The 63240-nt window shown below is 41.7% G+C and overlaps 3 protein-coding genes across 3 annotated transcripts; all 3 read right to left on the bottom strand.

The window, feature by feature from the left end:
- Window positions 1-2836: 2836 nt before the first annotated feature.
- Window positions 2837-4948, bottom strand: LOC134800654 (uncharacterized). The gene has a single exon (XM_063773136.1). It carries the CDS (start codon window positions 4946-4948, stop codon window positions 2837-2839), a length of 2112 nt encoding a protein of 703 aa, XP_063629206.1.
- A 9383-nt stretch (window positions 4949-14331) lies between these two features.
- On the bottom strand, window positions 14332-27663 carry LOC134800655 (modular serine protease-like). Its single transcript, XM_063773137.1, has 7 exons — window positions 27560-27663; window positions 22354-22515; window positions 21354-21478; window positions 21022-21177; window positions 20466-20625; window positions 15408-15576; window positions 14332-14503 (listed from the first exon to the last, which is right to left on the bottom strand). Exons 1-7 carry the CDS (start codon window positions 27624-27626, stop codon window positions 14332-14334), a joined length of 1011 nt encoding a protein of 336 aa, XP_063629207.1. The 5' UTR covers window positions 27627-27663.
- A 17386-nt stretch (window positions 27664-45049) lies between these two features.
- On the bottom strand, window positions 45050-50426 carry LOC134800656 (uncharacterized). The gene is made up of 2 exons (XM_063773138.1): window positions 49522-50426; window positions 45050-49265 (listed from the first exon to the last, which is right to left on the bottom strand). Exons 1-2 carry the CDS (start codon window positions 50424-50426, stop codon window positions 45050-45052), a joined length of 5121 nt encoding a protein of 1706 aa, XP_063629208.1.
- Between the last annotated feature and the right edge of the window lie 12814 nt (window positions 50427-63240).

Raw genomic sequence — 63240 nt, forward strand, 5'->3', positions numbered from 1 at the left:
CCTAATTCCCTCTCTATGTTGTGCAGGTAATGACCGAAGCAGCCGTGTCCGGTCATCACCTGCGTTGCCCTATATGATAGGGCCCCATGTTTCCTCTTCAACCATTCCTCTATATGAGGGAGGACTGCCCCTATGGTGCGTGTTCCATAAGGGGCGTCCTCCAGGCCGTCCTCCCATAGCTCTCGGAGCCTGACCTTAGCCTCTCGGTCTGCCCGCTCTGCTGCTTCTGGGTCCAAGTGCTCTCCTCGAGCCCTGGCCTCCGCCCTCAACACGTATCTCTCCGCTAGGACCTGGGCATCGAGCTCCCACGGAGGAGTGCAAGCAAGGAGACACGCCGCCGCATGGGATACTGTCGAGTAGGCCCTAATTATTCTTAGAGCCACCACCCTTTGCGGCCGCCGGAGCAGAGATTTGTTCCCACTCGACAGCCGGTCCGCCCAGATCGGGGCCCCGTATAGGGCCATACTTCTAACAACCCCCGCAAAGAGGCGGCGGCATGGGGCTCTCGGTCCTCCCACGTTGGGCAGCAGCCTACCTAGGGCGGAAGCCGCGCCCACAATTCGGGGAGCAAGTCGGATGAAATGTTCCCCGAAGTCCCACTTTCTGTCCAGGACCAGGCCAAGATATTTGATGTTGGCCTTGACCTGGACAGGTTCTCTATCCACTTGGATCGTCAAGTTGGCGGGCAGACACCATCTTTTTCCTCCGAAAACTATTGCCTCTGTTTTCGGGAGGGCCACCCTTAACCCAAGTAGTCGTATGCGGCCAATCGTCATTTCTGTGGCGACCGCCGCCCTCCTCAGGGTCTCCCCCAATTCTCTTCCCCGCACAGCCACCATTGTGTCGTCCGCGTAACATATGGTGGACATGCGGGGAAGCTGTGCCCCCCTTATGACCCAGTCATAGCCGATGTTCCACAGGAGAGGTCCTAAGACTGACCCCTGCGGAACACCGCAGGCCATTTCGCGCTCGCAACGGCCCCCTCTCATTTCGTAGAGCACTACCCTTTCAGATAGGTAGTGCTCCACGATTGTCCTCAGGTATGGAGGCATTTCGTGGTACCGAAGTGCCTCCTTAATCACAGTATACGGGAGGGTGCCGAAAGCATTGGCGATGTCAAGTGACACCGCCACGACACCCTCTCCTCTTCCCGCCGCATCTTCACTAAATTCCCTCAGAGAGGAAAGTGCGTCCATCGTGGACAGCCCCGCCCGAAACCCAAACTGCCTGTCACTGATGTTCGGGCCGGTGTTCCTGAGGTGTTGGAGAATGCGGCCAGCGAGGATGCGTTCCAACATCTTTCCGACCTCGTCCAGGAGTACTATAGGCCGATATCCGGAGGGACTGTCCGGCGGGCGGCCCTCCTTCCTGAGGAGGCATAGCCTACCCTCTTTCCAGCATCTTGGAAAACGGCCCTCTTTTAGGCAATCACTGAAAAGTTCCTTAATCCGATTTCCGAGATGCTTTAGTACGATAGGGAGGACCTTCCCATGTACCCCGTCAGGCCCAGGAGCCTTTTTACATCCTCTTAGGCGGATGTCTACCCTCGTCATCTCTTCATCGGAGACCTCGGGGATCTCCATCGGACCTACCGGTTCTGCCAAGGGGACCGACATTACCGGCGGCGTAAAGTCGGGCGCCGGCGGGAAGAGGCCCTCCACTATTCGCGTGAGGAGTTCCGGCTCTAGGGAGTCCATGGGAGGGGCATGTTTCATCTTGTTGCGTACAAGCTTGTACGGTCGCCCCCATGGATCCCGGTCTAGAGTGGCCAGGAATTCCTCTCTCGCCTCATCCTTTCTTTTGGCGATTGCCAGGTTGAGAGCCTCTTTTGCCGTTTTGAGGGCCTGGTACGTTGCCTCCTCCTCCTCCTCAGTATGCCTCCTCCGTCGACATCGATTGAATGCGCGGCGGCACGCGTTACTGGTGATACGGAGGGCCGCGATTTCCTCCGACCACCAGTACACCCTCCTCCTTGCTGTAGGTCGTCCGGCGCGTGGCATTGCTGCGTCACATATCGATTGTAAACTTTCGCGGAGGCGTGAGGCACGCTCATCCACTCCTAGCGCTACTGGAGGAGGATTATTCCATGCCTCAACCATTGCGGCTTCGTCCGCCATCTCGCGGTCCAGCTTTGTTATGGTCCACTTAGGGAAACCATTTCTTCTTCGGCCGGGCATCGGTGGGACTACCGGCGCATTGTGGACCCTCATTTGTATATAGTGGTGGTCGGAGAGGGTCTCCACCTCCTCCAGGACCCGCCAATTCGTTATACGCGCGGCGATGGCAGGGGTCGCAAACGATATGTCGACGATAGACCCCCCCTGCCGTCGCACGCAAGTATTAGCGTTGCCCTGGTTCAGGACAGCCAAGCCCGTCGCCACCGCCCAATCCCTTAGGGCAGCTCCCTTTGGGTTTGTGAGGGGCGAGCCCCAAGCCTCACTTTTGGCGTTAAAATCGCCCAATACGAGCACCTGGCTAGGGCTCGCTCTCCTCACAATATTTCCGATCTCTTCCAGGAATCGCTCAAAATCGCGAAGCGGTTTATTGGGGGAGAAGTAGCTCGCTACAACTACAGTTTCACCCCATTTTGCCGCTGCGTATCCCCGGCCTCGGGTTATTGGCGTAAGGGGCGGAAACTCACCCACCGCCGGTACTACCATGGCCACCCTGCCGTCTGTGGCCCCTACCCAGTTTGTCTGGGGAGGAACAAAATATGGCTCCGCCACCACCGCTATGGAGATGCCCCACTCCGCTGTGAATTGCATAAGCAGATCTTGAGCACGAGCGGAGTGGTTGACATTACACTGTAAGATGTCCAGATGCGGGTGTACTGGCATTAAATATCCATATTTTGTCCCTCACAGGCCGGTTGGTCGGCGTTACGCATTGGAGGGGCTCTTTGGGTCTTCAGAAGAGCCTCTTTGCCTTTTGCTGGTGGGGGCGCACACGAAAAGCCACCCATTATGTGCCCCGCTGGACGTTTGGCCGCATGACACACCGAGCAAAAGGCAGCCTCCACCTTGCAGTCCGCCATCCTGTGGTCCGGCCTGCTACACCGGAAGCAGAGGCTGCTCCTGTCCACTGGCGATGGGCACAGTGCCCTGGTGTGCCCCGTGCCCATGCACCTGAAGCACCTCATCGGTGTCGGGTCCAGCGCCACTACCAGGGCCGAGGACCATCCTACTAGTATTCGACCCGCTGCGGTGACCCTCTTGGCTGCCGTTATAGGGCACTGTGCCAGGGCCGACCCTGTCCCATTATATTGGGCCCTAATTGTTCCCACCTTTATTTCACTTAGTGGGCATTCGCCCAATTGAGCGATTGCTCCCGCGATCGCCTCCTGAGTGGCTGCCTCATCTAGACCCGAAATGCGTAGGTCCGCCATTTTGGTGGGCCTATATACTCGGGCTTCCTTTCCGATCACCTCCGTGATTTTCCGACAGAGTTCGTCGGCCGCCCTGCCATTGTCCGACCCGGACACCTCAATAATCCTGGCTCCAGCAGCTGTTTTGCGGACCTTGACGTGCTCTAGACCCACATCAGCAAGGTTCACCGATGTGGTGGCCTTAGACATGATTGAGGCGTATGTCGCCTCAGACTCCGGCTTCAAGGCCACCACGATCGCAGCTGTGGAGGGCACAACCAGCTTTCGTGGGCCCGCAGGTGCCGGTTTCCGGGCCGGAGCGGCAGGGGGGGAAGAAGGCTTGGCGGATTTGCCAGATTTGCCCTTTTTGACAACCTGCGTCCAAGACTCAGCAGGCTGCTGTGTTGTTGTTGCCGGCTGTGAGGGTGGGGAGGCACTGGGCTCCTTCGCCGTCTTCTGCCTGGGAGCAGAGTTAGCCCTCTTCTTGGTCGCTGGTGCCGCTGGTGCCGAAGGCTGGGCCGTAGGGGCTTTAGGCTGCCTAATAGGCGGCGCACGTGTCACTGTCCTTGAGGGCGCCCCAGAGAGAAGTTCCGGCTGGGGTGTGGGCTGGCTTGCAGTCACCTTATTCCTGTCCGCCGCGAGAGGGGGGCGGGGGAACGGCTCAGGGGAATAGCCCGTGCGGGCCGAGATCATGTTTCCCATAGTAATTGTAAGGTCCCGCTTCAGGTCCTCCTTCAGTTCCTTAAGGGCCTCCTTGAGGGCCTCAGTGAAGCCCGTCGGGGACTGGTCGAATTGAGCCGTCGGGGCCTGTGCTAGGGGCTGGGTCTCCCTCTCAGAGAAAGCTCTACGAAGGGCCTTCATCTCGGTCTGACATTGGGCAAGTTGCTCCCGCATTCTCTTATTATCAGCCTTTAAGGCACGCAACTCCTCGTCCTCTAGTCTATCTGCCAGGCAGTCAGTGGCCGCCAAGATGTCCCGGCAGGCCTGGTTCATTTTACCCCAGACTTGTCCATTTAGGTTGCCGGATTTCCCGGCAGCCTGTAGGACAATCTGGGTCGCCTCCCGCACTATTTCAATGTAGTCCGTCCCTGTGTATAGGGGCGGGCTGCGATCTCTCATTTGTTGACTTGGAGACGGGGACGGGGTCAGCATCCGCGGCTCCTTATCCCCCTTCTTCTTGTTGTCCCCCTGGGACCTTGTCTGGAGGGGGGGAAAAGGGAGGACCACCCCCTTTCCCTCCTGGCTGTCCAGCACCTCCAAGAGGAAGTCTTCCTTATGGGCCCTCAGTCTAGCCTTGGCTGCTGCCAGGCCAGTAAAGTGGCCTTTGGAGGCTTTCTTCACCATGGCCTTGGCCCTACCCCTCAGCGCGGTGCTAATTTTAGGCCCGCTCCCAACGTGAGCCTCATATTCCAGGTCCTGGTTCCCCTCATGGGGCCTCTTGTTGGAGGCGGCCTCAGCCATGTCCTGGCCCTCCATAGGTTCCTCCCAGTTGGGCGAGGTCGGAGAACCCAGCCCTAAAGCCCCTTTATGGGGCCCCGTGATTGGAGCCCCCTCCGGATTCAACCCCTTCGCGGGGTTATCCATATATTTGCCACGCGAAAACCACCCCTTATGGGTGGAATTCGCCCAAAAAAGGTGAAAAACCCAAAAACCTAACCTAACCTAACTATTTTGGTCAAGTGCGAGTCGCACCAGATCCAAAACAGCAAAAACAAACTTAAAATTATTTTATGCGACGGACTGTAGCGTCACTCCTGGTTGAGCTACAGATCTCGAACCAAAGTCTAAAAATAGCTCTAAGTATGCGCTATCTACTAATAATTTTTTCAACTAAAAATATTTAATATTTTACAATTTATTAAATTTCCAACACGAAAACCAACTTATATTTGCGTTTAGCGACGCCGCAAATTTTGAAATAGCAATCTATTAAAAATTAATAACTTCTAAACTATACACTCTAAAAATATAATTCAAACGGATTTGAATTCCCTACAATTAGCTTAATCTAAATAACCTAACACAAAAAATTTATTTACACAAGAACAGAAGATATGATTTTTTGAAACTGAAATCTCCTAACGTCGTCAACCGCAAATGGGGTAAACTTTTTACTGAATGTGTGAACTTTGAACTCCAGTATCTCCCGAACCAAAGGTCGGATCGATATGGGGAAAATAGCTCCTTGTAGAGCAAAAAGCCGACCCAATTACCAAATTAACAGACGTAAAGAAAAAAGAAAGACTAAATGGATGTGAATTTTTCAAAGTGAAAAAGTGCCTGAAGGGAAAAAGTGAATTTATATGTAAAGTGAAAGAAATTGAAAATAGTATAGAAATCTAGGGAAAAGCTGGGAAAGAACAACGGTATAAAATAGAACTCAATTAACTTTATCTCACCACAAAAATTCGCAAAATTACCTCACTTCTACCTCTGAAATTTTACCTCAACCTAACCTAACCTAACCTAACCTAACCTAACCTAACCTAACCTAACCTAACCTAACCTAACCTAACCTAACCTAACCTAACCTAACCTAACCTAACCTAACCTAACCTAACCTAACCTAACCTAACCTAACCTAACCTAACCTAACCTAACCTAACCTAACCTAACCTAACCTAACCTAACCTAACCTAACCTAACCTAACCTAACCTAACCTAACCTAACCTAACCTAACCTAACCTAACCTAACCTAACCTAACCTAACCTAACCTAACCTAACCTAACCTAACCTAACCTAACCTAACTCAAAACCTAACCTAACTCAAAACCTAACCTAACTCAAAACCTAACCTAACTCAAAACCTAACCTAACTCAAAACCTAACCTAACTCAAAACCTAACCTAACTCAAAACCTAACCTAACTCAAAACCTAACCTAACTCAAAACCTAACCTAACTCAAAACCTTTTTTTTTTTTTTTTTTTTTTTTGTCGCAGGGGAAATGCGTTTACACATCCACCCCGGGCTGGAGGGGCCCATCGTGGGGTGGTATGTGGGACTCGCTCCTCCCGTAACTCCCTCTGCTAATCAGAGGAAAGGGAGGAGAATACCCACTAAAACCCCTGCGGCGTTACCCTCTCTGCCGTTATAGGGGAGCACCGTGAGGTCACTAATATTCTACCACGATGCTCCCCCGAACCTAACTCAAAACCTAACCTAACTCAAAACCTAACCTAACTCAAAACCTAACCTAACTCAAAACCTAACCTAACTCAAAACCTAACCTAACTCAAAACCTAACCTAACTCAAAACCTAACCTAACTCAAAACCTAACCTAACTCAAAACCTAACCTAACTCAAAACCTAACCTAACTCAAAACCTAACCTAACTCAAAACCTAACCTAACTCCGAACCTTACCTAACCAATGTGGTGTCCAAATGACCAGGTGGTATGTGGGAAAATCTTAATAGCGTGTTCTATCTGCCATGTTTTATTGGTAAGCGCCATCTATCGGATTTGTGTTATATGAAATTTCCTGTGATTTCATGTTCCTTTACTTCCTTATTATAAGGTGTCCCAAGAAGTAGTGATATACTGAAGCTGGGAGGTAAAAGACCTAGAGGGCTATCTGAATCACCCCCATGTATGTTCCGCGATTTTTCGTATTTTCGGAGTTATGTTTTTTTTTTTTTTTTTAATTTTTCACCTATCGCAGAGTACGATGAGATTTTTATTTATGGTGACGTGAATTATAGCGGTAGATGCTTGATTTTTTTGTGTGCTAAGCTGATAGATAAGCCAATTCAGTATGGTAACATTTACTATCGTTAGATCTTTGAATGGAATTAAAAAAAAAAAAAAAAAAAATTAATGCCAAGAAAGATAAAATTACCCAGTATGTTCACAACTTCAAGGGCCCTTAAAAAAAAAAAAAATCACATAAAAAAAAAAACCGTTTGGCTTTTAAAACCTTGCTCTATCTATCTAGCTACCCTGAAAATTTCATTTTATTATTCATAAGGCTTCAATCAAAAAATTTAAATCTAAATGTGGTAAGTGCTAAATTATAATTTACATGATGATTAATGCAAGCAAAGCAAAACTGTATATCTTGTATATAATAAAAAATTTACTCCTTTATAAAGGTTACCACCACCAGTGGAGGTTATAAACTTTCTTAAATATTAGGCCCCGTTCGCACGGCAGCTTTTTCAACGCGCGTTAAAAAAGCGTTTGAATGACACCAATGGATAACCAATTAACCATGTATGTAGTCACACGAAGGCGGTTTTTAAGCGCGGCGCTTTTTTATCGAGCACTGTTCGATTTTCGGCGTTGAGCGTTGGCGTCAAATTGAATAGAGCATACGGAACTCCGTGTATCTGTTCTCACAAGCGTTAAAAAAGCGCCGGCGCTGCTGTCAGTTGGCTGTCAAGTGTCAATTTTTGGTGTCAATCGTCAAGATTATTATTAGTTTCACCTTAAAAATGTCAACTTATGCTTACAAATTCCTGAAATATTCAAGCTATATTCAAATAATACGTCGTAAGGGGTCATCCATTAATTACGTCACACGTTTAGGGGGAGGGAGGGGGTCAAGAAAATGTGACATATTGTGACATGGGGGTGGGGGGAGACACAAACTTTGTGACGTCACTTTAACTTCATCAGTAACCGAAATTTTTTTTTTAATTATTTTATTCGCTGTACATTTAAATAACAAGTTTTTAAAACGATAATCGTTTTTATTCTTTTAATTTTCTTTCCTAAGCAGTTTTGGGTTATAAAATTACTAATATTTATATCGTCAAAAATATTTTGATAAAATATTAATAATACTTAGGTACTTACTTAATTCGATTTGGCGATTTCGTAGAAAAAATGTGACGTCACACTAGGGGGGAGGGGTTTGCCAAATGTGACCAAATGTGACAAGGGGGGGGGAGGGGTCAAAAAACCTAGAAATTCGTGTGACGTAATTAATGGATGACCCCTAATAGCAAATAAAGTATGGCTTTGCTGAGATGCGTACGTGGCATTACGACTCACAAGTGATTTTTAAGCGTTCATATGAACACAAATATTAGAAACGGTAAAAAAGCGCCAACGTCGGGTTTTAACGCAACGCTTTTTAAGCTGTCGTGCGAATGGGGCCTTATTGTAACGAAGTTCCTTATCGGACGGTTGATGATATTGGCGCCACAAGCCATACACATAGATGCAAATGTTTGATATTGGCGTGACAAGCCAAAGTAGTGCGAATATTGGGGTTACAAACAACATTGGGGTAATAAAACGCATTTGTCGTGTGGATACATGGAACTGGATCTTTCAGATTGTATCTTAGATGATAATAAATGACAATGCAATACAAAAAAAAACCAAGGTGGATGTTTGCTTCACACAATACGTGACTCCTCCACTGTATAGTGTCGTCTAATTGGATGATATTAAATAGATTTAATAAATGGAAACACAACAACGTTCAAGCAAAGCAACGTTCACAGTTTTAGCAAGTTTGCGCCTTCTGAGGACATTTAGTGTTTCTACTCTACACTTGGTGACAGTAGTAGGGCCAGTTTTTATACGCAATGTTTTGTGATCTTTTTTAGGTTTCCATATCAAATGTTATCTTAGCATTGTACAAAGTGTGCGAAGTGTGTGTTCGGTGTAAGGTGAAGGTGGATAGGATAACTATTGAAAAATATTATTTTTGTGCATTTTGGGTAAAAACCCTGTTTTAAGAATAACTTAAATTAGTGTAATACTACAGTAAATCAAAACTTACCTACCAATTTTTTACATTTATGCTTCGTGTGCTTTCGACTAAATAATAGGCTAGAAAGATATAACGATGTAAAATTTATTTCAGAATTTAATTGTATGCTTCTATAACTTGTATTGCTTGCTCAGTTTTGCCAAGTTTCATGTCAGTGTGTGGCGCGTGTTCCCGATGCGCCGCTAAGGGACTATTCCACTTGTCCAATTTCTTTGTCAATGAGAGAGTGAGAAGCATCATTGTCATCATTGGACCAATATTATGGACAGATGGAATACCACCCTAATGTGTATTATCCCCTAGTTCCGTCACCCGCCGCCAGATGGCAGCACGCGTCTCCACCCGCTGACTCCTCGCCAGTGTGTGCTGGCTCACATATGCACACTCACGCACCGCCACGGAGTAGTGTCCGCTAGTTCCACCTTCCGCCGCCGAGTGGCAGCACGCATGTGTGTACACTTGATAAATCCAGCACGAGCTCGGGTTAAGTTCGCGTGGTTATAAAAATATTTCTATTAGATTAGGTTTATTCTAATAGAAATCTTAAACTAACACTTGAAAAAACTTGTCGGTAAGTCAACTTGATTACTTGAATAAATAATATACAGGGTGTTTGTTCCATAGATTAAAATGGCGGATAAGTTGGGGTTTTCTATTTTTTCACGCGCTTTAAAAAAATTTTTGTCCACGTGATTTTTTTTTTTTGCTTAGTTTGTTGTTTTTTTTTAAATCTTCATGAGTAGGTCGTTTAAACTTAAAATAAAATAAAAAAAGTAAGTGATAGAGAGATGCAATGTTTATTGGGTCGTGATGTCTTACGTTAAACGGTTTTATCAAAGTCAAAATTACTGACATTTAACCTCTAGTTTTTTTTTATTAACCCTCAGTTTTACAACATGTAAAAATTTACACCAACTTTGATTTTCAATTTAAAAAAAAACAAAAAGAGACCATGTTTTACTTTACAAAATTCTTTAAATTACCGTAAAATGGGGTGAGTAGGGTGAAAACTGAAATTCAAACCTCGATAACAATTTATTTTTACATATGAAAACTGAATGGTGTATATAATAAGTGTTCCGGACCAAACCTTCTCTCCCCATTCATAATCCACCTCTCCCCGCGAAACCTACTCACCCCGTTTTACGGTACTTTACAAAATTCTGTGTTCTGTCTAATGATGTACAATAATCTCAAAAAAACCTTTCATGAACTTCATTTTATCCCGATGTTTTGTAACGGACGCAACAGGCAAAAATTATCGATGCCTAAACATTGACGCTGTAATCTCCTTTGAAATCCCCTTTGCCTATCCACACGCGGGTTTTTTTTCAGCGATGAGGTTTTCTGGTTGTGAAGGTTTAAAACTTATCTTTCGTAAATTTAGTTGAAGGTGCTATCTCCCTCTTACATAGCACAAAAGCTGTTCGGTTCCGACGTCGCGTCGCGTCCATAGTTAATTTGTGTTTAGTTTTGTCTATCAAATTGTAATTAAATGTGAACGCGCCTTATTAGTGGGAGACCGTTTAAAAAAAAACCTTACGCTTGAAACGCGGGAAATGTGACCGATGTCGGAACTTAAAAAGCCATAAAAAAACCGAATTGTCTTTTGTTAGTGCTTTTATTAATCTCTGTTTTGTTGACTTTTGATCATTTGAAAATGGCTACTTTTTCGAAAGAATGCGGACATGTTAATGGCGTACGGTAAAGACGTTAAATTACAGATAAAAACTTCGAATAATGCAGCTACATCTCTGATGCTTCTAGTCGGCTTTTCCTCGAACGCCGAACCGCTCCACTAGGTACTGCCAGGGTGACAGCAAGATTGAATGTTTACTTATTCATAGAAACTTATTGTTAAATTGAGATTCAAATCGAAGGTGAGGTGGGTCAGAATCCAAAATTTTAACCTACTATTGTAATCATCGTAGTGGACAATAAGGTCCCTTTTTATAGAAACCCTAGTAGCATTTTCGTTGGGGCCCACGGTGCCAACGGTAGGGAAAACGTTGGGATGAGGTTCGTTCCGTAGCCAACATTAATTTTGTATTGGCCCACCATCGCATTTACCAACATTCGCTGTGGTACAGATGCCCAACAATGGGCCTTTGTGTATTTTGGTACCGTTGGCTAAACAACGATAATATTCGTTGGCCCAATGATGACATATATCGCATTTACCAACATTGGCAGTGGCAGTGATGCCCAACAATGGGCCTTTGTATATTTTGCTACCGTTCGCTAAACAACGATAACATTCGTTGGCCCAATGGTGACGAATACCGCATTTACCAACATTGGCTGTGGCACGGATGCCCAACAATGGGCCTTTGTGTATTTTGGTAACGTTGGCTAGTCAAGGATATCATCCGATGGCCCAATGACGACAAATATCGCATTTACCAACATTGGCTGTAGCATTGATGCCCAACAATGGGCCTTTGTGTATTTTGGTAACGTTGGCTAATCAACGATGTCATCCGATGGCCCAATGATGACAAAAATCGCATTTACCAACATTGGCTGTGGCACTGATGCCCAACAATGGGCCTTTGTTTATTTTGGTAACGTTGGCTAATCAACGATATCATCCGATGGCCCAATGACGACAAATATCACATTTACCAACATTGGCTGTAGCATTGATGCCCAACAACGGGCCTTTGTTTATTTTGGTAACGTTGGCTAATCAACGATATCATCCGATGGCCCAATGACGACAAATATCGCATTTACCAACATTGACTGTAGCATTGATGCCCAACAGTGGGCCTTTGTGTATTTTGGTAACGTTGGCTAATCAACGATATCATCCGATGGCCCAATGACGACAAATATCGCATTTACCAACATTGACTGTAGCATTGATGCCCAACAGTGGGCCTTTGTTTATTTTGGTAACGTTGGCTAATCAACGATATCATACGATGGCCCAATGACGACAAATATCGCATTTACCAACATTGGCTGTAGCATTGAGGCCCAACAATGGGCCTTTGTGTATTTTGCTACCGTTCGCTAAACAACGATAACATTCGTTGGCCCAATGGTGACGAATACCGCATTTACCAACATTGGCTGTGGCACGGATGCCCAACAATGGGCCTTTGTGTATTTTGGTAACGTTGGCTAGTCAAAGATATCATCCGATGGCCCAATGATGACAAATATCGTATTTACCAACATTGGCTGTGGCACTGACGCCTAACAATGGGCCTTTGTGTATTTTGGTACCGGTGGCTAAACAACGATAACATTCGTTGGCCCAGTGAGCACAAATATCGCATTTACCAACATTGGCTGTGGTACTGATGCCCAACAATACCAGTTGAGTTTGCTTGTGGCGTCACTAGATGGCGTTACTGTCTCCAAACATCGAAGTTATAGTTATTTTCTCGATTATTCCGGATATAATCATAATATTTTTTAAAAGTAACTTATAAATCTAATAGCTATAACTATAAAATTTATACATAAATTTAAAAAATTGTATATTACCAACATTTTCTCAATTTAAATCTCAAAAAACATAAATCTCGCTTACGAAGTTTCGAAGTGCGGTTAGTATATATACAAATTAGAGTGTATAGTAAGTGTACTTGCTTCGGCAGTACATATACTAAAATTGGAACGATACAGAGAAGATTAACAACAACTGCTGCCTAGCCTAGGGCCTTCATGCGTATACAACCAATGCCTACCGTAGTGTAATTGTAATATTTATCAGCAAAGGCCCAACGTCGTATTACACAACCACTTACTTAACGTAGGGTAACTGTAGGACTCGTAAACAAATGCCCATTACATAATTAGACTGTAGGCACACTATAAATTACACAACTATTTACCTACGGTAGTATTGTAAGAATCCTACACAAGGCCCAACGTAAAGTTACAATGTTGGCCCTTTGTGGGACAAGCTGTGTTGGGCCTTCAACCTGGTGCACGACTACCTACCAACCTACCTGACTTGCCGTTGGGTAATTGTTGAATTTGCAAACAGAAGCACAACGAAAAAATTGCCCTTTTTTATTTTTTTGCAGTTGGCCCTACAGCAAGCCATACGGCCAAATGTAACAATTAACCAACCATCAAACAAATGTCTATAGGCCCAACCACGGCCCAACCAAAACCACCACCGTTGAATAATTGTATGATTTATTTAAATAGGCCCAACGAAAAAATTACTCTAATGGCCCTCTGTTGGGAATCTTCGGGAGGGCCTTTGTCGAGGGCCCTCCAGCAAATCGTACGGCCAAATGTAACAATTAACCAACCATCAAACAAATGTGTATAGGCCCAACCACGGCCCAACCAAAACCACCACCGTTGAATAATTGTATGATTTATTTAAATAGGCCCAACGAAAAAATTACTCTTATGGCCCTCTGTTGGGAATCTTCGGGAGGGCCTTTGTCGAGGGCCCTCCAGCAAATCGTACGGCCAAATATAACGGTTGCCCAACTAATACGTAAACAAAGGCCCAACAAAATCCCTACAAGAAAATGCTATTAGGGAAATTACACATTTTTCGATTATTTTTAGAAGGCATTGAAAATGATGTGATGGACAGGTGAATGATATTCATTTCAGGTGAATGATGACAAGAAACCAGGTTAACGGCAACGTACACAGGTTAATGGTGCCTCTCGATAACCTGTCAATATTTTCATTGGAAATTGTACTTATTTCTCGATAACCTGCTTCTACTATCGATAACCTGGGGACAAAATATCTTTCACCTGTCCTTGATGTCATTCACCTGAATTTCAAACGCCTATATCTTCTAAGCTAATTGAAGAAATTGCTTCCCTTCCACATTTTCTAATAGTTTAAGTTGCCTTTTAACGATCCCAATAAAAATAATGCGAAAATGCAAAATTTTTGAAAAACAAATGTTAACCTGGCGGTGCCAACTTTTTGAGAAATGACCTTAATAATTATTAGTTTGGTGTCATTTCCTTTAATAGGATAGCAAAATGTAATAAAATTGGTAATCATTCCGAGTTATCATTTTGGTGATCATTTATTATACCACAGGTACTACCACATGCGTTTCGGTGGTTATTTGCGAAGATAGTCGCGTCCTAATCCGCAAAGACTATTAGCCACACACTCATGTATATAGGTACATGTGCAACGAGAAGAGACCGTGTGTTGTGCTGTGCCGTGCCTCGAGTGAACTAACAAAGCTGGAGTGTAATAAAACAACCAAACAAGAGAAAAAAGTAATATAATCTAACAGTGACAATGACAGTTGCATTGGTCGGCATCAGTAGGGTCGGCACCGGCAGTGGCGCTGGCGCTGGCGGTGGCGGTGGTGTAGTAGCGCGCGCACTCCGCCTCGACGCCGGGGACGTGTCGCTCCAGGAACGCGCGGTGAGCCGCCACGAGCGTGAACGCGGCGTACCTGCATCACAAACGACGATGACATTTAGTTACTAGAGTTAGACAGCAATTCTGATAGCCCACGCAGTGCAAGTGTTATTTATACATCATAATTTCATAGAAGTTTGACGTTTAAAATAACAATTGCACTACGTGGACTATTAAAGTCACTGCAGACTTTTTTTGGTCTAACTCTAACCCCCTTATTCATAAACGCACGACAAACCTCCGTTAGCTAATAATCGTTTGTCTTTATATATCTGTCATTTTGACTTATGTATTTGTAAGAAAGGGATAAAACATAATTTAACTAAGTCAGGCCCGTAAAGTTTCATGAATAAGGGAGTTAGAAAATAGGGACCACCTTGAGAGTGACTTGGTAAGAATTTGACTTACTTGTTATTGTTACTTTTACTAACGTTTTCAATAAATTGCCGCGAAAATTATAAGAAACAATGAAATTGGAGAGAAAACAAGGGAACATGTTAAAATTATTCCAAATGATTTATGATTACGAGTTATATTTAGCCCTGAATGAATCTTCATCATACCTAACAGCACGGTACTTCATCATACGGTACGAGCAAAAAGCTCGGTGGCTAAAAAAAAATGAGTTTGTAAAAAAGTAAACTATTCTAGCTCAAAAGTTTTAGCATTCATTCAGTTACGTAAGTTACGTTACGTGTATAGTAGATATGGCGGCGAGAGCACAGTAGATACGCAGCCTAACAAAACTCTATCTAAGCTGTATACCGACTTGGTATTGGTAGGTAAGTGGTAAGCGACAGAATGTCGAAGAAGGAAGAACCACTATAAACATCAAATTCCTATAAAATATGAAGTAGGTATGTATAAGGGTAAATAGTGGCACATGGTATAGGAACCAGGACGGCCTGGAAGCGATAAATAAACGTGTAGGCAGGTACCGGAACGTAGCACAGCTGGTGATGGTCCCGTACGGTCCGGGGTCCGGGAAGGGCGTGGAGCCGACGCCGCGCAGGTACGGGACGGCGGAGTGTCCGGCGCCGCTGTAGGACGCCAGCCCGCTGCCGGCGTCGCCGCGGCAGACCAGCGACTCGGCTCTGCCGCCGGCACCTGCATGGCATGCCGAGGAAACATACGAGAGATATCTATAAATACTTAGTTACATATAATCTGTGAAATACATTTATCATTACAAAATGAAATCGTGGGGATGTTGTGATAATATTGACTTGGACGACACCAGGTCCGTTGACTGTGTCATGTGTAAATTATATTTTCACTTAAGTTGCGTGTGGGCCCCGGGCTTTGAGCCGGAATATGCAAGTTTAGCTGACTGGAAGTGCCCGGCATGCGTATCTAACATACCGAAAGGCACCAGACATGACTCGACTCCTGTTCGTAACGTAACCACTGTCAGAGGAAACAAGAGGCCGGCCCTGAACTCGCCCCCGACTCCCGCCGCGGCCGTCACAGCCGAAGACGTCCGTACCATAGTCCAGACCCTACTGAAGCAAGAACTAGAGAACACTGTTAAAGAGATCACTTCCTCGTTGAGCAAAACAATAGCAAATCACCTAGAACCTATAAAAGCAGAAATTAAGGAGATGAAACAATCGATGGATTTCATGAGTTCGCAATTTGATGACATGGAAGTTGAAATCGGTAATGCGAAGAAAAAGATGGCTGAAATGGAAACAGAAAATAGGAACCTGAAGAGTACTGTCGCAGACTTGACTCAGCATATTAATAATCTAGAACAGCAATCCCGTACTAACAATTTGGAAATACAGTGTGTTCCAGAAAATAGAAAGGAAAATTTATATACTATTATTAACAACCTGGCACAGACAGTAGGATGTGACATAAACAGCAGCATCACGAATTGCACCCGCATTGCAAAACAAAATACCGAATCGGCTAGACCCCGCTCCATAGTAGTACAGCTTGCATCCCCTAGAGCCCGCGATGCGTTGCTTGCTGCTGTTTTAAAATTCAACAAAGCCAACCCTCAAGACAAACTTAACTGCGCACATCTCGGATTTTCGGGCATAACTTCATCGGTTTTCGTCGTGGAACACTTGTCACCTGCCAATAAGAAGTTGCACGCCGCCGCCAGGCACGCTGCTAAAGATAAAGGCTTCAAATATGTTTGGGTTCGAAATGGGAGGATCTTTATAAGGAAAACAGATGAAAGTGAAGTCATATACATTAAAAACATAGAGATTTTAAACAAACTAAACTAATCATTATATAATTTAAGTATTAACTTTTTTTTTTGTTTAAACACGTATTTATTAATATATTATTAAAAGAGCTAGAATTAAATATGTATTATCAAAATGTACGCGGTTTACGCACAAAAACTGATTTGTTCTCTCTTAACTTAAGATGTTGTAATTATGATGTTATAATATTAACGGAGACATGGCTTAACAACTCTGTACTGAGCAGTGAGCTATTTGACGATAGGTATGTTGTCTATAGAAGGGATAGAGAGGAATCTAGCGTTTGCAGGGGTAAGGAGGGAGGGGGTGTGTTGGTCGCTGTTCTGAAAACACTACATTCTAAACGAATGCCTCATTGGGAAAGTAAGTTTGAGGACCTATGGATTACCATCGATATTTCAAGTAACTGTACTCGTCAAATGGCTCTCTGTGCAGTCTATCTTCCACCTCCCTTGCAAAGAAGTTCACTGAAATACTTTATAGATCACTGTAGTTCGATCATAGAAGAAAAAGAACATCATTTATGTATAGTTGGGGACTTTAATTTGGGAAACATTAGTTGGGACCTTATACAAAAAGAGGACAGTAATTACATAGCACCAGGATTTAGCAATATTTTAATCGATTTTATGCACCTAATCAAGTTAAAACAATTCAATTTTATTACTAATAATATGGGTCGTATTTTAGATTTAGTCATGTCTACAGTAGCGTCATGTAATGTTTCTCAAAATGTAAGTCCTCTGAGCAATATAGACCCTTTCCATCCTTCACTTGAAGTTCTTATTACGTTTGCAAGCGCGCCTCGATTGTCGTACAATAATGTTAACACCCGGCCAAACTTTTACAAAGCCAAATATGACCTTATACGAGCAGATCTTAGTAATTGTCTATGGGATGATATATTTTTTGGCCTCACCGACGTAAACGATATGCTAGGCGCGTTCTCAGAGGTAGTCAAACAGCTGATTCGAAGACACGTACCACTTGTTAAGCCTAAAAGCAACCGTTTTCCCCCATGGTTTGATAAGAACTTAAAACGAGCGTTAAACGAGAAAAATAAAATAAGAGTTCGCTATAAAAAATACAAAAATCCTATGGATGCCTTAGAGCTAAAATTGCTTAGCAAGCGGTGCGAGTGTCTGGCTACCTCTCGGTACAATGCTTATATATCAAAGGTGGAAGATGAGCTTACTGAAAATCCTAAATTATTTTGGTCACATCTAAAAGCTAAACGAGGTGGGTCAAGTGCTTATCCGGCATCAATGTCTCACGGGTCAATGGCCACCACAGATAATACCGAAATCTGCGACATGTTTGCATCCTACTTTTCCTCGGTGTACATCGCCGATTCTTATGACGTCGATTTAGAATATAAATCACCGTTACCACAATCCCTTATCAACAACAGCCAGTGCTTATCATCTGTTGTCGTAGACAAAGAAGCTCTACTTGTTAAGCTGAAAAGTATGGATTGTAGCAAAGGAGCCGGACCAGATGGTATCCCACCTATCTTTATTGTTTCTTGCGCATCTCAGTTGGTTGAGCCCTTATGGCATATTTTTAATAAATCACTTTCCTCTGGAATCTTTCCTACAGCTTGGAAGATCGCTAAGGTTGTCCCCATTCCTAAATCAGGCGACGATAGCATAGTTTCAAACTATAGACCAATATCGATTTTATCGTGTTATGCTAAGATCTTAGAATCCCTTATCTACCCTTATATACAAAGACATTTTAAACCTTATTTGACGGACAATCAGCATGGATTTGTGAGTTCTAGATCGACATGTACAAACTTAGTATCATTTACCGAGTTACTAACGAATGCTGTGGACGCAGGTAAACAAACAGACGTGATATATACTGACTTCAGTAAAGCTTTTGATAGGGTCTCCCACTCAATACTAATGTACAAATTATCAGCATACGGTGTATCAGGCAATGTGTTACAGTGGTTACAGTCTTATTTAACTGAAAGGGTTTTCTATGTGGTGGTGAATGGCTACGAATCGTCTTATCATAATATAACATCTGGCGTACCCCAAGGCTCGCATTTAGGTCCTATCCTTTTCAACTTATTTATTAATGACGTAACTGAATGCTTCCACCACTCTACGGTTTTTATGTATGCAGATGACCTTAAGTTCGCACGCGTTATTAACACAACTGAAGATATCACCTTACTTCAAAGCGATATTATAAGACTGAGTAGTTGGTGTAAGCATAACCTAATGCACATTAATATCAAAAAATGCATCCATATAAAATTCACTCGAAAACAAAATGTAACAAAGTCAGACTACCATATAGACGGTTGCAAACTAACCGAAGTTGAGAACGCTCGCGATCTTGGAGTTCTTTTCGACAACAAATTAACGTTTATCCCTCACATAGAGAATATTGTCAAGAGGGCATCTAAGACTTTGGGCTTTGTCATAAGAAACACTAGATCATTTAGGCGCAGCGCAACCAAAATATTACTATATAATAGTCTAGTGAGGAGTATTTTGGAATATTGCAGCGTTGTCTGGCGGCCGCATTACGCTACTCACTCATTACGGTTAGAACGTGTTCAAAAAAGGTTCACTCGTCACTTAGCTTTTCAGGCACGTGTTATGGCTAAAAGATCAATATCCTATCAAAGGAAACTGCAATATTTCAAGATGGATTCCCTAGAAGACCGACGGGCGCTCTTGGATGCAACTTTTTTGTACAAGTTAGTGAACCACAAAATAGATTGTCCACAACTACTGACATTGCTGAACTTTCGTGCTCCATCTCGTTTCCCCCGTAACGCTATCACCCCTCTTTACGCCCCGCTAAGAAGATCAGTTTCAGGCACTAACTCTCCAATATGCAGGTTATGTAAAATTGCTAATGGTTGCTGTGACAAAGCGGATATGCACTATGACCCACTAAATAAATTTATAATATCTGTCCGAAAATATTTCCTAAAACATAAATAATTAGAAAATAAGTTTAAATTTAGAATTTCTTTAGTTGTTTACTTATATATGTTTTGCATGCGGTGTTTACCTGTAAGTGATTGTGACATCACTCCCTACATGTATTAGCTTGTACGTTTTAAATGTATCGATGTCAACAATTGTTGGTGAACCTTAATAAAATAAAATAAAATAAAAATATCGACATATTTGTAATGTCACTCACGTACGGTCAAAGATATATGTAGTCTGCGCTGTGCCACAACGTACCTCCTCAGTCCTCACAGCACAGCCAGAACAATCCTAGTTTACGGCATTTGTTGGTTGATTGTTGATTGCCACTGTAACTAGGACCGAACGACGCGACGTGGCACTGACGTCACAGAACTCGTTGACCGTAACTAAAAGACTAATGTACCTATAAATATAGCTCAACATGTTTCGATCTGACATGTCTTAGACACAGTCTACGCCGGGCTGTTGCTGTACAGAATCGAAAAATATCGTCGGGAGCATTCTGGTAAACTAGAACTTAATTTTGTGAAGTACATTAAGGGTCCAATTAACAACAAATTGCTAACTAGATTTAGTGACTATACGGTGATGACATGGGGCGGACAACAGACGCCTACGAATATGGAGGTATTATGGGAGCGACAACTGCGATATGACTAATATGGGGTAAAGTGGATTGAAACCAACTAAATACATAGGTAAGTAGGTAGATGCTTGGTTTGAGGCCGCTGGCAATCCTATCGGCCCGTGAGCTTCCGATGTAAAGAGTCCGGCTCCTTCACCCAGCTCTACCACCAGTATTACGCTTCACCTGGCTTGAATCCGGCGCAGATCTTGTCTTCAGAGAGCTGTTCCAGGAAGTAGGGCTTCGACCCGTTGGTGCAGCGCTCGCGGGACGTGTAGCGCACCTCCAGCGCCGTGAACAGGGGCGAAGGCAGCCACTGACCCGCAAGCTGCAGCGTGCCCATGTTCTGGAACATACATTTAATTAGACTCATTATAGAATATGTTTGACCATACCTCTCTCTCTGTGGAAAATGACGAAGCGGTCGGGAACGTTGTAGGGCCCTTTCGGTTTGAAAGTTTCTAAGCAGTTTGCTAAAGTGATACTTGACTTTTCATTCTACTAAACTGCTCAATATACCTGCGTATAAATAAATTTCCACGTGTTTTGTGCGTCTGAACGAAAAATCAGCAAAAAGGGTTTCATAAAATGATAACGTTATGAAAAATCACTCCGAGCATTTATTATTTCGAAACAAAAGCTCTTCAAACTAAGGCTCTTAATTAAACAAAACATTTCTGACTATGATCGACTATGGATACCTACATATTTATATTTTCTGAGATATAATGTAGGCACTCACGCGACCGTAGCTCCCCTCAGCCACACATGTGTGATCGAAGCTGACGCATACAGGCGTGACGCCGACGAGCGGCTCGCGCAGCGACACCACGGCGATGTCGTCCGCGTACAGCCCCGCGCGGTCGCGGTACGACGGAGGAATGTGGATCGCACTCACCTGAGATAAACAATATACCTACATCGACTAAGCCAAAATTAAGGAATTAAGACAAAGTAACAGGAGGAAAAATATTGTTTCCACATGCAGAATAACAAAAATACAGCAAAAAGGATGGAAGACCTTTGGGTTGGGTTGTTTACCACACCACCATATTAAAATATAAACAAGCATACGTTGGCCTTCTGCACGGCAGCCCACTCAGTTCGGCTCGAGAGTCCGCCGTAGGTGCGCGCCACCGTGAACTGCGAGGCCGGCAGCGGGCCTCCCTCGGCTCCCTCCCGCCAGAAGCAGCGGGCGGCTGGAAACATTATAATATTGTGAAATAAGTATTCCGATGCGGATAACATTGTCCCAGTCCTAGTCCAAGGCTGTGCGAGGTGGAGGAAAATTCAGAAGCGGAGGGCGCGACCGAGATAAGATAAAATTTATTTCATTGAAAAATATCCAAAAATTAAAACAATCATAATACGCTTAAATAGTTACTTAATATAAATTTACAATATGGTTTAGAAAAGAAAACATAATAAAAGATCGTGTATTAAGCAATAATTGTAACTGGCTCTAACATATTTTACATCAACCTAAACTAAGAGAGCACTTGTGCCGTCCCTCTCCGTTGGTGTTCTCGTAAATCTCCACACTCCAGCGCAGGAACTGCGTGCCGCTCACTTGGTACTCGATGTCTGTGTATAGAGGAGGTCTGCGGTGTACCTGATATGACGGTAGATGGCGTGACGAGCGAGCCGCCGCACTTGTGTCGTCTGTCTCCGTTGGTGTTCTCGTAAATCTCCACACTCCAGCGCAGGAACTGCGTGCCGCTCACTTGGTACTCGATGTCTGTGTATAGAGGAGGTCCGCGGTGTACCTGAAATGACGGTAGATGGCGTGACGAGCGAGCCGCCGCACTTATGCTGTCTGTCTCCGTTGGTGTTCTCGTAAATCTCCACACTCCAGCGCAGGAACTGCGTGCCGCTCACTTGGTACTCGATGTCTGTGTATAGAGGAGGTCCGCGGTGTACCTGATATGACGGTAGATGGCGTGACGAGCGAACCGCCGCACTTGTGCTGTCTGTCTCCGTTGGTGTTCTCGTAAATCTCCACACTCCAGCGCAGGAACTGCGTGCCGCTCACTTGGTACTCGATGTCTGTGTATGGAGGAGGTCTGCGGTGTACCTGATATGACGGTAGATGGCGTGACGAGCGAGCCGCCGCACTTGTGCTGTCTGTCTCCGTTGGTGTTCTCGTAAATCTCCACACTCCAGCGCAGGAACTGCGTGCCGCTCACTTGGTACTCGATGTCGGTGTACGCTTGGACTAGGTCGGGTTCAGTCGGCACTATGTTAAGATAATAAGTTTTTGTCAAGAATTATCCTTGATAAACCAACATATGTATTTTTATCTTAGAGCATTTAATAACTGGAGTCGCCCTCTGCCGAAAAACTTGCACAATTGTGCAAACTTTTGTATAGACTGACATGGCTATTTGTACGTTACGTACTAATAGCAATACATTTGACGTCCCCTCTCCCGCAAAAATCGGCAGACTGTTTCGTACACAAAATGACAGCCATGATGTCTTCCAGTTACTAAATGCTCTAAGAGTTTTATACAGGTCGCACAAATTAGTTTTAGCCAATTTGCCGATAGGTAGATACCTATATGGCGCTGTACACAATTATGCTTTGTATACTTCGGTCAACATTCTTTTCTGTTTATAGTTACATGAGATTATTTAAAGTTTGTACGGAACAATCGGTGCGCGAGTTAAACGAACTCGCACTTGACCGGTTTTTTAGGGTTCCGTAGCCAAATGGCAAAAAACGGAACCCTTATGGATTCGTCATGTCTGTCTGTCCGTCCGTATGTCACTGCCACTTTTTTCCGAAACTATAAGAACTATATATACTGTTGAAACTTGGTAAGTAGATGTATTCTATGAACCGCATTAAGATTTTCACACAAAAATAGAAAAAAAAAACAATAAATTTTGGGGGTTCCCCATACTTAGAACTGAAACTCAAAAATTTTTTTCCTCATACCCATACGTGTGTGGTATCTATAGATAGGTCTTCAAAAATTATATTGAGGTTTCTAATATATATTTTTTTCTAAACTGAATAGTTTGCGCGAGAGACACTTCCAACTTGCAAAGTGGTAAAATGTCGTCCGTCCCCCCCCTGTAACTTCTAAAATATATAAGAGAAAGATAAAACTAAAAAAATATATGATGTACATTACCATGCAAACTTCCACCGAAAATTGGTTTGAACAAGATCTAGTAAGTAGTTTTTTTAATACCTAAGTCATAAACTCATAAATCGTAAACCGCAATTTTATTATGTTACTTGCTGCTACGGAACCCTTCATGGGCGATAGGGTGGTTCAAAAAAACATTTTTTTTTATTTTCCTACGGGGCACCCCCTTATTTTGTTACACTTATTATGCTGATAAAATACACCAAGTTTCGTAATTTTATCTCAACTACAAGGGGGTGTTCAACCACTTTGAAAATTTTGTATGTTGTATGAAAACCAAAAAAAACAAGTATTTATTATTCAGAATTTTATTTAAGTATCTGTTTCCACATTATTTGCACATGTGATTTATAAGTTTTTAAGTAGAAAAACATTTTTATTTCTATTTTTTATAATTTTTCAAAAGTAAGATTTTTAGAATTTCACCCTAAAAAATCATAAAAAATTTAAATAAAAATGGTTATTCACCAAATAACTTTTAAATCACACTTTCAAATAATGTGAAAACTACTACTTACATAAAACTCAAAAAAATAATACCTTGATTTTTTTGGATTTCATACAACTTTGAAAAATTTCAAAGTGTTTGAGCACCCCCTTGTAGTTGAGATAAGATTACAAAACTTGGCATATTTAGTCAACAGAACAAGTGTAACAAAATGAGGGGGTGCCGCTTCTTCTAGCTAGAGTTTGATTTTTTCCCATACAAACGTGAACCACCCTAATGGGCGAGTTCGACTCGCACTTGGCCGCTTTTTTTTAATAATAATAACCGTGTATTACTGATAATGATTAAGTACAAATAAATGATTATGAATTAAAATTCAAGTATACATATATCAGTGAACAATTCAAAATTTGCATCAGATTACTTTGCCACAATTTGGACAAAATGCACTTATTATTTATTTATTTATTTAAGAAACAAGCAGTCTTTTATAGTTATATATAACACTGGAACTTTTTCTTAAAACTAGACTTACAGTTTCCATAATGAAAATATTTTAACATCATGTTTACCTAATTAAAGTAGTTTCTATATAGTAAAACAGTAGGGCTACCGCCAATACCGAAAATCGTCAATTGCGGGCATTTTTCTCTGTCACTCTAATTACGCCTTCATTGGAGTAAAAGAGTAAGATCCCCGCAATTTGCGAATTTCGGTTTTCGCGGTAGCCCCTCAGAGCTATTTGTGCGCGCAATAACAAAAAAAAAGAAACATATAATAATAAAATATAACTTGATTATAACAACCATAACAATTGTTTACAAACTGAATACTAATAAAAAGGTTTTGTTATTCATTAATAAATTATAAGAAGCAGTAACATCTAATACTGAGAAGCGCCAATCTAAACATTTGGGTTATTAATTATTACACTGCAAAGATAGTGTTTTAAATCTATTAATTTTCTCACAGAAAATATTTCCCGTTGTACAACCTGCACGCCCTTCTAACAAAACAATTTTTTGCGTTTGTAAGCAATCCGACTACGGGGGATGTAAAAGAGGGGTTTTTTCCTGCAAGCACGTTCACAACGTCGAGGGACTCTGAAGGAAAGTGAATGTAATAACGGAGCATCAATAATATTATTAAGGAAAAAATCATTTATTTACATACAATATATATACAGTGGTACTACTAACGGTATATTATTAATAATTTTATAAAGGGTTAAGATATCGGTACGTTCTCGGCGATAAAAACAAAGCTAAATTGAAAAGATTTTTGCCATAAATTGTAAATATCGATATCACTATTTGCAATCCCTAAACTTTTTATTGGTTGTTTACTTACAATTTGCTCTGGCGTGTGAGTGAGCGTGTTTGCGGAATGCGCACTACTCGCAGGTCCGGTCCGCCGAGGGTCCGCCGGCGCCGGCGCCGGACAAAAGGACTAAAAGTATAGGTAAGGTAACCTTTTATTTGTGACTCGGGCGACTGCAGGTGGTACATTTAAAACGCATATGTTCGGTGCTTATAAGGAAAATATCAATAGATATAAAACAGATATTCGTGTCACAAACAAGGAAAGAGTTATAACGCGCAATTAAACTAGTTTTTATATAACAACAGATTTTAGGATTAAAACGTAGAACAGTCATTATATTTTATTAAAATCGAAATTATTGTTTATAACCATTACTTTAGACGTCTCGGTTTTTCTAGCTAGGATCTTGCAGTCTCTTATCCATAAATTAGTTTTTAGGATTCCCAAAGGGTAAAAACGGGACCCTATTACTAAGACTCCACTGTCCGTCTGTCACCAGGCTGTAACTCATGAACCGTGATAGCTAAACCGTTGAAATTTTCACAGATGATGTATTTCTGTTGCCGCTATAACAACAAATTTATACCTACTAAAAACAGAATAAAATTAATATTTAAGTGGGGCTCCCATACAACAAACGTGATTTTTTTGCGTAATGGTACCTACAGAACCCTTCGTGGGCGGGTCCGACTCGCACTTGGCCGATTTTTAAGTACCTACAAAGAGAGCGAGCCGGTGTGGTGTAAAATATGTATCTACCTACTATACACATATTACACACGTAGAAAATAAAACCACCGCCCGAGCCATCTCTCTAATAAATAATATACTCACCCCCAGGTCCCGGGTGCCGACTTATTTACTGACAGGTTGGGGATGTTTATCAAAACCACCATGTCTGCTCTAAACCATTACTCTACTTGGTAGTTAATATTTATTTTTATCTATTGTTTATACGTAAGGTTTTATTTGTTTTCCTATCTGCTTCATATTTCTATTTGTTTTGTTTTCACTGTATTTGAGTTTTACTTCTTTTAATTTATAATTTGTAAATGTGTCTTATCTTCTATTTGACCGTGTAAGCGAATTGGTAAACTACTGTAAGCTTATATGAGAGGAATGATCATGGTAAAAATTATTGTATTGTAAAGAATATAAATTAATTAATAGGTATTATCGCCATGTGTCTGCCTTTATGTTTAGTCAAGTGTTTCTTCTATAGTTTAGTGTTTTTTCTTTAAGTAATTAAGAGTATTGGTAAGTATTTATATATATAAACAGGACACAAAAATAAAAAACTCAGCGGTGTAGGTACCTACCTATTGTAAACAAGCTTGGTATCTAAGTACCTATAGCAGAAAACAGACATACTTGTACAAATTACGAGATACTGAATAGGTAAGTATAGGTATACCTTACTGATGATCAATCTCTGCAGAAGAAACTTTGCATGCGCAGTCAACAGAATAGAGCTCCTTAATTTTGTTAAAAAATAAATAGGGATGTACCGACTATCCGGCCTCATTTGTAGTCGGCGATTAGTCGGCAAAAACGGCCGATTAGTCGGCACTTTATAAGTAACAGAAAAAACCGGACAAGTGCGAGTCGAACTCGCCCACCGAGGGTTCCGTACTTTTTAGTATTTGTTGTTATAGCGGCAACAGAAATTTTCAACTGCCTAGCTATCACGGTTCATGAGATACAGCCTGGTGACAGACGGACGGACGGACGGACGGACGGACAGCGGAGTCTTAGTAATAGGGTCCCGTTTTTACCCTTTGGGTACGGAACCCTAAAAACGGGGCAAAAAGAAATAAACAGCAAATATTTACCATAAGCTTTTCACCTATTTTACCCAAATTCATATTTAGGGTGCTTACGGAAACTTTTGTACGAATTATTGACCGCTTGGTCGCTTTCTTGTCCGGTCGTCGTATGAAAATAGCCTTAGGATTTATTTATTTATTTTATTTTTCAGCATTTACTATTTATAATAATACGAATAACGCGTCGAAAGGGGTAAATCGGTTGTTTTTTCAGTGCATCTGAACCGAAATTAGACGAAACTAATGATCCGGCCGACTAGTCGGCCGACTAATCAGCCATCCGAGCGCCGATTAGTCGGCTAGTCGGCTAAATCAATAGTCGGTACATCACTAAAAATAAGCCATTTGTAAAGAATTTCAAAAACATTAATTAATATGTATGTAACAAATCGTAATGATAAAGATAGTTTATTATTCAAGTAGGCACATATTGGGTATAATGCTCTTATGAACGTCAAATAAAGCTACACCGGCTCCAACCCTACAGTCCCTACACCTCTGCCTCGAGAAGATAAAGTATACTTACACCTGCAAAAAACGGTTGCAAAAAACTGAGAGCCGGCCACACCAAGCAACACAAACACCTTCCACATGGTGTCACACCACAGACACACTGTGCCGGCGCTTCGAGGCCACTTTTCTATTTATACTTGTGCAAATGTGCAGTGCATCGCATAATGACTTGCTTGACATGTATACATACCTACATATTGCACTTGTGCCCACAATATGGAATTAAAATCGACTCGACTAATTTAATAAAGCTCCGTTTCCTTACATGTCTATCTATCTATCTAATCTAATACCTTTAAACGAGCAATTCTTGTTTATTTATTTACATGTATATATATTTCGGGGATCTCGAAAACGGCTCTAACGATTTCGATGAAATTTGCTATAAGTATGGGGGTTTTTGGGGGCGATAAATCGAGCTACCTAGGTCTTACCTCTGGGAAAACGCGTATTTTTTAGTTTTTATATGTTTTCCGAGCTAAGCTCGGTCTCCCAGATATTTACTAACAATCAGTTACCCTCTTAAGTCAGTCGAATTATCATTCATAACCTAACAAGTGCTATAATATAATGAAAAAGCACGCGTGTTTAATATTTAGGATTATGAGCCTAAAAGCGGTTCAACAACTTCCACGTTACGAGCAAGTGTGTTGAAAAATACTTTGTTATTGAAAATAATACAAGCTGTTAGCGCACCATCTGTGGTGATCCTTTAAACTGTTTGTTTATGATAAGAATATGTAGGTATTGTAGGTACTTAGGTACCTGTTGGTAACAAACTAATGGTAATTTTTTTTCATTAAAGCTATACAATGCTGTTTCAGTTAAGGGGCAAGGAGGGAAACACAAAAACTATAAGGTATAATATGTACCTAGCTCAATTTGTTCTTAGAAAACATGTGTTTGGATTTTGAAATAATAAAAACTGCAATAACAGATTCTTAAAACCGTTGTACCTATACAATAACTATGATCTAACTCCTTTCCGTGAGTATATTAGGCAGTCTCGTATCTTATATTATATTAACCATAGCTAGGTATACAGGGTGGGCCAAAAACTTTGCACTTTTTAAAAATTCATTAAACTAATACTACCTATAAATGTTATTGTCTTTAATTTTTTCAGCCTAACAACAATTTATGTTATTTATTTTTTAACAAATTACATCATCCAGATGACCTGCGTTTCGTCGCTGGCACTCCTGCAATCTGCAATCGACTGTGTGAACTTTGGAAAACTCGCTGACACTTGCGTCGGGGGATCGCGGGTACCTCACCGTGAATGTTTTGGTTTAACTGAGGTATTTTCGTCAGTTTATAAAGGTAATACAGTACACTCGATTCTTTAGATACCCCCACAGAAAAAAAACGAAAGGTGTAAGGTCTGGGCTTTTTGGGAGGTAGAAGAATGTTACCTTTGCGAGAAACAAATTTGTTGGGGTACGTTTTTGACTGCCAGTAAAGTCATGTTCGACATAAGGAATGGTGCCCCATCTTGTTTCGTCTATGGCCTGCTATTATATCCTTCAAATTCATGCAACTGTGGAACCAAAACTCTCACGTCATCATCATACGTATTCCACTGAATTTGCAGTAGGTAACGTTACTTATTTCCTTGATTATTTTGAACTTAGCCCCAGACCTTACACCTTGTAATTTTTTCTGTAGGGATGTCTGAAGAGTCAAGTGTACATTAGTAAACTGCTGACAATACCCCAATTAAAACAAAACATTGACGATGAGATAGCCATGATTCCCCGCAGCACGTGTCAGCAAGTTTTTCAAAGTTTTTATAGTGGATTTCAGGAGTGCCAACAACGAAACGGATATGATGAAATTCGATCCATCTGCATTAAATATGCATCTACAAAAACTAGGCTCAAATTGTTGTCAGAAAGGATAAATTAAATTAAGAATATCTTGTATAAGTAGTTTTATTTCTGTCAATGTTTCAAAAGTGCAAAAATTTTAGGCCCACCCTGTATGACAATAATTTAACATTACTATTATTAATATCAGTCATAAAGTAGTCTGGATAGTGGAAATAGACTCCCCTAAGGATCACCACTACAAACACCCGTTCGTAGTCCATATCTCACAGTAATACCTATCCGCAACTGGCCTCGGCACGTATCCACGTGATTAAATAAACGTCACTTTTTAACACCGTTTCAATAGAAGCAGACATATTCGATCGATCTGTCATCATACTCCGATACATTCATCATCATCATCGGAACAGCGCGTGCCGTAGTAGCGCGTGTAGTAGCGCTCCTTGCGTTGTTCCTGTCGAATTTTGGGGTTGTCATGTACGGAGTCTTTCATTGCCATATCACAAAAAAATGCGAGATAAATGTATGGAAGCTACGGTAATGGAACTGCTACCGTGTGCAGTGTTTATAATTTTGAGATTCAGAATGCTCTTGGATTGTTTTATCTTAGGTACGACAAGTACGTGTGCGTTATAATCTTTTCCAAGACTAGGGGGTATTTGTTCTCAAATCTGGATTTTACTTGGTATTTTTTTTAAAGTATCCTTATTGTTTTGTTAAGGCTGTGAAACTATTTAATTTAAGTAGGTATATAACTACCTATATTGTGTACACAAATATAAACGTTTAAAAATGCACGAGTGCGAGAGTGATTAATTAAATATTGACTCAAACTAGTGTTATCAATATGAAGCAATTTCTAAATCATAATGACAAAAGTGACTCCTCCTCGACGTTATTAACTAAAAGCGTCAGAGCTATTTGATCACCTTAGGAACTTTCATTACTTTCATACGACGCTGCGCTGTTTCCTTCCCTCACTGTGACCTCTCTGTTTGGCGCAGCATTTATCGGAGCCGCATCTTCGAGGGGTGTTGAAAACGACAACGTCACGCTGTCTTCTTCCCTCCTCGTGTGTTCTCTGTCTCTCCCGACCACTCTCAGTTCCACCACCTTGTAGGGCTGCGGTGCTCGTGGCTGTGATGGCGACGAGGTGTAGAAGACGCACGTCCAGGGCCCCGAGTGCGCAGGCGTGGCGTTCATAGTGATCTTGATATCCATAAAATCTAATATTTACCTACTCAAGATTTTTTTAGACAAGCCAAATTGAAGACAAAAAAGAAAAAAAAATTAATGCAGTTCTGTTTCTTTTTAAAATTAAAGGAATGTCTCCTTTAAGTAAAATGAACCAAATTAAGGATTTAAGGTAGTTTCCCTCCAGGACCCGACTTATTTTCCACACTGTATATACCCACCATAAGACATAGACGCACATCTTCAATTCCGGTAGTTTGGGTAGTTAGAAGGACAAGCAAGGAGGACCGTCCAGCTCTGAAGCGGCAGGTGGCGAGCACGAGACCACGTTGGTACCTACACTTGTTGCAGAGACGACGGAGCTCAGCGGAGCAGAGAGCGTTGAGTCGGCCAGGGTCGCCCGGGGAGTGAGGCGACGACCGACGGCTCGCAATATAACGTGTCGTATAGCGCCAACTAGCTAAGCTGCTAGTCAACTCGGCGCCGGCGGCACAATTGTTTCCTAGATTATCCTACCTAATTAGGATAACTCTTTGCTAATTGATTTAGTTCTTTTTCTTATCTTACCGTGTTTCAAAGTAATCCTCACCAACTCTCGCTGGTTCTGACTTAAATTCAGTTTAGATATTTTATATTATATCTATCTGCCTTGCACATGTGTATGAACCACATTTTAAAGGCATCAAATTACAAATAGTATTTCAGGTAGACTCAAATGCCGCCTATAAGAAACATTTTTTAACACAACAATGACAAACCCTTACATCTGGCTCCCTCCAGTGATGAGTAGAGAAACCAAATAATTACCGATCAGACACCTAGATGGCGTTAGTAACCTGTCTGCATTTTCTTGAAATGTAAATAGGAATAAAGTACATTAATATTAATAAAATACATTTTAACCGACTTTCATGAAATAAGTACGACCAAAACTGTAATTGTTGTAACATGACTTGTTTTAAATTTTTCTTTACTCATTTGCCTAATATTATTAACATTTCGTTTCATTTTAGGCATAGAGAATAGATAGTATATAGGGGTCCTGTCCTGTCATAGTAAATTTTGTAGTCACAGTAAATTTACTGCCATCTATCGACACACGACTAAAACTCAAAATGAGAACGTATAAAACTATCAAAAAAATTAATATATATGGATAAATGATTTTATTATTTTTATTTCATTTTGACCCAGTTCATTCACTGATACCTATGTGTTAAAATTGTTAAATATGAAACGGTGTAGTCACGCCATCTAGCCGAGCATAGGCCAAAAGTGTGTGCGCCATCTATCCGAGAATTGACTTTTTCGTGATTTCCGAGGCACGTTTTTTCCTTAGACTTTATTTATCTTATACGGAGTTACATATGTCTTTGTTTTAGGCTTGCTGTCTGACACGTGTTTGTTTCTCTACTCGTCGCTGGAGGGCGCTGTACACTCTATAGTTGTGGTTTGTTACAACCTCCACTCAAGCACAGAGAAATAAGTAAGCTTAGTGCTCACTCCTTCCATCCATACGTAGATAAATGCCTATTTCAATTAAGTTTTAAGTACGCTTTGTCACAGAATAAATAATAGTACTAGGTACAGAAGACTCACTTTCTAACAAAACGCGTCTGTTACGATATCTATATCAATGAAATAAATATATCAATGAAAGCGAAATCAAATGTGACTTTAATTCTAATCAAACTTTAAGTAGGTGTTCTAAGATCTTAGGTAATACTGGATTTGAGAGCTAGAGCCGCTAGAGGGCAGCGCCTCCTCATGTTTAGCAAATAGGCCGCAAAGGCAATTGTATACGACAAATGATCAAAATTAGGTTTATATCATAATCAACCATCAACAATTAAAAAATACATTGTTTATCATAAGATTCGATAAGAAAAGTCAATATTGTTTACTTAGGGGTCCCTTTGTTTCCCATAAAGTTTGAAGTCATAATGTATTGTTTGTCATATTATCGTTAGTCATAAAACTGAAACCGTTTTCAGGATTTTCGTAAGGTTATTCTATAGATAGGTTAGGTTAGGTTAGGTTTATTTTATGGCAATCCTGAAAAGTTACGCGTTTCTGAGAAAAACCAATTATTATGACTAACGAAAATTCGGACAAACAATACATTATGACTTAAAACTATTTGGGAAACAATAGAGACCCTGTTTACTTAATGTGTTTTTGAAACAAAACACAAGAGGGGCACTAAGTTTTTACCTGGCCCTATTGTCCCACGTGACGTGTACTCCAGTGTAATCGCAGGTGCGCTTTCTCCCTGCACCTGTACGTGCATTTGCTGCATTTAAAAGGTTTTTCAACAGTGTGTATCTTTTGATGACGTAGCAAGTGTGCTTTCTGAACGGACTTGTAATCGCAGCGCTCGCACTCGAAAGGTTTCTCCCCTGTGTGAGTTCTCTCGTGCCTTTGCAATTGCCCCTTCTGACTACATATGTAGTCGCAGTTTAAACATTTATATTGTTTATCACCGATGTGGGTCTTCTGGTGAACCTTCATGTGTAACTTATTAATTGTTATGTAGTCACAGTGACTACATTTATAAGACTTATAGCCGTGTATTCTCTGGTGACAATCTAAGCGAAATTTCTTACTGGTTTTGTAATCACAGTAATCACATTCGAAAGGTTTCTCAATCCAATGTATGTGTCTTTTTTGGTGTCTTCGCAAGGAGACGTCATGACTGGTTGTGTAGTCACAATGACTACATTTGTATGGCTTCTCGCCGGTGTGCAGCCTCTGGTGCCTCTGTAAGTTGTCTTTACGATTACACCTGTAATCACAGTAGTTACATTTATATGGCCGACGAGTACATTTTATTTGATCGGGCTTATCATCCGTGTGTGTCTTTTGATGCCTCTGTAAGTCCAATTGACGACTACATTTGTAATCACAGTGGCCACATTGAAGTTGTTTTCCGTTATGTTTTATTTGATGACAGAGAACCGAGTGCTTGTACGGACTAGTATAATTACAGTGGGGACATTTAAACCGCTTGACAGTGTATGTTTTTACATAGTTCTTTGAAGTGTTTTCGTAAACTTTTTTACATTCATATTCAGAATACACATAACTTTTAACATCATGTTCATTTTTCTCATCCTCTAATTGACGAAATTTAGTTTTAATATTGTATTTACATGTCAAATCTGATTGGGTTAATTTCGATGAAGGTTTCGACAACAAGTGTGTGCGTATGTGATTTGCGAAAGAAGACTTGTTTGTGAACAGCTTGCCGCAGTGTTTGCAGGAGTATGGGTTGTCTCCACCGTGAACAGTCGCGTCATGGAGGCGCTCAAGCACCACGGAACAAGCCATCGCGAGTTGTTCCCTGGCGCGGGCCGCGCTGCCGTCCGAACACACTGAAAGACAAATTAACAAAACAATTTAAACGGGTTATATAATACTGCTTATAAGAAGGGGGCTATGTCAGGCTCCTAAGAGTCACAGGAACCTAATCACCGCTACAGCGAGTCTTCTTCTTCCTCGCGTTGTCCCGGCATTTTGTCACGGCTCATGGGAACCTGGGGTCCGCTTGGCAACTAATACCAGGAATTGGATAAGATAAAAGATATTTATTCGTGACGTTCACAAAACATGTACGAACATGTACAAACAACAACAGCAAGGAAATAAGTGTGCATCACGAAATGGACCCAACTCAGCATAATGCTAGCTATAAAGCCAGCGCTGGTCTTCCGTAGGGCCCATTCGGTGAATTGGCGTAGGCACTAGTCTTTACGAAAGCTACTGCCATCTGACCTTCCAACCCAGAGGGTAAACTAAGCTTTATTGGGATTAGTCCGGTTTCCTCACGATGTTTTCCTTCACCGAGAAGCGACTGGTAAATATCAAATGATATTACGTACATAAGTTTCGAAAAACTCATTGGTACGAGCCGGGTTTGAACCCGCGACCTCCGGATTGCAAGTCGCACGCTCTTACCGAAAATGAATGATATTAGATATGGGTGTCATTCTGAATCCCTAACAACGTTTGTCCTAATGGGCACATGCCCTAACGATCAATTGTCATAACGATTATTTTCCATAATGTAAGGTTCTGAAAAACGGTTGGGTTTTAGAACTTGCTGCCATAAAAGTAGGTTAGGTTAGGGTTAGATCTGCGACCCTCGCAAAAAAGAAAATATGCTAAGTAATCAATAATTAGGGAAACCAAAATTAGGGTTTTTAGTGTTAGGACAACTGATCATTATGACAAGCAATATTAATAGGAGAAAATACTTTAGGGATTCAGATATAGAACCTTAGATTCTTGCTAGACATCATGCAGACAAGAATTTTAGCAGTTTTTGGAAGCAGACGAGTAGGATGGGTCCTAGGTCGAGCCTTCCCGTGAAAGTGATGGGTGAAAGTAATCCGGAAAGAATAGCGGAACTATTCAAAGCCCATTTCAAAGTCGAGTTGCCGTTAGGCCCATCAAGGGATCCGCCAATTTCGGTGCAGCCTGGCTCTAGAACGCCTATAAGGTTTACAGCCGGTGAGGTGAAAGCAGCAGTGAAGGGCATGACCCGCGGAAAGTCACCTGGGCATGATTCCCTTAGTATAGAACATCTCCAGTATGCCGGGGATCATTTGCCTAGGATACTTGCCATGCTCTTCACTCTATGCATTAGTCACAGTTACTTACCTGACGAGATGATAAAAACGGTTCTGGTACCTGTACCTAAGAACCGTACGGGCGATGCGTCGGATATAAGTAACTACAGACCCATCTCATTAGCTACCATAGTAAGTAAGGTGTTGGACAGTATGCTTGACAAGGCGCTGGAGAAGATTGTGCCTCTCCACGACGCCCAGTTTGGGCTTAGGTCAGGTCTATCAACCGAGGCTGCGGTTCTGTGCCTCAAGCATACTGTCCGATATTACACAGATCGTAGAACACCAGTTTACGCATGCTTCTTGGACTTATCCAAGGCATTCGACCTGGTGTCCTACGATCTCCTGTGGAAAAAGCTAAGCCAGGCTGCGGTACCTATAGAGCTGGTTGAGCTGTTTAAATTTTGGTACAGTCATCAGAGTAACAGGATAAGATGGGCGGGTTCGCTGTCTGGCTCCTACAAATTGCAGTGCGGGGTAAGACAGGGAGGCCTAACTTCGCCAAGGCTATTCTGCCTATATATGGACCACCTGATTGATGAGCTTAGCGGCACTCGAGCGGGTTGTTCAGTCGGAGGACAGTGCTTCAATAACATCAGCTACGCTGACGATATGGTGTTACTTAGCCCTTCGGTTTGCGCGCTTAATAAACTACTGGCCATATGTGAAAGATACGCAGGGGCACATGGCCTCAGGTACAATTCTAATAAGACTGAGTTACTAATTTTCAAAGCTGGCACAAAAACATACAACATAGTACCACCAGTCATGTTACGGGGTGTTCAGTTGAAATTAGTAACACAGTTTAAGTACCTGGGGCATTGGGTCACTGCGTCTCAAAATGATGACACGGACGTGGAGAGGGAGCGCAGGGCACTAACAGTGAGAAGCAACATGTTGATCCGCAGGTTTGCAAAATGCACAACAAGTGTTAAATTAACCTTGTTCAGATCGTATTGCCAAACTTTTTACACTTGCAGCCTGTGGATCGATTACACGAAGAAAGCTTATAGTGCTCTGGATGCTGATGGGGCTGCCGCGGTACTGCAGTGCTTCGGGGATGTTCGCGGAGGCACACACGGACGATTTCCATGCCATTATGCGCAAACGCGTCGCGTCCCTGATGCGCCGTGTGCGCGGCAGCACCAACGGGCTCTTGAGCGCGGTCGCTGGGGCCCATGACAGCCCGATATTTGGACACTGGGCAAAATCACACGCGCCACTTGCCCAGTATGACATGTAAGAATTTATAGAAATCTGTAATTTAATTTAATTAATTTAAGAATTTATATGTAGCCTTTTTAATTGTTTAATATAATATAATGTGAGTGACGCGTGAGTGAGGAAGAATGCACAAACTAAAAAGAATTTATGTTAATTTATTTGTTTTATAATTTATTTATGTTGTGATTGTAATATGGATACCTTGTCCGAAATAAAAGCTTTTTAATTTTAATTTTTTTAATTACACTCATCGACAAATTTAGAGGAACGCAAAAAAAAGTTTAATTACCAATTGTATAATTACTTTAGGTGCTGTAATCCTGTAATTAAACCTTTTTTCAATTTTATAATTACTTTAGGTGTTGTAATCCTGTAATTAAACCTTTTTATTGCGTTCCTCTAAATTTGTCCATGAGTATATATTTTACGTAAATGTTCTTTTACATGATGTAGAAGGCAAATGAAGAGACGAGTCGGCTGATGGATCGCTTCGTCTGTTCGCGCTCGCTCTTTTCTTGAAGGTTTGAAGGTCATGCCAAGTTTCATGTAATTTAAGCTTTACATTTTAAAATGAGAGCGTAAACTACCATTGTATGGGAGTGCCTTTATGCGGCGCGGCGCGGCGGGTGTTGTCATGTGGCTCCTCTGTCTGTATCACGGCGACCATTCCTGATTTGATTTAATTCCTAATTTTGTTTGTGATCAACATTTTGCTACTTGTGTTGCACCAACCATAGTTCTTAGAAAGATTTAAAGCCAACAGATGGCGCTGTTAGAATTCTGTTGTGGTTTTAAAATTTCATATTACGAGTTATGTATAATTAAATTTTAATCAGGTTTACATGGGGGTTTTGAAAAAGTGTACCACTTACTTATTTTCGAGAAACAAACAACTCTTGGGTTATTTCGACTCAGAATCACAGAGGCCATTGATTAAGGCTGTGGTTCCGCCATACATGTCAGGGGATACGTAGCGAGGGATGAGTTTGTTAACAATTATGAACGAATAGAAAATTGTCCACTATATAGAGCTGCGCTGAGTGAGGTTAGGTAAATTTAGTGATTCCATTGGTTCTTATTAAATCATATTTACCGCGGTTATCCGCGGCCGCGACCAGTGAAACCTGCGTCGAAACGTCGGAAATTAAGGTACTTAACAAAAAAATGTATTCAATCCTTAGATTTAAGAATATTGCCCTACCAAGGCCCATGTGAAACAACTATATTACCTATGTAACACCTGTGTACTTGCCATGGATGCAATAAATATATGAATTATGAATGATAGACCCGCGGTTATAAACATGATTCAATATGTGTAAAACGCGAAAGTTTTAAATGTTCTATAAGTTCTTAACACACACAAACTTAGTTCGCTACGCAGCCTCGCACATCTCTGGTGAAAATGCAGCCTTCAGCAAAGCAACAACCGGCCAAGTGCGTGTCAGACCACGCATATTGGAGGGTTCCGTACCTTCATACAATACAAAAAACCATACAAGCAAAAGAAGGTAACTTCCCGGCACTTACATCGTTTTAATAAGATCAGTTTGTTTAAAGTCTAATGGCTTACGAGTAGCCGATCATATTCAAAATGATTATCGTGGAAAATATTTATTATGCTTTTATGAAATTTTTAGTTTTTTGTGATTTCCATCTTATATATTTTTTCTTTCTAGTTGTCTTTCCATTAATTACCGTCATCTTAATACATATTTCCAAAACACAAAAGGTCATCCATCTACTATTGATATTTTAAAATACTTAAGTACAAGTCACTTTAGCCTAATCGAATTTCCGTGGGCCATTTGTGCAAAGTGATGTCGCTCTGTCATTGTTCAAAGCTCGTTATCATGAAATCAATGGTACAATGGACAACTATCATGGTATCATTGATTTTTCGTGTTATAGCGACTAGAATTTCAGTATACAAAAAAAAATACCATCCATGACAAAAATTATGAACAAAATGTGTGCTTTTGGCGTGTTCAACCTTTACCTGTGTATTTGTTAGGATTGTGAAACCAACCTTGTGTTGGTCGGCGCGGGCGGTGCCACTCCTCGGGGCCCAGCACGAGCTCGCCCTCGACCTCGTGGTCGGCGTACAGCCCGGCCCGCGCGGCCGCCGCGCTCACTCCGCGCAGCACGCTCTCCTCGCACTCCCGCTCCTCCTTCACACACACCTCCCCGGGCTCCGTCGTCACACACACCGCCTCGGCCTCCTCAAGATGTGCTGTCTCTAGTGGCGTGTTGTGCGCTATAGCTGTAGTACACACCGTTTTTGTATAGGAGCAAACTTTTTTCTGCTGTGTTACCATGCAAAATATAACTTTAATCTGATCAAGTTGTTAATGTTAATGTGTTGATTAAATACTTATGGATCTAATAATGCCCTAAATACCCGTGTAAACAAAAAAGGAACAATTCAACATAGTTTTTGAAAATCGATTTTTTTGCTCAACCAATCTTGGTCAGCTGCTGGTATAGTCACCCCTTCTAAGCCTGGTATTAAAAGTAAGTACTCACACAACATCTCATCAGGTGTCCCATCTTCGTCCAGCATCTCTGGCTTGACCGGGGGCTCTTCACCTGAAGCAAACATACTAGTTTATAAGCAACAGGCTAGTTTACCACAAGCTATTCAAACCTAGTAACCACTACTGTAAACCAAATTCCCATTAGCAACCAAGTAGTGAGGGTGTGGAACAAACTGCCAGAAGATGTGGTCTCAGCCCACAATGTCAATTATTATCTGAAGATTAATTTTTAACAAGCAGAAACGTCTGCGAACAATGCTATTAAGTTTAGAATAAAATTAAAAGTGGAACGGCAACGGCCTGTCAGCTCATTTAATATTATGGTTTGTATGTGTTTAGATTGCAGAGAAGTAGACTCACCCGATACAGGCTCACCGGGGCCATCTCTATCTTGCATTTCTGGATTTTCTGGCTCAACTGCAGATTCTTCCTCTAGAGTAAACAAACACAAAACAAATCACATTACCATCCTGCTGTAGTTATGCTCACACAGCAATTTTAAAATAGTCCTGAGTCCATACAACACACTATCTGCCAGGATATTGGACAGTCACCCATAACAGTAGTGTGTTTGCCGATTGAAGTGTCATTGTAACATTGTTATTTCATAGCCTTCTGTACAGAACTCAAACTAAGTGATGAAAATTCACTGGTTGTTTGAGGCATACTGATTCTCTACCTTTAACACCACTCGGTCCCTGTGTGCGCGCCTGCAGCTCCGCCTGGCTGCGCTGCACTTGCAGCTTGAAGTCGCTCGCGTCTCGCAGGCGGCCCACGCACGCCGAGCAGATGCCGCACGAGCCCGGGCCGCCCACCACCAGCTGCATGTTCAATAATCAATCACACACATTTGCTAGCATTCAATTAAAGACTATGCTGCCCTAACACTGTTTGTAACAATAACATCCATCTTTTACTGAACAACATTTGAAGTTTGTGTACGTTTTGCTACACTAACAAGAATGTCGTACTTACATTTATGTCGAAGCACTGTTTGATCATGTCGACATATATCTCTGTTCTGCCGAGATGTGTGTACGGCGTCGTCAGGTCCTTGTCCGGGGGGCACAGCAGGCAGCAGCGACAGCGACACGCGTACATCACGGCATTGGCAACGCTACGTTGTTCGTATGTAGGTACTTGCCAATCCCACACGTAGTGATTATAATATATTCTCTTTGAATCCCACGCACAGACTAATAAGAGACAAACACCCACTCTCCACAGCGGAAATTCCAATTACTCTAAATTGATCTAGTAAGTAAAACAAAATGAAATGAATCGTGCTTTGCTTTCGTTTCGTGGTTGTTTTGATTAACAAACTAACGCCAACTCCTAAAATACCATTAAAATACCATTAAATAAAATAAAAATGATATATGTATACATATACATCTGACAAGGCAGTATTAAAGCCAGTCCGGACGGGATCATCAAATCGACCGATCAAATGATCAGAAAAGAAATCGACGTAAATCCATCCAAGGCCCCAACGTTTTCTGTTCTCTTTGACGGCGCAGCAACTAGTATAATTTCTCTCTCCTCGCTCTTTTAAAAATGCCATTTGTCAAAAAAGGACAACCATACCGTTGACAAGATGAACTTCAAATCAAAGTGTTGCCTTTTTTGGTGCATCCAGGCTGTGTATGTGTGCGTAAAAACGTGTATGTGTGCTCTTTTAGGGATGTGAAAAGTCGATTTTAATCATGTTATATATCTATAAACGCTACACAGTGGAACGAAATACCTATTAATTGAAGCTTCAATATCTTCGTTAAACATAAACATAATTGAAATGCTAATTAATAATAAATATATTAGAATATAATAAAATAATTAAATTATTGCGGAACACATATTTTAGTAGGTATTTATGTATTTTAATTAAATATCTGAACTTTTCCTTGGTTCCCTGCTGGGGCGTGACGATAAAATTGTGATCTGATAACCACAATAAAGAATAAAAGCGTTTTTGTTCATTTTAGGTATCGTTAAACCTTTGAAGTAAAATTAAAATTGCAAGAAATGTCGATAGTTTATCGATATGACTTTATCGACATGGCTACAGCAAGGTGGTGTTAAATTGTTAATCGTACACTAAACAAAAGTGGCAACAGTGACAGCTCGCTGAGACGGTATCTCTATATATTAAATCTATGATCTCATCTATAGCGTCCACACCAAGGCCTATTGACTTCCTTGAAACGATGTGACCCTTCAAAATTGTACATGTGTTGTCCGTTCCCAGACGAGATTGCCAGTAATTAACATCAAAATATTTTACTACAGCAACATTGCTAGAACTGGCTTTGTCTATAGCTCCTAGTGAGTATTATATTCTTTGGTCTATAGATACGATTTCTAGGAACAAATCAAATTATTTTATCAAATATATTTTGATTTGTATTTTATGAAGTAGTCATATGTAAATTATTATTTATTTTTTGATATATGTATATTATTATCTATTATATTTCAGTTTGTCTTTGTCTATGTTCATAAAATCTACGAAGGGTAGACGTGCCTCTACCCTCCCTGGATAAAATAAAAAAAAATCTTTTCAATTGGCCTCTTTGATAGGCCTTGATTTGGGTCTGGCCGGTAAGAACATAGACAAGATAAAAGTCTGTAATGTCAATGCTGCACTGAAATATGAAACCTATGGAAGTGAAACGTCAACGAATAATGCGTGCCACTGTGACGTCATCTTAGAACTAAACATGGCGGTTTTAGTGCTGCCCAGAAGATTTTTACTGTTACTAGGTTTTATCGATACATCGATACCTTTTTAACGTTCTCGGCTCATTTTATTTAAAATACTAAGTATGTATTATTTGTGGAGTTTATGTTTTAATAGGAAGTAAGTAAATAAATAAAAATTCTTTATTAGTATATTGTTATGTGAAAAGATACTTTGATTTAGTAAGATGTGTGGAGTCTAGGACAATTTCGTGCTTCAAATTTGACAGGTAAACGAGATGACGCTGTACTACTCAATACATATTGCGATTTTTGCGGTAACACTGATTTTCAAAAGTTGACGTTTGACAACTTAGTGACCGCAAAACACATGGCGCAGTACAGCGCCATCTGTTTTGGATGTCAGAATAAGTGTACGTGTTTTTCTTGGACTTTACCTCTCTATTACAATCAATTTTGTTGTGTTGCTAACCCTGAAGTCTGTAACACACTACCGCACTGCACCTCGACCTTGGTGCGCCGTATCTATAAGTGAGAGCGATACAAAATTCAAGCTTATTAAGCGACGGGTGAAAAAAAACAAGACACCTTCAGAACATTTTTTTATTACAAAAATAAGGAATGACTTCCGCTCTTCAACTTCTTTAACATTTATTCAGCAAATAGGCCACAAGGGCATTTTTATACGTCAAAATAATAACAATACATTAACCATTTTATAAATTACAACTATATGTATATGGTCTCTTAATGTCGAATTATATAAAAAAACTATAATAATGATATAAAAAAGCCCGCAGGGCAGCTTGTGGAGTAACGACCCCACGGACCCGAGTGCTCCCGAGAGTCGGTCAGGGTCTCCATCTCCAGCTCTTTCTTTTTATGTTCATTTCTTGGTCAGCTATAAAAATGATTTAATTATTAAATTAAGATAATTTAGTTGGTTTGAAGCGGGGTAGCATGATAAAATAAGAAAATATAAATAGGCAATCATAATATATCGATATCAAAGTCGATAAATAAAGTACAACCCTAGCTGAAATGTATACATTATTTAAGCGTAAAAATATAGTTAAATAAATCCAATCACTTCATGATCTATAACTGCACAGAAGAACCTTGCTATTTATAATGTGAAACATCCTTAAATTTCCCAGGAACATTAACAATAACCAATATTTTTCATGTAAATTATAGCGTACCTGTGTATGGTTAAAGATGGCTGATTTGGTGGTTTTCTTATGCCGCACCCTAATACACTACACACTGGCATATTCGCGACGTAATTATTCACATTTGGCTTCAATTATTTTCAATCACAAGCAAAATATTGAGAGATAATTAATAATTTTAATTTTCACCACGACTTTTTGACAGGACAAGTACCTGCTGAACTGACAGACAATGACATTTGCGTGACTAAACATGGCGGATTTTCGGCCGCATTAGGTATTTACGTATTTTCATGGAACACTTTATGTCCGTACTGAAATACTGTCACCTTTTTTTGCTATGGGTTACAGTGCTGAGTAAAAACGAGATAGATATATATTTATGTGTGTGCCGTCAAAATGGGTGCTATTTCTATAAGCAATTGTACGTATAGAACAATATGTCTTGTCCCTATTATATAGGTCTATGCAATGCTGTCATTTAAGTCATTTAATGCAAAAATATCAATTTTCATATAAAACGATTTATTCACTTGAAATATATTTATTTACCTATTAATTTTAAAAATAAAAACTATTCATATGTACGAGCAACATATCTAAATGCGTCTTCGCACAGACTTAGTTAAATTTAAACCGTTGTCTCTCTTCCTTCCTTGCTGTATGTATCCGGCAATGGCGACTTTATCAACAATTCTTATCCGGATTATGGAAAGCCCTAATGTGTGTGTGGAAACCGTTGTAGTAAATCAGAAACAGCGATAATTTCAAGGTAAGATATATATTATAATCTTTAAATAAAAATGAGCGTGCTAATTACCAAATTCAAATATAATAATTTAATCTTACTATCCCCGTAAGTCCCGCGGACGCTATATCACGTCCGAAATTATAATCAAAATTCAACATAGATGTAAAACCCCACATTGTTTAAGCTGGTAACCCTAGGAATTAGCGACGTTAACAATTAGGAAGATAGATTATATTGTTTAATTTATTGACTATTTTGTTTTAGAAAGTGAATCAGCAGATGGCTTGAGCGTGAGATAATAATATAATCCTGGGCCGTCATATGATTTCTTGGAAAAAGCTCAGAAGGGCACGTATCTGCCGCATATCCAAACTAGTTTCCCGGTGACCAAGAACGCTGCGCGGAGCTGTGAAGCAGAAAATGTCCGATAACCGGATAGATGTAATAACAACTTGTAACCATTTGCCATATCAGTGTATGTATTATGAAAATATTTATATCTTAATAATACGTAACTTTTTGTTACCTTTTATATTTCACGAATTTCTGAATATAGTACCTAATCATTATCTTTTAACGTATTTTTTTACTTATTTGTGAAATGCTCATTTAAGAGCCCAACAACGTGCACACTAGCGCCACTGCTAAATAATCGTGATTATTTAAATTTAACGACATGTATTTAAAAAAGGGGCCGCTACGGACTGTATTGTGTATTTAGGTACCTGTCGAGCGTAGTTACTGTGGGGCTCGCAGATTCCGAAGTCAGGAACCCGTACGACGGCTGGAACGCGCTGGCTGGCTGCTGCAGATTACCTTCTTGATACCGCTACCACCATTACCGGGAGTGTAGTTGGAGTTTAATAAAAACACATATGTATGTTATAAGAAAACTCTGGAGAGTGTTGGGAGGCTGGTGCCTCTGTGGCTATTGATGAGTGAGTGACAAGCACCCAGGGTGGGCGCGTATATATAGGCGCGCTCGGCGCGATCCCCACCGTAGGTACTTTAGGCCACGCCTACTCAAGGCGTGGGTGTTACGTGCAGAGTAAGTATTTTATTTATTGAACCAATCACAGTAGCGTATTAGAAATGTTTACAAAATTAGGGAAAAAGGGTAATATTTAATTGGGGAACAATAAAGACTTATAACTAGACACGTGACATAATAAAATGATAAAAAATAAGACACAAGTTACATGGTAAAATAAGACACAAGTTACATGGTAAAAATAGACACACAAAAATAGATTAACATAAAAGAACGATTAAAACTAAACATGTATGATTAAAAACTAGCTATACACGACAATCTCCCCCACGTGTGTCAACACCGTCTGATTGCGAGGAGTATATAGGTATAAGCCGGGAAACTGGGCGGCGGACGTCACCTGCGCGGGTGCGAACAATGGCTACTCTTACGTGGCCATCAGGGCCGGGAAAGAGTTGTGCGATTACGCCTCTAGGCCATATTCCTCGTGGCATGGAGCTGTCCGCTACGATGACTACGTCGCCTACATGTAGTTTCTTCACGTTCTGATGAGCACCGGGCCGAGGGAGGAGGCTGGGTCGGTATTCTCGCTGCCAGCGCCTCCAAAAATGGTCGGCTAAGGTCTGCGCTGTCTTCCATGACGAGAGTGACATAGTCGCGTCTGTGAAGACGCCCAGTGGTGACATTGAGCTCGATCGCCCGATGAGAAAATGGTTCGGCGTCCGAGCTTCGCTGTCTAGGTCTGGATTCACTGGTGTCAACGGTCGAGAGTTGACTATGTGCTCGGCTTCCAGCAGTAATGTATGCAGAACTTCTTCGTGAGGTGCTCTCTCTTTGAGTGTTACCTTTAGTGACCTTTTCACGCTGCCTACGAGCCCATGCACCGCCGGCGGAAGGGTTGCCGGGCGGTATCTTTTTCCAGGTTATGGCTCGCTCGATCAAAAATGGCTTTAAAGTGTCGGGCAGCGTCTTCTTGGCTTCTGCCAGTTCTCGCTCTGCGCCGTAAAAGTTGGTGGCGTTGTCAGAGTAAAGAACTGTAGGCGTGCCGCGTCGCGCTATCATTCTGCGCAAGGAAAGTATCATAGAGGATGCCGAAAGTGAGGCGGCAAGCTCTAAGTGCACAGCGCGTGTCGTGAGGCATGTGTATAGTACACCCCATCTCTTTTCGCGGCGGCGGCCTATTGTGATTTGCATAGGGCCAAACAGGTCTACGGCTGCAGCGGTAAATGGCGGTTGATTCGCCTGGAGCCTCTCTGGCGGGAGGTCGCCTACAGGAACCTTGAGTGTGGTTCCTTTATAGGTCCGACACCATTGGCACTTGTTCGCTATATAGCGAATATTACCGCGCAGCCCGATAATAAAATATCTCTGCTTCAACTCGTTGATGACGGTTGCGTGGTTGCCGTGGTCGAAGAGCGCATGAAAATGATGTATTAGCAGCTTGACGAAGTCTTCTTTTGCGTGTAGGACGGGTATGTGCACGTCTTTGTCAATTCTAGCGTTTAGCACTATGACTCCGTTCTTATCAAGTTGTATTGCTATCTTATGCAGCGGAGACTTCTTCGGTAGAGGCCGCCCAGTTTTCAATAGCTTAATCTCCTCTGGAAAGGCAGCATGTTGACTCCGGCGAATTAGCAATATCTCTGCTAAATTTAAATGCCCCTTATTCATTTCTGTATCTGTTTTCTTAGATAGCAGTGAGGCTTTAAATACCTCGGCGGCAACCAGAACCCTAGCGGTGGCGCGAACTAGTCGTACGAACTTTGAGAACCTACTTACCTCCGGCAGGTACTCAAACTTATTTTTCGCGACACCTACTGAGCATACGAGTTTGTTGACGCGCTCTTCGCCCGTATCGGCGACGGGCGTTGGCGCTTTTTCGGTCGGCCAATGCTCTTCGGGTTTACGTATAAAATCGGGCCCTATGAACCACCGGTGGTTCACTCCGAATTGCGCAGGTATACCGCGAGTCGCGTCGTCAGCCACGTTAGCTGCACTAGGCACCCAGCGCCAGTTGGCGGGGGTGGTAGTGTTCTCGATTTCTGCTAACCTATGTGCTACGAATGTTTTATACCTACGTGGGTCCGAACGTATCCACGTGAGCGCCGTTTTGGAGTCAGACCAAAAATACTTGTCCTTTATTACGTAATCTGACTCCTTGACTATGGTTTCCGCTAATCTAGTAGCTAGTACGCAGCTCTGCAATTCCATCCTCGGAATGCTAACTAAATACACGGCCGCGGCATATATTTTTTCGCTCGCGTCGCAAAAAACATGCATATATGCCTCCCTATTAAATGCGGGCACGTGTCGCGGAATCTCTAAGTCTCGTAATTGTTGTACGTTATCGATGAACGATCGCCAGGCGGGTGCGAGAGAGACGGGTATAGGCGAGTCCCAACCGATTCCTGTCCTCCATATTTCCTGCATTAACGCCTTGCCTAAGACGGATATGGGGCTTACGTAACCGATCGGATCAAATATTGACATCGCGCTACTCGTTACCTGTCGCTTCGTTGGCAATTTCTGACCGTTAAGTACGTCTTCGGGCGTATTACGAAAGTTCACGTTGAAACCTAAGGTGTCACGCTTGTGATTCCATTTCAAACCTAAGGCACGTTCGCTCTCGCTCGCGCCTAACAAAGACGTTTCCTCTTTGCTATTAATTACGTCAGAAATTACCGCAGGGTGGTTCGAAGCGAACCCGCGGAGTTCGAAGGACGCGCGCATGTTTAGCTCGTAAATATCGTTTACTACGCGTCTGGCGTGCTCCTCTGACGTGTCGAGGGCGATCAACATGTCGTCCATGTACGTATTTTTAATTGTTTTTTCAGCTGCGATTGGAAACTCAGTACTATGCGTTTTTGCGTTTTCGTTTTTGACATATAACACGGTTGTCGGCGACGCTGCCGATCCAAATATAAGCCGCTTCATTCTGTACTCTTGTGGAGGAGATGTACGGTCTTCCCCCCTCCAAACGAAACGTAACGCGTCCCGATCTCGCTCTACTATTTCGATCTGTAAAAACATCTCTTTGACGTCGGCTATCACCGCGATTTTACCTTCGCGGAATCGCACTAATACGCCAAAAAGTGACTCTAACAAGTCGGGGCCGGCTAACAGCGCGCTGTTGAGTGAACGTCCGTATGCTGTAGCAGCCGCGTCCCAAACTAACCGCATTTTACCGCGCTGTGGGTGAAATGTGGGGAAATGAGCTAGGTACCACGTCCGAGGTGAATCGGGGGGCGGGGGCGAGTTCATTTTCTCCGCGTAACCTTTATCGAGCAAATTGTTCATGTGTTTCGTATATTCGGCTTTCAACTTTACGTCGCGGTCTAGTTTACGTTCTAGACTGAATAGCCGCTTTAACGCTTGCGCTCGGTTATCGGGGAGTTTTTCGTCGTCAGTTCGCCATAATAAGCCCGCTCGATACCGATTCTCCCCCGGTATCTTATCACACGTGGCTTTTAATAAGTCTAGCGCGCGTTGGTCGGGATCGGCCCGAGGCAACTTTTGCGAAACGCCTAACGATTCTATGTCGAAATGCTGTTTCATAAGCTCTAGAGCTTCGTCGTCCGCGGTTTTAGGCCGTGCGTGCCCAACAAAATTTACCGCGGCGCGACGCGTTCGGTCTGGGCCGTGTAGGACCCATCCTAATCTAGTTAGACTCGCGACGGGAAGGTTAGGCGGGCCGTCTATGACTTGCCGAGAAATGATGAGGTGCCAGTTATCTTGGCCTATCACGATAGTAGGTACTGACGTCGGGTAACTTAACTCGTCCGCGATTTTCGACAAATGTTCGCACTTGTCGACTAAGTCACGTGGTACGCCTTGCGAACCTATACCTATATCGCCTATCGTGAGCACCTCCATTAACTCCAAATGTCGGCTACAAAAACCCCTAATCGCGACCTGTAGTGAATACGAATCAGGGTCTGTGACTCTGCCGCCTATTCCTTCAATTTCTAGCGTCTCTCCGCGTACACGAGGCGCGATTTTGTCAGCTGTCTCGTGCAGCATTAAAGTCATTGCCGCGCCTTCATCGAGTAGCGCGAGGGTTTGTACGGTACCTAAAGGTCCCGACACCTCCACAGGCATGACTTTAAGATACGTTTGCGGGAGTCTAATATTGTTTACAGATACGGCCGGCGTACTGTTACCGTTCGCGGGCGCGGCCGCGTTCAGTCCGTGTAACAGCTTACTGTGTCCGGCTTCGCACTGATTTACACCGCACGCGACGTATTTACACTTAAACGGCCTACGGTGATTCACGTCCAAACATCTGTAGCACAATCTAGCACCCTTCACCAGATCCCAACGCTCAGATATCGTTGCGGCTAAAAACTTGGAGCACGCACTGACTTTGTGCTCGTTCCCGCTCTTACAAATGGCGCACGTGCTGCGCGAGACAGGGACGGACGATATCTGCTGTTTGGGTCTAGCTCCGGTTGACGCGGGTTTTTTTTTATTGTTATTTTCGCGTGGTTTTACTTGTGCGACAGTATGTTTACTACGCGATCTACTCTCCGTTTCGCGTGGGTAATCTTCGTGGAAATCTGACTCCGAGCCCGTGCTACAGTCGCGGGAGAACGCGGGGACGCGAGATCTAGAGGGAGCGTTGCTCGACCGCCTAGGTTCGTGTTCAAAAGATACCGTGTTCACTACAGCTCGCGATCTAGTAGCCGGTCTGCGGTTTACGCGTTTGGCTGCAGTACTAATATCGTTGAGAAACTCAGATAAAGCGGCTAAGCCGGGAGTTTCCGAATTTGTCTGCCTATATTTGGCCCATTCGTAACGCACTATCAAATTTAATTTGTCCACTATTTTGTTCACTAGTTCAGGCGCGTGCAAATATTTTTCTTGACGCAATGATTTTACGGTGGCGACGGCGTTCGCGATATGCGCGGCAAACGACGAGATATTAGCATTGTCTTCCGACAAACGTTTGCATGCGTTTGATATTATGCAGCTCCGTAAGCACAATTTCCTCGGGGTCGCCAAATTGCCGTTCTAGCGCTTCCATAATTTCGTATGGATCCTGAACAGTGTACATGATCGATTTTACGGCCGTCCGGGCCTCGCCTTTAAGCGCGCGTCTGATTCTACTGACATTATTGACGGCACTAAACATGGGCGACGTGTCCTCGAACTCCGCTCTAAACGATATCCATTCGGTGATATCTCCGCCGAACGGGGGTAACTCAGGCGGCTTGTGATACATCGGCGGGTAGGTACCGTGTGGTACCTCTAAATATCGCGGTTGCGGTTTGCTGGCCCGGTTGGGCGCGGCGCGCGGCGCGGTCTCTTTCGGCGGCGGGATTTTTACGTTTTTACGCGCGATCTCGCGCTGTAGCGTCGCTTGTCGTTCTACCCAACTTCTAGTTCGTACCTCGGCCTCGGACTCGACACTGCCGCCGTCAGACTGCGCCTTAACTTGGGCAATCTGCAGCATTAACTTGGCAGTATCGGACTCTGCTTTGGCTACGACTAGAGCGGCTTTACGAACCTCGAGCTCTGCTAACAGCACGGTTAATTCACTATCGCGGTCCCTACTTACCGATTCGCGAACAGACCTAACTGACTCGCGAACAGACGGCGCTCGCGGCGGTGGCGCAACAACGGGTGGCACTAAAGTATTCGACCGACTGCGAACTACCACTGTATCGTTATGACGCTCGTCTGAGTGTACCGACTCATTTTCTTTCTCATCACTAGTTTTCTGGTCGCCACTGGTGCCTTTGCTCCACGTATTGGTTGCGCCGGACGTAGTATTGCCGGACGAGGGCGTAGGCGTGGGGACAGGCAGGTCCCGTTTGCGTGAGCGTAGTGATCTTCCGTCTTGCGACATCTTCTTCTTTCTTGATTTTTACGCACACAACACAACACAACACTTGACACACGCGGGGGGTCCCTAACTATATACAAATTTACCTGCCTAACGCCTATGCTCTGACGCTACCGAGCGCAGCGTCAGTGCCCCTAAGCGTGGATCCCTCGGTGCACTGAATCTCCCGCAATGGCTAAAGTGCAAGGCCTAGAGCGTTCGAAAACAGTGTGATGGTATCACCATATGACACATGCAACTAAAGTTGCCAGGACACGTGAGTGGAGGCGAACCTACAACACTGCACGGTCCACCGGCAAGCCGGTAATGGTGGGTTACGGAAAAGGTTGGTAGATAAGGTCTGAGCCGAAGCGAACTTCGGGGGCTCAGCGCGTTCGTTTTTCTTATTTCTTTGTTCTCCTGAATTAAGTATAGTTCTACTTAAAATTCAGCGCGTACTTGTTTCTTTCTTCATTCGGCAAACGAAGGACCATAATGTCGAGCGTAGTTACTGTGGGGCTCGCAGATTCCGAAGTCAGGAACCCGTACGACGGCTGGAACGCGCTGGCTGGCTGCTGTAGATTACCTTCTTGATACCGCTACCACCATTACCGGGAGTGTAGTTGGAGTTTAATAAAAACACATATGTATGTTATAAGAAAACTCTGGAGAGTGTTGGGAGGCTGGTGCCTCTGTGGCTATTGATGAGTGAGTGACAAGCACCCAGGGTGGGCGCGTATATATAGGCACGCTCGGCGCGATCCCCACCGCAGGTACTTTAGGCCACGCCTACTCAAGGCGTGGGTGTTACGTGCAGAGTAAGTATTTTATTTATTGAACCAATCACAGTAGCGTATTACAAATGTTTACAAAATTAGGGAAAAAGGGTAATATTTAATTGGGGAACAATAAAGACTTATAACTAGACACGTGACATAATAAAATGATAAAAAATAAGACACAAGTTACATGGTAAAATAAGACACAAGTTACATGGTAAAAATAGACACACAAAAATAGATTAACATAAAAGAACGATTAAAACTAAACATGTATGATTAAAAACTAGCTATACACGACAATTTTTGAATACATCAAACTAGATTTTATGTTGCTGGATTCGTCGATCTATGAGCTCAAAACAAAAACGGCCGTTTTAGCTTTGGACGGGTAGATTGACGAATCCAATAACATAAAAACTAGTTTAATGTATTCAGCAGTGGCGCTAGTGTGCACGTTAATGGGCTCTTAAAAACCTGACCCCAACAAAAAATAAAAAAATACAAAAAGAAATTCCCTCTCTGGGATTCGAACCCAGGACCATTAGCTTCCTGAACTGGATTACTGCCAATACCCGCTAGGTTAAACGGGTTGTCAATTCTAATTACAATGGTATCCTACCAGAGCGCTAGTAGTATAAACGAACTTTTGAAAGGGACATTTTTTTGTATGGAGTTATCGTTCTTCTCCTAGTGAGTATTATATTCTTTGGTCCACACCAAGGCCTATTGACTTCCTTGGAATGACGTGACCCTTCATAATTGTACATGTGTGCTCCGTTCCTAGAGCAAGATTGCCAGTAATTACCATAAAAATATTTTACTACAGCAACATTGCTAGAACTGGCTTTGTCTATACGATTTCTAGGAACAAATCCAATTAATTTTATCAAATATATTTTGATTCGTAATTCAAAGTCATATGTAAAGTATTATTTATTTTAAATATTATCTATTTCAGTTTGTCATTGTCTATGTTCATAAAATCTATGAAGAGTAGACGTGCCTCCTCTACCCTCCTTGATAAAATTAAAAAAAAATCTTTGTCAATAGGCCTCTTTGATAGGCCTTGATTTGGGTCTGGCCAACATAGAGAAAAACCGTTGTAGTAAACCAGAAACAGCGATAATTTCAAGGTAAGAAATATATTAATCTTTAAATAAAAATGAGCGTACTAATTGCCAAATTCAAATATAATAATTTAATCTTACTATCCCCGTAAGTCCCACGGACGCTATATCGCGTCCGAAATTATAATCAAAATTCATCATAGATGTAAATCCTCACATTGTTAAGCTAGTAAATTTAGACCCGTAGCATTTAGCGACGTTAGTAATTAGGAAATAGGAAGTTAGATTATACATATTGTTTAATTTGTAACTGTTTTGTTTTAGAGAGTGAATCAGCAGATGGCTTGAGCGTGAGATAATAATATAATCCTGGGCCATCATATGATTTCTTGGAAAAAGCTCAAAGAGCACGTATCTGCCGCATATCGCGGTAGACCCGTTTGTGTAATTAAATATGTGTACAAAACGCGAGAGTTTAAAGTGTTATATCCAGACTAGTTTCCCGGTGACCAAGAACGCTGCGCGGAGCTGTGAAGCAGAAAATGTCCGATAACCGGATAGATGTTATAACAACTTGTAACCATTTGCCATATCAATGTATGTATTCATATGTATTGCTCCTAACATATATACAGTAATCCTAATAGGAATGAAAATATTTATATCTTAATAATACGTAACTTTTTTGTTACCTTTAATAATTGACGAATTTCTAAATATAGTACCTAATCATTATCTTTTAACGTATTCTTTTATTTATTTGTGTTATGCCAATTTAAGAGCCCATCAACGTACACACTAGCGCCACTGCTAAATAATCGTGATTATTTAAATTTAATGACAGGTATTTATAAAAGGGGGCCGCTACGGACTGTATTGTGTATTAAAGTACCTTTTGAATACATCAAACTAGTTTTTATGTTACTGGATTCGTCAATCTACGCCTCCAAAGTTAAAACGGCCGTTTTTGTTTTGAGCTCATAGATCGACGAATCCAGCAACATAAAAACTAGTTCGACGTATTCAAAAGGTACTTAAATACACAATACAGTCCGTAGCGGCCCCCTTTTTTAAATACCTGTCGTTGATGGGCTCTTAAAAACCTGACCCCAACAAAAAAGAAAAAAATACAAAAAGAAATTCCCTCTCCGGGATTCGAACCCAGGACCATTAGCTTCCTGAACTGGATTACTGCCAATACCCGCTAGGCTAAACGGGTTGTCAATTCTAATTACAATGGTATCCTACCAGAGCGCTAGTAGGTAGTATAAACGAACTTTTGAAAGGGACATTTTTTTGTATGGAGTTATCGTTCTTCTCCTAGTGAGTATTATATTCTTTGGTCCACACGTACACAATTGAATCACCAATTTTATATTTATAGGGGACATTAAAGCGCTCTAATTTAAAAATAATGCCCTCAAACTTGCCTTGCCCTTGTGATTATATTCTCTTTGGTCGGCACTTCCATTTTATTGGTCATAATCTTAAAGCCGTAACATACTTCCGCACCGCACCGTGACCTGGTTGCACCGCTCCCATAAGTGAGAGCGAGAAAAATATATCTCTTTCTCGCTCTCACTTGAACTATTTATTAGGATCACTCGTGCGCCTGTCTGTCTATCCGTCTGTCACAGCCCATTTTCTCCAAAAACAGTACTGGACCAATTAAGTTAAAATTTGGTACACATATGTAAATTTGTGACCCAAAGACGGACATCTTACGTAAACAAATGAATTTTAAAAATGGAGGCCACTTTTGGGGGGTAAATGAGAAAATTAAAAAAGAATGTTTTTTTAACTATAAATGGTCAAGCAAATCTTGTCAGTAGAAAAAGGCGCAGAATTCAAATTTTCCTATGAGACGATATCCCTTTGCGCCTACATTTTTCAAATTTGCCACCTTTTTCTACTGACTAGATCTGCTTGACCATCTACAGGGTGTAATCGTTAAGTGTAGCCATGCGATAATTCCGTAAATATAACAGATATCAGAAAACTTCAAATCGATATCGAAAGAGCCTTACCCAATGAGTAAAATTACATTAATAACTTTTTTAAATAATAGCAGAAATATCCCAAACATTTACTTCAAACCCTCCCATACATTTAGTCCGACGACTCACCCCTCATAGAACGTTGGTGTCGTAAGAGATAAAACTGCTTGAGATTCATTATTTGCGATAATAAACTGTAATAAAATAATAAAACTACCGTTTAGACAACATTTATTTTTTAAGAAAGTACATTTTTTGTTTAAAGTATTTGCTCAAAGTGACGCCCTTCTTGTGCGATACATTGACGGGCCCTCTTTAATGTTTCTACATGAACTTTTCTTAAAATTTGCGGTGTAATTAAATACTTGAATATGATAATTGATTGATATGGATAAGTAGATAAAATAAAATAAATCATGAAACATTTGATAACGGTGAAATGACTAGACCGTATAAACTAGTCTTTCAACGAACGGCGTAATAAATGTATGGGAAGGTTAAAAGTTAATGTTTGGGATATATCTGCTTTTATTAAAAAAATGTTATTAATGTGATTTTACTCATTGGGTAACGCACTTTCGATATCAATTTGAAGTTTTCTGATATCTGTTATATTTACGGAATTATCGCCTGGCTACACTTAACGATTACAGCCTGTATATATCGTGTTACATATCTAATGAAAGAGCTCATTTTGAGAATCTCAAATATATATATATATATACAGGGTGTTTAATACACATTTAATTCACTGGCCAAATTGAAACAACCGAAAGAACTCGAAAAAATATTAATCACGTGTTTTTTCTTTTAATACCGCTCAGTACATTTTTTTCGAAATAACTCATCATCAAGTTGTCCTAAAAACCTCGTACGTTATGGTGAACCGACAACTACCCACTACACCCGCTTCTCTCTTATCAGTTAAGGTCATTGACACCCCGCCCCTCCCGCTGTTTGCAATCGCGTCACCAATTATGAACCCTATTGCAGCGAGATTACCTACATAAGTTGCTAATTTTTCCTTTCATACTTTAACGGGCTTAGAACCGTCAAAATGCAAAGGCAACCCATTTTTAATCTAAAATGTTATTTCTGACTAATGATTATTAACAAAACGTCCGTGGCTTAAAAACAATGAGTAAAAACTAGGTCAGGAATCTTTGCATTCAGGCGTATTTAAAAAATTGAATCAACTTACGTACATTTGATTAAAAATCGACGCAATTAACGAAAGTCCCACGAGATGGTACTCTTGGATTCAATCCTTGTCTGCGAAGGCGTGGAACGGATTCCATTTCGTATAATCTTTGTGCACCACGTAAACACTCACCACTTAATAAATAACACCGTACCACTTCGTAATATTCCCGGTTCGAAAACATTTTTTTTAACCTTAGTACGCGCGCGATTATTATTTTAAGGTTGGCGTGACGAGTGACTAATCATTTATGCTTACCGTTATGTTTACCGCTAGCGCGGAATGGTTTAGTTTAGACTACCCTCGAAATTGATAAACCTGCCTACCATCGCCAACACTAACTGGGTGGACCCTATTGCAACGATTATAAGGTTTAGTGAAGGTCAGATAAGGGTTTTGCTGATGTTGTTGTTAAAACCTACTATTAGGTTTGTTTACATTTGTGGTAATAGGGTGACCACGACTCGTGGAAAATATTTAAAAATTGAAAAATGAAAATTAAAAAAAAAATGTACTCTTTTTTTCGCTAAATAGATTCCTTAAGTGTAACCTAGTGCCGGGAATGAATATGGCCAGTGATTCAAATTTCACCATGTATATATATTTTTTTAATAACTAGTTTCCAAGGTATTTAAGAAAATAGCCAAAAACTGACCCCCCCCCCCCCCCCCTATCTCCGAAACTACTGGGTCTGAAATTAATTTTGGAAAAAATATACAAATTAGTTCTTAACTATAGATGACAGGAAAACCTATTAGAAATATGCAGTCAAGCGTGAGTCGGACTAATTAGTCTAATTACTTAGGTTTTGATCCGACCCCTACGGGTTTTTTAAGGCAATTCACTCGCGTTTCACATATGAAAAATACATTGTAAAAAAAATGGGTAATGTACGGAACCCTTGGAACGCGAGTCCGACTCGCACTTGGCCGATTTTTTTATATCAAGATATATTGTAAACGATGTGCTGATATTCTGTGAAACGGAAAACGATCCTTGCAAGAGTCATTGGGTCCGTCGTCGCTTCCAATCGTAAAGCCCCCTCCAGACTATAGGAGGGGGCTTAAGCTGTCCAGCGGCAGGATGGATGTAAAGGCCCCTGTACATATTGGACCAGCGTGGGCCAGTCTAGGGGACGCATTTATGCGTTAAGCCCCCTCCTCATTCGTGCGCGAATCACGGCGCGAAGCCGCGAACGCGAGTGTGGCGTCGATTTTCGCAGACAGCGAAATCGACTCCACACTCACGTTCGCGGCTTCGCCCGCGATTCACGCGCATAGTCTGGAGGGGGCTTTAGAGGGAGCAAGTGATATTCATTCTACCGCATGGCTGCGTCCTTGGACTGGCCTGCGTTGGCCCAATATGTACACGTACAGGGGCCTTAATAAGCCCTTTGTAGCCGTAACACACTACCGCACCGCACCGCGACCTTGATGCGGCGCACCCATAAGTGAGAGCGAGAAAGAGATATCTCCAGTGCCCCAACGTTTTCTGTTCAATTTGACGGCGCAGCAACTAGTATCACTTCTCTCTCCTCGCTCTTTTAAAAATGCCATTTGTCAAAAAAGGACAACCATACCGTTGACAAGATGAACTTCAAATCCAAGTGTTGCCTTTTTTGGTGCATCCAGGCTGTGTATGTGTGCGTAAAAACGTGTATGTGTGCTCTTTTAGTGATGTGAAAAGTCGATTTTAATCATGTTATATATCGATAAACGCTACACAGTGGAACGAAATACCTATTAATTGAAGCTTCAATATCTTCGTTAAACATAAACATAATTGAAATGCTAATGAATAATAAATATATTAGAATAAAATAAAATAATTCAATTATTGCGGAACACATAAGTTAGCACGTATTTATGTATTTTAATTAAATATCTGAACTTTCCCTTCGATCCCTGCTGGGGCGTGACGATGAAATTGTGATCTGATAACCACAATAAAGAATAAAAGCGTTTTTGTTCATTTTAGGTATCGTTAAACCTTTGAAGTAAAATTAACATTGCAAGAAATGTCGATAGTTTATCGATATGACTTTATCGACATGGCTACAGTAAGGTGGTGTTAAATTGTTAATCGTACACTAAACAAAAGTGGCAACAGTGACAGCTCGCTGAGACGGGATCTCTATATATTAAATCTATGTCCAGTACCGTGAGCTTGGTGCGGTGCGGTAGTGTGTTATGAATATTACACAGACCATACAACACAAACACACAATATGTCAAGTCTGTGGTGTGGTATCTGTCAAATCATTTTTATTTACGATTTGTTTGAGGTTAGCCAGGTTAGCTTGTTAGTCAAAACTACCACGTATTGAATACAAGATTAATTTTGTTTTATTTACTTTTGATGCTACCCCTTCGTGGCTACATCCCTTTTGAGTTTTAGAGTGATTGGAATTTTAACTTTATGCTAGTTAAATTTATATTTCATATAGACATTTCCGCTCTGGGAGTTTGTCAGACGAAGGGCTACTTGTGAGGAATTGGCGAGTACATACAAACAGCGGTTGCCGCGATGGACGTGACGCATGCGTGTCGCTGCTGCCTGCGGTGTGCTCCGGACAAGGACCTGACGACGCCGTACACACATCTCGGCGTAACGGAGATATATGCCGACATGATCAAAGAGTGCTTTGATATACATGTGAGTGCCTACGACATTTTTGTTAGTGTAGCGAAACCTACAAAAACTTTCAATGTTGTTAAGTTAAAGATGGATGTTATTCTTAGAAACCTTGTAAGGACAGCATGGTCTTTCTTTCAATGCTTGCAAATGTGTGTGATTAATTATTTAACATGCAGTTGGTGGTGGGCGGCTCGGGCTCGTGCGGCATCTGCTCGGCGTGCGTGGGCCGCTTGCGAGACGCGAGCGACTTCAAGCTGCAAGTGCAGCGCAGCCAGGCGGAGCTGCAGGCGCGCACACAGGGAGCGAGTGGTGTTAAAGGTAGGGAAGCCACACAAGTATTGAATTTTAGTAATTCCAATTGAGCTCTGTTCAGAAGTATGGAAGATGATGTGATATGTGTTGTGTTTGTTTGCTCTAGAGGAAGAATCTGCAGTCGAGCCAGAGAATCTAGAAATTCAGAATAGAGATGGCCCTGGTGATCCTGTATTGGGTGAGTCTACTGCGCTGCAATGATTATTTATTAAGTTAACTGTGACTTGTAACAACTGATGTTGCTTGAATCAATCTTTAGATAATTATTATTAATGTTTATTGTGAAGTATTAGAAGACACATGTATGTGCTTGTCTAAGGTGTTGACATTGTGGGCCAAGACCACATCTTCTAGCACTAGCCTGTTGCTAATACACTTGTATGTTTGCTTCAGGTGAAGAGCCCCCGGTCAAGCCAGAGACGCGGGATGAAGATGGGACACCTAATCAGATATTGCGTGAGTACTTAGACTACTTAGTTTTAACGACAGGTTTAGAAGAGGTGACTGGACCAGCAGCTGGCTAAGACTACATTTAATTCAAATATCTGCATAATTAATGTGAATATTGAACTGATCAGTGATCCAGTGATCACCCAGTGAAGGTAGTCTATGCGCCTCTAGCGGTTGCGTCTGTGAAACAGTTTATTAGACTCATAACTGTTTTCTGTCTGATGTTTTTTTCTCTTTTGTTGAAAAAAATTCAAACTTCACCATATGCAGCGATGTGCCAATGTCACACTAAACGAGATCTGGTGCACCTGGTGATCCCTGAGTCGCCGACACAAACCCACGAATAGTAGTTATGTTTGTTTCAGATGAGGAGCTCATAATCAAGCCAGACCTGACGGACGATGATGATGATGACACAGGTGATGAGATGTCGCGTAAGTAGCAACTCGAATAGAAACGGCGTATTTAATAATTACGAGTCATCAATGGCCACTGCATCCCTGACGGATGATTGTTCCAACGCTGTGTCAAGAGCGGTTGAGACGGCCAATGCATTTCCTACCTATGGCTATACAAGCCTATCGCTGCACGGCACATCTTGTCGCATAAGTCGCATGTGTGAGTTGGTTGAGCCTCTGGATCCGAGACCAGGCTACCAGCCCGATGACGCTTACGAGTAGGACATCGATTATCTGAACTAACTGGGACAGAGACTACTACTGGTGCCGCGCCCCGCGCTCCAATAACATCCCGCCGGCGACTCCACAACCGCGTGGGAGGGGTTCATCTTCCTACTCTTCCTAGTGTTGTCCCGGTTTTTTACCACGGCTAACGGGAGCCTGGGGTCCGTTGTCCGTTTGGCAACTAATCCTAAGAATTGGCGTAGGCACGTTGGCAGTTTTTACCAAAACGACTGCTATTCGACCTTCCAACCTGTAGAGGAGACTAGGCCTTAATTGGGATTAGTCCGGTTTCCTCACTATGTTTCCCTCACCGTGTGGTGCATAAAAATGCATTGATTCAAGCATTATTTTTTGTTCACCAAATCTTATCGCGGTAATCCGCGTTCGGAAATGCTAATTTTATTTTAAATTCAACTGTACTGTAATTAATTACGACTAGACGACTTTCCCGCATAGTCGTGTGAACGATGTTGAAAGTTGCCATACTTTTGCAATCATTACGATATTCGATAAAAACTCGTATACGGTACTCTGTATCTTTTGAGCGTTTTCACATTGATCCGATATCGGATGTCGGAAGGAAGTAAAATGTAAGTTATATGTGTTTCTCTGGAATTATTTATGCATTTAATAAATTATTATTACAAACAAATATGTAAATAACGCAAAAAAGGCGGACTTAACGTCAATGGACAGTGCAGCTGTTTTTGTCATAGGCGCCTGCCGACACCCGACATCGGAAAGGCGCTTCCGATAAATTCAGCCATGGAGGAGGGGAACAGCCAAATATTCCGAAATATGTTTTTCCGACTTTCATAATCACGATTTTTTATACGTCCGAAATATCGAAATCACGACTTTGAAAACCACGAAAGAACAAAATCACGACTGCGCTATTTCCGAATACTTAAAATCCGATTGTCATATGAACGAAAGCTTAAAGTTCCGACTTTTAAAAAAGCCCAAATTTTATTTTCCGAATTTGTCTATTCCGAAAAATCATTTACCGATCGGAAATAAAATAATTCGGAATTCAGAAATTCGATCTTTTGTAAACTCGGAATAATGAAATTCGTGATTTTCAAAAGGGAAGTAATTAAATGACCAGCCGGTTTTAAAATTGATCTGCAAAAAGAAATGCATTTAAATAATTTGGACATGCTAGAACTGCTACCTTTACAGAAACCAACTGCTACTAGAAAAGAGGGTTAGGATAGAACTGCAACCTTCACAGAAGCCAACTGCTACTAGAAAAGTGGCTTAGGTTAGAACTGCGACCTTTACGGAAACCAACTGCTACTAGAAAAGTGGGTTAAGACGAAACAGGAGCTGAGTTTTAAATATTTTAGGTAAATATACCCGTCTCGCTAACGGAAGCGGCACCTAAAAGTAGTGCGATAAGGACAAGGCGAAAAATCCTGCGTAAAAATCTCAAAAATCGAGGTTTCGTACTCCTCTGTTTCCTCCTCCAAAACTTAACCAATCGTAACCAAATTTCGAAATCTAAATGATTATGAAAGTATCTGTGTCGGACCGTTTTGCTTTTTTGGCTAATTGATATCAGTTTTGAATGCCACGCCTCTCATTGCGGCATAGTCAATTAGGCCATTTTTGAAGGGCTCTAGCGCCTTAAAAAACAAAAATATCAAAAAAAGCAAAACGGTCCGACACAGACATTGACAATATTAATCTGTGTTGAAAAAATCATTGCTCTAGCTTCAAAAACCACGAAGGAAAACGAGGAGTACGTTTGTATGGAGAAATGACCACTCCTGTTGGCTCTTAAGTTAGGTTAGAACTGCGATCTTCACAGAAACCAACTGCTACTAGAAAAATGGGTTAGGTTAGGTTAGAACTGCGACCTTCACAGAAACCAACTGCTACCAGAAAAGTGGGTTAGGTTAGGTTAGAACTGCGTCCTTTACAGAAACCAACTGCTACTAGAAAAGTGGGTTAGGTTAGGTTAGAACTGCGACCTTCACAGAAGCCAACTGCTACTAGAAAAGTAGGTTAGGTTAGAACTGCGACCTTTACAGAAACCAACTGCTACTAGCGAAGTGGGTTAGGTTAGGTTAGAACTGCGACCTTCACAGAAACCAACTCCTACTAGAAGTAGGTTAGGTTAGAACTGCGATCTTTATAGAAACCAACTTCTACTTGAAAAGTGGGTTAGGTGAGGTTAGAACTGCGACCTTCACAGAACCCAACTGCTACTAGAAAAGTGGCTTAAGTTAGAACTGCGACCTTTACGGAAACCAACTGCTTCTAGAAAAGTGGGTAAAGTTAGGTTAGAACTGCGACCTTCACAGAAACCAACTCCTACTAGAAAAATGGGTTAGGTTAGGTTAGAACTGCGACCTTCACAGAAACCAACTGCTAACAGAAAAGTGAGTTAGGTTAGGTTAGAACTGCGACCTTTACAGAAACCAACTGCTACTAGAAATGTGGGTTAGGTTAGGCTAGAACTGTGACCTTCACAGAAGCCAACTGCTACTAGAAAAGTAGGTTAGGTTAGGTGAGAACTTTGACCTTTACAGAAACCAACTGCTACTAGAAAAGTGGGCTAGGTTCGAACTACGACCTTCACAGAAACCAACTGCTACTAGAAAAGTGGGTTAGGTTAGAACTGCGACCTTCACAGAAACCAACTGCTACTAGAAAAGTGGGTTAGGTTAGATTAGAACTGCGACCTTTACAGAAACCAACTGCTACTAGAAAAGTAGGTGTAGGTTAGGTTAGAACTGCGACCCTCCCTCCCCTAGGAACTTACTGTTACAGAAAAGTAGGTATAGGTTAGGTTAGAACTGCGACCCCTACAGTAAATAACTGTTTTTAAGAAAGTAGGTTTAGGTTACGTTAGAACTGCTACCCCCCTTAGAAACGTAGGTACCTTTATTTATTAACAACAAATTCGGAATATCGTTATTCGGAATTTAAAAAATAGGAATCACGTCAAATCGGAATTCAAAATTTCGGAATTATGACAATTCGGAATTCGTGATATGAAAAATCGTAAATGTTAAATTCGGTGTTTCTCCCTATCGGAATTGTTATATTCGGAATTATGTGGTTCGGAATTTAAGAAATCGTCGGTTTTACTATTCGGAAATATAAAACTTCGTGGTTTTCATCGTTCGGTAATTACGACAATCGGAATTTTGATGGGTCGAGCATTTAAAAATCGGAATAATAAAATTCGATATTTTAAAATTCGGCATAAAATATTTCGGAATTATGTAGTGTAGGAGCCCCCCGTCAGCTGTCGGACCAATAATGTTTGTTTATGTGCGTATGTGTAGGCATAATACTTGTTGTAGTGTGCGTGACCGCTAAAGACGGGCCCGGGCGCGCCCCCCGGCCTGACTACGCGGATGTAGGATCGGACAAAGTGAAAACGCTCTTAGGTATTTAAATAAAAATAAACAAAATCTACCCTCAAATGACCCCTTAAGCCAGTTAATTTATTTATTTTAATTATAATAATATTTAAAGATACAGACTATAGCCTAAGAAGTCATAGCATGAATAGCACAATCGAAATAGGACAAACCTCGAAATATCTTGGACAGTCCTGAAATTTGGTATGTATGTTAATTAAAGACCCCTTTTTCATGTCCACACCATTTGACATTTGGGGACATCGAGGCATTGCAGCCATCTTGGAGAATGTGTACCTTCCTGGAGAAAAAAATTCGGTTTACTCTGAATC

This window comes from Cydia splendana, chromosome 20, assembly GCF_910591565.1.
Source record: "Cydia splendana chromosome 20, ilCydSple1.2, whole genome shotgun sequence".
Lineage (NCBI taxonomy): Eukaryota > Metazoa > Arthropoda > Insecta > Lepidoptera > Tortricidae > Cydia > Cydia splendana.

Bases quoted from the DNA above. Each gene is read 5' to 3' on its own strand.
- LOC134800656 (XM_063773138.1), bottom strand. From the start codon at position 50,426: ATGTCGCAAGACGGAAGATCACTACGCTCACGCAAACGGGACCTGCCT. The intron at 49,266-49,521 runs GTTTGTCGGAAG...CGTAAACCGCAG, and splicing joins AATATCAAACGCATGCAAAC to ACCGGCTACTAGATCGCGAG.
- LOC134800654 (XM_063773136.1), bottom strand. From the start codon at position 4,948: ATGGATAACCCCGCGAAGGGGTTGAATCCGGAGGGGGCTCCAATCACG.
- LOC134800655 (XM_063773137.1), bottom strand. From the start codon at position 27,626: ATGTGGAAGGTGTTTGTGTTGCTTGGTGTGGCCGGCTCTCAGTTTTTT. The intron at 22,516-27,559 runs GTAAGTATACTT...ATCTTAACATAG, and splicing joins TGCAACCGTTTTTTGCAGGT to TGCCGACTGAACCCGACCTA. The intron at 20,626-21,021 runs GTGAGTGCCTAC...TGTATGTTCCAG, and splicing joins CTGAGGGGAGCTACGGTCGC to AACATGGGCACGCTGCAGCT.